This window comes from Myotis myotis, unplaced genomic scaffold (genome assembly GCF_014108235.1).
Source record: "Myotis myotis isolate mMyoMyo1 unplaced genomic scaffold, mMyoMyo1.p scaffold_m19_p_4, whole genome shotgun sequence".
Taxonomy (NCBI): Eukaryota; Metazoa; Chordata; class Mammalia; order Chiroptera; family Vespertilionidae; genus Myotis; species Myotis myotis.
This window is the reverse complement of record NW_023416346.1, coordinates 96,369,733-96,441,821: the sequence shown is the minus strand read 5'-3', so window position 1 is coordinate 96,441,821 and position 72,089 is coordinate 96,369,733. Positions and strand designations below refer to the sequence as shown.

At 41.3% G+C, this 72,089-nt stretch overlaps 2 protein-coding genes across 3 annotated transcripts; one reads left to right on the top strand and one right to left on the bottom strand.

Annotated features, from left to right (window-relative positions):
• Positions 1-5,376: 5,376 nt before the first annotated feature.
• TAF9B (TATA-box binding protein associated factor 9b) lies at positions 5,377-18,372 on the top strand. 2 transcript variants are annotated; one of them, XM_036305299.1, is made up of 7 exons: positions 5,377-5,519; positions 6,126-6,207; positions 6,523-6,659; positions 6,751-6,885; positions 7,922-7,997; positions 15,219-15,329; positions 16,404-18,372. In XM_036305299.1, exons 1-7 carry the CDS (start codon positions 5,469-5,471, stop codon positions 16,565-16,567), a joined length of 756 nt encoding a protein of 251 aa, XP_036161192.1. In that variant the 5' UTR covers positions 5,377-5,468; the 3' UTR covers positions 16,568-18,372. The 2 variants fall into 2 exon arrangements, with proteins under 2 accessions (XP_036161192.1, XP_036161193.1); XM_036305300.1 differs by lacking the exon at positions 15,219-15,329.
• Positions 18,373-27,717: 9,345 nt separating this feature from the next.
• On the bottom strand, positions 27,718-59,878 carry PGK1 (phosphoglycerate kinase 1). The gene is made up of 11 exons (XM_036304943.1): positions 59,719-59,878; positions 44,586-44,636; positions 38,641-38,796; positions 38,384-38,528; positions 36,112-36,215; positions 35,369-35,488; positions 31,232-31,346; positions 30,818-30,997; positions 28,952-29,129; positions 28,578-28,676; positions 27,718-28,202 (listed from the first exon to the last, which is right to left on the bottom strand). Exons 1-11 carry the CDS (start codon positions 59,781-59,783, stop codon positions 28,162-28,164), a joined length of 1,254 nt encoding a protein of 417 aa, XP_036160836.1. The 5' UTR covers positions 59,784-59,878; the 3' UTR covers positions 27,718-28,161.
• Between the last annotated feature and the right edge of the window lie 12,211 nt (positions 59,879-72,089).

The following is a 72,089-nucleotide window of genomic DNA, read 5'->3' as shown; positions in this document are numbered from 1 at the left end:
TCCTGAGGCCTCGTGGCTCCTCTGATCCCAGGGGCCAAGAGGCCTCTCAGCTCCGCTGATCCCGGGGTCCTGAGGCCTCTCGGCTCCACTGATAACTGGGGCCGGGAGGCCTCTTGGCTCTGCTGATCCCAGGGTCCTGAGGCCTCTTGGCTCTGCTGATCCCAGGGTCCTGAGGCCTCTCGGCTCCGCTGATCCCGGGGCCCGGAGGCCTCTCGGCTCCACTGATAACCAGGGCCGGGAGGCCTCTCGGCTCCGCTGATAACTGGGGCCGGGAGGCCTCTTGGCTCTGCTGATCCCGGGGTCCTGAGGCCTCGCGGCTCCGCTGATCCCGGGGTCCTGAGGCCTCGGGGCTCCTCTGATCCCAGGGGCCAGGAGGCCTCTCGGCTCCGCTGATCCTGGGCCAGGAGGCCTGTCTGCTCCACTGTTCCCGGGGCCCTGAGGCCTCTCTGCCCTGCCGCTTCAGGGCTGTTTGGCTTCGCTCAGCTTGGAGCCTGAGTATGCAAATTAACCGCCATCTTTTAGCTTCTATAATTGAAACATTGTATCTTTTGGAGTTGTTGCTTCAGGAGCTCAGAGCCCCCCAGCTGCAGACGGGGAACCTTGGCTTCCTCATGCTGGGGCAAGCAAGCCTCCCTGTTCGCATCAGCTGCCTGGCTTCTGGCCGCCATCTTGGCTGCCAGTTAATTTGCATATCTTGCTGATTAGCCAATGGGAAGGGTAGCGGTCGTATGCCAATTAGCATGTTTCTCTTTTATTAGTGTAGATATGTACAATAGATTATAGATGTTTATCTTATTGTATTTACATTCTACTTTTTAAAAGTCTTACATTTATGTATATTAATGTACCACATGAGCTATAAAATTTAAATATCCAAGAGTTAAAATAAATTGTTATGACACAGAACTGAAATATGAAAAAATATTTTCTTACACATATTATTTAATTAGTACTAAAATTAAATATTAAATATATTAAAATTAAATATAAACTAATTGCCACTGTTAAGTAGTCCTAAATAATAGCATGTATGTAACATAAAACTCAATAAAACATAAAAATAATTTTAAATTAATATCTATTTTTATATTAAAGCAATAACACACCTGTTCACAATTATTTATTATATATTATGGGTCTTTCATCTAGTACAGCTGTATCCTGGGTTACTCTCTAGAGCAGGAGTCCTCAAACTTTTTAAACAGGGGGCCCTCAGACCGTTGGAGGGCCGGACTATAGTTTAAAAAAAAACTATAAACAAATTCTGATGCACACTGCACATATCTTACTTTGAAGTAAAAAAACAAAACGGGAACAAATACAGTATTTGTATTTGCATGTGGCCTGCGGGCCGTAGTTTGAGGACCCCTGCTCTAGAGCAGTGGTTCTCAACCTTGGCTGCACATTAGAATCACCTGGGAATCTTTTTAAAATCCTGATTTCTGGGCCTCATCCTCCAGAAATTCTGTTTCTTTTTACTAATGTTGTGGCCCCTCCCCATAACAAAGAAACAGAATTTCCAGACGATGAGGCCCAGAAATGAGGATTTTAAAAAGATTCCCAGGAGAAACCAAGATGGCAGCATAAGTAAACACCTGAAATTGCTGCCTCCCACAGCCAATTCAAAAATACAACTAAAAGATAAAACAGACATCATCCAGAACCACAGGAGGGCTGGCTGAGTGGAAATTCTACAACTAGAAGGAAAGAGAAAAGCACACTGAGACTCAGAGGAGGTGTGGAAGTAAAGTGCAGAGCTACAGAGGCGCACGTGGAAAGGGCTGGCAACTGAGGATACGGTTGTCTTTTTCAATCAGGAGGGAGGCTCAAGCTCCCAACCACTTTGAACTCCAGTTCTGGGCGAGTCTCTGGGGACCCAGACTCATACAGGGAGAAACTGGACTGTCTGGCATCAGGCAGAACTCTAGGGAGGCTTTCTCTCAGAGGTGCTTGCAGCGAACACTGAGACCCCGGGGCCTCTTAGGTTAAGACTGAGGAGCAGCCATAGCTGCTTGCTCCGCCCTGTTGATCCCCTGAGACCCCGCCCCACCCAAGCTGTGTGCAGAGGCTTTTGCATATGAATGGCTTGGCCCTTTACAATCTGAAAATTACCTAACAAACTGTAGCTGGGTCAGAAAGACCCAGAACTTCCAAAAGAAGGCCCAAGGCCCCACAGCAGCTTGCATTGCTTCACAGCTGGGCCTCATCTGGGCACCTCCAAACCCCAAACAAAGAAGAGGAATCTGCTGATCTCTCCATAGCTCCTGCTGGGTAGCCTCAGGCAGAGGCTAAATTAGCACCTCCTTAGAGACACAAGAGCCAGTGTACCCAGTGGTCAGAGTGGGACCATCCAGATTACAACTCCTCAGATCCATGAGGGACACACTCAGGGGGCAGACTCAGTGAGCACCAAAGCCCCACTGAAGCAAGTCTTGCCCCAGAAGGGTGTCTCCAGCACAGAAGTTCTCCCACTGCAGACACAACTGATTCTCACAGCCAATTGGCCTGGAGGTCAATTCCTCCCAGTGATACCTACAACAATCAAGGCTTAACTACAACAAGACTATAAGACTGTGCACACAGCCCACAAAGGGGTGCACCAAGAGTGTCCACCTCAGGTAATTGGGGAGGCTGAGCCCTATAGGACTGGGCCCTATAGGACACCTAGCACAGAAAGCCACTCTATAAACCCAGGGAAGCATAAAAAACGTGGAGACAAAGAATCAGGTCACAAGTGACAGAAATGGAGGAAAGCAAACTACTGGATATAGAGTTCAAAACCACGGTTATAGGGTTTTTCAAGAATTTTCTAGAAACCGCCGATAAATTTAGTGAGACCCTCGAGGTTATGAAAAAGGACCAACTAGAAATTAAGCATACAGTGACTGAAATAAAGAATATTATACAGAGTTCCAACAGCAGACTAGAGGATCCCAAGAATCAAGTCAAAGATTTGAAATATGAAGAAGCAAAAACACCCTACCGGAAAAACAAAAAGAAAAAATCCAAAAATATGAAGATAATGTAAGGAGCCTCTGGGACAACCTCAAACGTACCAACATCCAAATTATGGGGGTGCCAGAAAAAGAGAGAGAGCAAGATATTGAAAACCTATTTGAAGAAATAATGACAGAAAACTTCCCCTACCTGGTGAAAGAAATAGACTTACAAGTCCAGGAAGTGCAGAGAACCCCAAACAAAAGGAATCCAAAGAGGACCACACCAAGACACATCATCATTAAAATGCCAAGAGCAAAAGACAAAGAGAGAATCTTAAAAGCAGCAAGAGAAAGACAGTCAGTTACCTACAAGGGAGTACCCATACGACTGTCAGCTGATTTCTCAACAGAAACCATGCAGGCCAGAAGGGAGTGGCAAGAAATATTCAAAGTGATGAATACCAAGAACCTACAACCAAGATTACTTTACCCAGCAAAGCTATCATTCAGAATTGAAGGTCAGATAAAGAGCTTCACAGATAAGAAAAAGCTAAAGGAGTTCATCACCACCAAACCAGTATTATATGAAATGCTGAAAGGTATCCTTTAAGAAGAGGAAGAAGAAGAAAAAGGTAAAGATACAAACTATGAACAACAAATACACATCTATCAACAAGTGAATCTAAAAATCAAGTGAATAAATAATCTGATGAACAGAATAAACCGGTGAATATAATAGAATCAGGGGCATAGAAAGGGAGTGGACTGACTATTCTCGGAGGGGAAAGGGGTGTAGGGGTGCGGGAAGAGCCTGGACAAAAATTGTACACCTATGGATGAGGACAGTGGGTGGCGGGGGTAAGGGCAGAGGGTGGGGTGGGAACTGGGTGGAGGGGAGCTATGGGGGGGGAAAGAGGAACAACTGTAATAATCTGAACAATAAAGATTTAATTTAAAAAAAAATAAAAAAGATTCCTAGGTGATTCTAATGTGCAGCCAAGGTTGACAACCCCTGCTCTAGAGGTTGGTCATCCCAATGGTTTAGTACCATTTGGGCGGGAGAACACGATATAAAGATAATATTTGTAATTTATGTAGACAAGAAGCTGGTAAATAATAAGGACGCATATGTAATACCTTAATCAATAAAAAAAAAAAGAAGCTGGCAAACAGTGGTGCCTTTTATGAAAAGAGAAATGAGTGGCTAGAACAAGCCAGAGAGATTTTCTTTTTCTTGTCTTTTAATATGTATTTTTTAAATTGTGTAGCCTGTACATATACTACCTATTCAAAGGGAGAAAAGTATTACTCTTACATAGAGGTTGCCTGCGGTGAGTTGGGAAAGGTTTTAGCAGAGCATAGGTATCGAGGTTCCCACTGGAAACAATGTGCTAAGAATATAAAGTTCTTGGGAAACCTGTGCAAAGTTCAAGATGGATGCCTGGGGATGACCAATTCAGACAAGTCTGATGAAGTAAACTCCTGCTTAAAACTGAAGGGCCCATTAATCCCCAAAAATCAGTATGAATTTTTGTGTGAGGAAAGCCATTGGAGGGTTTTAAGGAAAGGAACAGAATTATTTGATTTATGACTAAGATCCCTCTGTTTGTGTGGAGAATGGGGGGGGGGCACAATTTTGGGGACATATTTCTGTAGTCTTGGTGAGGAGGCTGTTGGCTCAGACTGTTAGCATGGTAAGGCTGGATGGAGACACTGATAGACTTTGCAAGGTCACCTTGAATTTATTAGGTCATCTGGATAGCAGATGGGCTGAGCCCCAAAATGGTGCCAGCCCCAAAAGACGGGGAGTCAGGTTTTTAAAGGACTCTAGGCAGGCTTTTTCTGGCCAGGGAATGCTCTGTGCAGGTCTGGATTCTGGGAAACTCCTGAGGGGAGAGATAATGGTCTTAGCAAGTGGAATGTGGTCTCAGCAAGTGGAATGTCCATTGTGAAGTGGCCTCAAGGTCAGCTCCCAGGGAAGGGGTATTGATTCAATTCTTTGATCAGACCTAACGTGAATGTCACATCAGTCACACGTAATTTTGTAGAAGTATGGCCCGGGTGATATTTGGGATATACTTATGCTAAAAATGTAGTTGTTGATCTGCTATTCAAATTTAACCCGTGTTTTGCTTTTGACCTGACAACTCTACCACAGGGACCAGTGGAGGAAACTGAAGGGGCCAAAGTGGCAGCAGGGGAGGTGTGAGGAGAAGCCCCAGAAAAGACAAGAGCGGCCCTTTGGGTGCACTTCTGCGGAGAACAACACTGGGAAGAGGAGCTTCTCAGCTCTTCCAAGTGTTGGCTGGGGGGGGGGGGGGGGAGAGGGTCCCTCCTCAAGGAAGTTTTGCCCGCACCTTCCGAGCCAATAGGCTCCCCATCCTCCTCCTCGGGGATGGGGAGCTGCTGGGAGGAGGCGGCCTGCAGGGCGTCGCGGTAACCCCGCCTTCCGCACCCACCCGCGGGTGGAGCCTGAGCGAGGAGCTCCCAAGCAGCCTTCTCTCCCCGGATGACGAACGGCGGGAAAACATGGAGTCGGGCAAGATGGCGCCTGGCAAGAACGCTCCGAGAGACGCCTTGGTGAGTGCGAAAGATGAGAGGCGGGGCGCAAAGCTCGGCACAGCCAGGAACCTGGGAGGCAGGCGCAGGCGTAGGCCTGAGAATGGTCTTGCGTGCTGGCTTCAGCCCAACCTGGGCGGCCCGGAAGGAGTGGGATGGGGGTTCTGGCTCCGGAGCGTCCTCCCGCCATCCGGGGGCCCCGCCGGAGCGCGCAGGCCAGCAGCCGGGCTTTGTCTCCGGGACCTCGGTCCTCGCGACCTCTTCGTCTCAGCTGCAAGTGTAATGTGCTCGTACTCTGGCGTCCAGAGTTCTGGAGTTAGCTAGCCTCCCCCATCGCCACATCCGAAAATGACAACCAGCTGTAGCCACCCCTGCCTCCGCTGGGAAAACCAAACCCGGCCTTCTCTCTTTGCACCCCCACTCCCAGCCCAAATGAAAGTTTTCTGCAAAGAGGGTGCTACAGCATTTGGTGTGTTCCTGACACTCACTTGTGAAGAAAAGGAGGAGTACAAGTTTGGAGCCCAGAGAACGGGGACCTTGTATCATAAGTACAGATATTACCTTGGGTCCAGTCTTGATTTCTAATACCTAGATTATGCATCCGGTGTTTCTTATTTGAATCCACAGGTGATGGCACAGATCCTGAAGGATATGGGAATTACGGAGTACGAACCAAGAGTTATAAACCAAATGTTGGAATTTGCTTTCCGTAAGTTAATAAAACACCAAAAATTTGCCTACTTTGTGAATTTGAAAAGATTGTTTTATTGTAAGAACATTTTCAACTAAATTATTAACAGTTAACATCATAGAATTCAGCTTAAAGCAGTAAAGAGAGCTCAAGATAAGGGGAAATGGTATTTATACTGAGATATTTTTAATTGATCATAGACATAGAACAATTAGATATTAAAAACAAAATGCATAAACTAATTCAGAAATCAATGGAATCTTCGATTAAGAAAAGGGGCCATAAATATTAAGCTAGTCTCATGTTTAAGAAAATAATGTTTTGTTCTTAAAGGATATGTAACTACAATTCTGGACGATGCAAAAATTTATTCAAGCCATGCTAAGAAACCTAATGTTGATGCAGATGATGTGAGACTGGCAATCCAGTGTCGTGCTGATCAATCTTTTACCTCTCCTCCCCCAAGAGATGTGAGCAAACGTTTATTTAAAGTTAATTCGACTTACAATTTTTTCGTTGTAGTTATAATAAGGTTTTTTGTTTTTGTTTTTGTTTTTTTAGTTTTTACTGGATATCGCAAGGCAGAAAAATCAAACTCCTTTACCTCTGATTAAGCCATATGCAGGACCCAGACTGCCACCTGACAGATACTGCTTAATATCTCCAAATTATAGGCTGAAGTCCTTAATGAAAAAGGTAAAAACTTGGTCAATTTAGCTTTTTAAAAAGTTGAGATATATTAGGGGAATTTGTAAAAAGCAAGTAGTTAGTACAGTATATTAAAAGCTAAGATAATTTAATTTACTAGGATTGTTTTTTAATTCGCTGCTTTGAAAATACCATGTCTGCAGTTACCTGCTATGTTAAAAAAACAAAATATAACATCTAAGATTTTTAGAGCTAAAAGGAGCTTCAGTGTTCATCTAACCCAACACTCATATTTCACACCAGGAAAGTGATCCTAAACTTACCTATGTAGTTAGTAGCAAAGCTAGGACTAATATTCAGATCTCATAATTCCCAATCTTTCCACTTTACCATAGTTTTTCATTGAAGCCTGATAATAAACCATCAGGAATTGAACTTGCTTTCTGAAATATGACCTAAGGCTCTCCCACCACTGAAAAAGTTATCCTCACATTGGGCTGCTTTTTTTTTTTTTAAATATATTTTATTGACTTTTTTGCAGAGAGGAGGGGAGAGGGATAGAGAGTTAGAAACATCGATGAGAGAGAAACATCCATCAGCTGCCTCTTGCACACCGCCTACTGGGGATGTGCCCGCAACCAAGGTACATGCCCTTGACCGGAATCGAACCTGGGACCCTTGAGTCTGCAGGCCGACGCTCTATCCGCTGAGCCAAACCGGTTAGGGCTGGGCTGCTTTTGATGTCCGAAATTCCACTATACTAGTAAGAGTTTATTTTGGGAGGTTTAGATGTTGACTAGTTAAGATAAGATTAAAAATTATAAGGAAGTTAGCTGTTATCCCCAAATAAGACTCTACCTTAAACCAAATACTATATAATTATATATTTACTTATATACATACTCACATCCATTTATAAAAACCCTAGTTTTAATGTTAAATTTAGAACACTAATAGAACAAAAACAAGACATTCTTGCCATGGATTATCCATTAATAATTCACATCAACAATCCTAATTTCATTCCTGGTAAGTTTAAGTGTCAAATGTGAACAACATTAAAACTAATTTGTTAAACCCTTAGGGACCTAACCAAGGAAGACTACTTCCACGATTAAGTGTTGGTGCTGTTAGTAGCAGACCTACCACTCCTACTATAGGTAAGTGAGAAGGGAAATGCCTTTTCTGGGTGGTAAAGAAGTGCCTCAGCACTTGATTTTGAACTATAATTCAAATCAAAAGGTGAGTCAGAAATTCCCATATGTGTGTTGCCATCATTACATTTACTCATCCTCTAGTAAAGCTATAGACATGTATTTTATGAGATTTCAAAATGAGAAAGCCATAAAGAATGTCTGGTCCCAAATGAGTATAAATGTGGACATTACCCAACCTTGTGGTTAGTATAAACTATAATACCAATAGTTTAAGCTGTGTTCTTTCTGCCTCCTATACAAGTGAAGTTGCCAAATACACTCATGGCAGTAGCCAATTTATTATCAGAAATTTCTGAATAAATTGACAACAGAATGCAGTCAAAAGAAAGTTTTAAAATGTACAAAAAGTTTAAGGATATCAAAGGGAAAAAATTCTGTTTTAATATTAACCACTTCAAAAGTAGCACTGATTGTCCTATACCAGGGGTGGGGAATGTCCAGCCCATGGGCCGTATAAGGCCCAAGATATCATTTGGTATGGCCCTGCCAAGACATTAGGGGTGAGTTAATTAAATGTTTGTCCAAATATAGCAGGCTGATTTGTTTGTTTGTTTGTTTGTTAATCCTTGCCCAAGGATATTTTTTCATTGATTTTTAGAAAGAGTGGAAGGGGACAGAGAGAGGAAAAAACATGGATTTGAGAGACACACATCGACTGGTTGCCTCCTGCAGGATGGTGAGGTATATGCACTTGACCAGAAATTAACCTGGGACCCTTTAGTCCATGGGCTGATGCTCTATCCACTGAGCCAAACCGGTTAGGGCAACAGGCTGATTTTTAAGTTGATAATTTTGTATGGCCCATGAATGACGTTATAAATATCCAAATGTCCCTTGGCAGAATTAAGGTTCCCCACCCCTGTATCCTGACCCCTTCATCAGTGCCTTCATCTATGCCCATCCATCATTCTTTGAGCATTTCTTGCTTTCTGGCAAAAGATGTTCCAAGCTCAGCTTATATTTCTACCCCAGTCCTAGAATCACCTATTTCTCCAAAGAGCGCTGGTTCCTTTTAGTGGAGAATGGTATTTTTTTATTATTAAATTTATTGGGGTGACATTGGTCAACATGAACATATAGGTTTCAGGTGGGGGTTTCAGTGTTACAGGATCTGTATATTGTGCCAAGTGCTCACCACCCAAAGTCAAATCTTCTCTTGTCACCATATATTAGAACCCCCTCCTCCCCCCACCCACTTCCCTCTGGTAACCACCACACTGTTGTGTTCACGAGTTTGTTTTATATCCCACATATGAGTAAAATCATATGGTTCTTAGCTTTTTATGACTGACTTATTTCACTTAGTATAATGTTCTCAAGATGAGAATGATATTTAGGAGTTGCGGTGGGGGGGGTCAGTCAGGGAAAACGGAGACATATGTAAAACTTTAAACAATAAAAAAAGAGAAACCATTATTTGAATCTTTTTTTAAAATATATTTTATTGATTTTTTACAGAGAGGAAGGGAGAGGGATAGAGAGTTAGAAACATCGATGAGAGAGAAACATCGATCAGCTGCCTCCTGCACAAATCCTACTGGGGATGTGCCCACAACCAAGGTACATGCCCTTGACTGGAATCGAACCTGGGACCTTTCAGTCCACAGGCTGACACTCTATTCATTGAGGCAAACCAGTTAGGGCTATTTGCATCTTTTTAATGTCATTGATTAGATAATAAGGAAATCCTATATAATAAAAGGCTAATATGCAAATTGACCAAATGGCAGAACGACCAGTCGCTATCACACACACTGACCACCAGGGGGTAAACGCTCAACGCAGGAGCCGGGTTCACAGCTGGGGAGCACAGTGGCAGTGGCAGGAGCCTTTCCTGCCTCAGCAGTAGCACTAAGGACCCCTTAGTGGACATCCCCCGAGGGATCCTGGACTGTGAGTGGGCATAGGCCGGGCTGAGGGGACCCCTCTCCCCAGTACATGAATGTCATGCATCAGGCCTCTAGTATATAAATAATTGATTTAGATTTCCTGATTTTTTTTGTCCTAAATTCTTGCTGGATTTCTTTCACAAAGTATTTTCAGAAAAAAAAAAATCCCTTCTCTTTGATCAGTATTGTTTTCTAGCTCTTATTGCTTATAACTTGAGTCCTGTAGATGTCATATAACTCTGGTATAAGCATCATTTGATTTTTGAGGTGTGTAGATAATCTCTTCATATTCTTAGGATATGAATTTACATTTCAGCATTTTCAAACCAGCCTAGTATAGCATTACTTGTACACTTCTAACTGCATGTGACCTCTGTGAATAGAAATTTGCATATAAGTTTGTGTAAGGTTTTGGTCATATACTGCTCATCTGTAGATTCATATTAAGTGAATATGCTTTTTTTATATTGATTTCAGAGAGGACGGGAGAGGGAGAGAGAGAGAGAAGCATCAATGATGAGAAAGAATCATCAATCGGCTGCCTGCTGCACATCTCCCACCAGGGATCAAACCTGCAACCTGGGCATGTGCCCTTGACTGGAATCGAACCCAGGACCCTTCAGTCTGCCACTCTATCCACTGAGCCAAATTGGCCAGGGCTACCCCTTTTTTTTCTAAGTCTAAGCTATGGTAATCAGTTACACATGTTTTTCGTAAGTTAACCAATTTGTTATCAGTTGTGATTTTTATTCCTAGTTAGATCACTTCTTGGCCGTTTTGCTACGATCAATACTGTCGTTTTGCCCAGCCAGTGTGGCTCAGAGGTTGAGTGTTGACCCAAGAATCAAGGGGCTGTGGGTTCATGTGGTCAGTGCACATGCCCAGGTTGCAGGCTGGATCCCTAGTAGGGGGCAGGCAGCAGGCAGCTGATTGATGGTTTTCTCTCATCAATGTTTCTATCTCCCCCTCTTCGTTCCTCTCTCTGAAATCACTAAAAAACATATTTTAAAATAAAAGGTGCAAGTTTTTAACTTTAAATTTTTTTCCAATGGGTTTTATAATGCATAAGACCTAAGCAACTACTCTGTTGAATTTTAAAGCCTAAACTCCATACTTACTTAAATGTTAACAATTCCTTACAGTAATGGTCAAGAAAACACCTACCTACTGTGAAATTTCTTGACCAAATAAAACATGACTGCTTCATTAAACGTCATCAAATTCTTTGAACCACTCTTTAATACATAAGAAAACTTGCCTAGGGATGAAGATATAAAGTTCTCACTTCCCGAGTTTGTAAAAGAAAGCAATAGAACCCAGATTTCTGTGTACTTTTAGGCTTTCTTCCATTAAGGCTTTCTTCTATTTTGTTCCTGAAGATGATGACAGTTGTAGGTTTTTTTCAATGATAGTTGTAATTTTTCTTTTTTCTTTTTTAATCTTTATTGTTCAGATTATTACAGATGTTCCTCTTTTTTCCCCCCCCATAGCTGCCCTCCACCCGGTTCCCACCCCACTCCAGGCCTTCCCCCCGCCACTGTCCTCATCCATAGGTGTAAGCTCTTTGTCCAATCTCTTCCCGCACCCCCACAGCCCCTTCACCCTGAGAATTGTCAGTCTGCTTCCTTTCCATGCCCCTGATTCTATTATATTCACCAGTCCATTCTGTTCATCAGGTTTTTTATTCATTTGATTTTTAGGTTCACTTGTTGATAGATATATATTGTCACTTTGTTGTTCATAATTTTTTATATTTACTTTTTTCTTCTTCCTCTTCTTAGAGCATTTCATATAATACTGGTTTGGTGGTGATGAACTCCTTTAGCTTTTTCCTGTCTGTGAAGCTCTTTATCTGACCTTCAATTCTGAATGATAGCTTTGCTGGGTAGAGTAATATTGGTTGTAGGTTCTTGCTATTCATCACTTTAAATATTTCTTGCCACTCCCTTCTGGCCTGCATGGTTTCTGTTGAGAAATCAGCTGACAGTTGTATGGATACTCCCTTGTAGGTAACTAACTGTTTTTCTCTTGCTGCTTTTAAGACTCTTTGTCTTTTGCCCTTGGCATTTTAATTATGATGTGTCTTGGTGTGGTCCTCTTTGGATTCCTCTTGTTTGGGGTTCTCTGTGCTTCCTGAACTTGTAAGTCTATTTCTTTCACCAGGTAGAGGAAGTTTTCTGTCATTATTTCTTCAAATAGGTTTTCAATATCTTGCTCTCTCTCTTCTTCTGGCACCCCCATAATTCAGATGTTGGTACGCTTGAAGTTGTCCCAGAGGCTTCGTACACTATCTTCATATTTTTGGATTCTTTTTGCTTTTCTGGTTGGGTGTTTTTGGCTTCTTCAGATTTTAAATCTTTGACTTGATTCTTGGGATTCTCTAGTCTGCTGTTGGATCTTTGTATATTATTCTTTATTTCAGTCAGTGTATGCTTCATTTCTGATTGGTCCTTTTTCATATCCTTGAGGGTCTCACCAAATTTCTCAGAGGTTTCTAGAAGATTCTTGAGTAACCTTATAACCGTGGTTTTGAACTCTATATCCAGTACTTTGCTTTCATCCATTTCTTTCATTTGTGACTTGTTTCTTTGTCTCTGCATTTTGGCTTCTTCCCTGTTTGTTTCTATGTACTGGGTAGCTGCTAAGTCTCCTTGAGTTGATAGAGTGGCCTTGTGTGGTAGTTGTCCTATAGGGCCCAGTGGCTCAGCCTCCCCAGTTACCTGAGTTGGACACTCTTGGTGCACCCCTTTGTGGGCTGTGTGCACAGTCTTGTTGTAGTTAACCCTTAATTGCTGTTGGTATCACTGGGAGGAATGGACCTCCAGGCCAGTTGGCTGTGATGACCATCTGTGTCTACACTGGAAGATCTGTTGTGCAGGAGACACCCTTATCGGGCAGGACATGCTTCAATGAGGCTTTGGTGCTCACTGAGTTTGCCCCTTGAGTGTGTATCTTATGGATGTGAAGAGTTGTAATCCGGTATGGTCTCACTCTGACCACTGGGTACACTGGCTCTTGGATCTCCAAGGAGGTGCAAGGTCAGTCACTGTCTGGGGCCACCCAGCAGGAACTACAGAGACATCTGCAGATTGCTCCTCTTTGTATGGGGTTTGGAAGTGCCCAGATGAGGCCCAGCTGTGAAGCAAGGCAGGCTACTGCTGCCAGACCTTGGGCCTTCTTTTGGAAGCTCTGGGGCTCTCTGACCCAGCTGTAGTTTGACAGGTTTTAGGTGGAGAAAGGACAGGCCATTCATATGCAAAAGCTTCTGCACACAGCTTGGATGGAGTTGTAAATTGGGTGGTGTGGGGTCTCTGGGAATCACCAGGGTGGAGCAAACAGCAATGGCTGCCAGTCAGCCCTGCACCGGAGAGGTCCCCGGGTCTCTGCATCCCGCACCCCCGTGCAGGAACAATGATCGCTGCAAGCACCTCTGAGAAAAAGCCTCCCTCATGCTCCTGTCCCGATGCCAGACAGTCCCATTTCTCCCCGTATGTGTCTGGGTCCCCCAGAGTCTCACCCAGAACTGGAGTTCAGAGCAAGTGGGAGCTTGTATCTCCCTCCTGATTAAAAGAGCAGCACGTCCAGGTGCCAGCACTTTCTGCGCCTCTGCAACTCTCACCAGTCTCAATGCACTTTCCTCACCTCTCCATGGTTCTGGGTGGTAGTAGTTCTGCCTTTTAGTTGTAATTTTGATGTGGTTGTGAGAGGCAGCAAGTATAGGTGTTTACCTATGCTGCCATCTTGGTTCTCTTGATAGTTGTAGTTTTTCAAATAACTATCCCTGGGCAGGTTGGTTCTAGGAGAAAGGGGTATATGGAAAACCTTACATCCCCAAGTTACCTGAGTTGGACACTCTTGGTGCACCCCTTTGTGGGCTGTGTGCACAGTCTTGTTGTAGTTAACCCTTAATTGCTGTTGGTATCACTGGGAGGAATGGACCTCCAGGCCAATTGGAGGAAAAACTAGGGAGGAAAAATTGGAGGCCAAGGAAAAACTAGGAACATACATGTTTCCAAAAATGCATTTTTTTTTAGAGAGCTGTGACATCAGTTTACACACTGAGTCTTTGAGTCTTGGGAAATTCATCCATTAAGCAAATATATGTTGAGTGCCTATTAGGAGCAAGGCACAAAAGCCACGTGCTCACAAGGATGAAAAAGGTTAGCAGAGGCTTGTAATTGAGGGAACAACATAAGACACTAATAATAAGGCTCCTTTAACATATTAAGGGAATTTCAGAGGCAGGCAATGACTTCTGAATAAAAAAATTTACAAAATGGGGTGGTATTTGAATTTTACCTTGGATTAAAGGGTTGAATTAAAATGAGGGGTGTTGAACATGGTTATATCCAAGATCTCTTTCTACTTAAAAAAAATCTGAATATAAAAAAGAAATATTTTTTTTGCCAACCTGAGGACCCCAAAGGGTATATTTGATAGGCTTTTTAAAATATATATATATTTTATTGATTTTTTTACACAGAGGAAGGGAGAGGGATAGAGAGTTAGAAACATCAATGAGAGAGAAACATCTATCAGCTGCTTCCTGCACACCCCCTATTGGGGATATGCCCACAACCAAGGTACATGCCCTTGATCGGAATCGAACCTGGGACCCTTCAGTCTGCAGGCCGACACTCTATCCACTGAGCCAAACCGGTTAGGGCTGATAGGCTTTTTGTTAGATGTGTGTGATTTAATTTCATGGGCATAATAGACATCTTCTAGTTCTCAGCAAGTGACAAAAATTAAAAGTGCCATGTAGGATAATTAATAGAAAACGTGGGTCATTATTCGGCTAGCTTTTTTAAACACTCAATTTTATGACTTCCTGTCACTAAAATTCCATGCCAGTCGCTGTTTGAAGAGCTTTATGTGGTTTATTTTGTTTTAATTCTCACAGAATCCTATTAAATAGGTACTGTTGTCCCCATTTGATAGATGAGAAAAGAGAGGTACAAAAGGATTAAATAACTTGCCCAAGCATACTCAGCTAGTAGGTGATAAAAACCTGGATTCAAACACAAGCAGGTAGGCTCCAGAACCTACATTTTTTACCACTGCACTATCCTGAAGTTTTAGCATCTACTAGTAAACAAACTATTGAGCTTGTAAACACTTTTGAAGTTACTTCACTCTTATTCCTAATGATTTTTTTCTCACCTTTTATTACTTCCCTATATGCTTTGAAGGTAGTTTCTGGTAAGGTAAAGAGGGCAGAATATGAACCTTTATAAGTCATCTAACTAACATAGTCTGTTAATTACAACTACAGCAACCCCACAAACAGTGTCTGTTACAAATAAAGTTGCACCTCCAGTATCAGTGACAAGCCAAAGGTTTACGGTGCAGATTCCACCTTCTCAGTCCACACCTGTCAAACCAGGTAACATCATGGGTGGGGAAAGGGGGTGGTGGTGTAAGTGGTTCTTTTAAAATATTTTTTTCTGAATTTTAAAATTTCTGAATAATTTGTGACTATAGAACAGTTTGTGTTCCTATAGCAAGAGTTAAATTGTTTAAATAACATAAGAAGGTGGCAGTAATGCTGCAAATCTTCAGAGGGGGTCTATGAGCCCACTAAAATTACAATATATGAAATTTTAAGTATATATAACATTTTGGGGTTAGGGAGAGTATACACTGTGACCATCAGATTCTCAAAAAACAATGTGAAGTAAAATAAGTTAGGGCCCATAAATCTAAGGCAGCTTCAGGAGAAAGCACTTGGGGTTCAAGCTCAAGAAAATTATACAACTGAATGTACATCAAAAGAAAAGTGTACCTTTACTCACTTCATGGAAGGAGACATATAAAATTGGAATAATATAAGTAGAATTCTGTTACAGTATAGTTTGTTAATGCACATGTTTAGATTCACATCTTAATCACACACAATAAACTATGTATATAAAATATTAGCCTATGAGGGAAGCAAGATTCTTACGTTGAACATATAGAGTGTGTAGTATGATGAATCCAGTGCACTGCTTCCCATGACTAAGTACTAGGTAAAGTTTTAGGTAGTTAAAAGTTCAAAATAAAACTAACATCAAACCTTTAACCTTATATTAGATACTAATTTAAGTATTTAAAATTTAATTCAGCCTTGCCGGTATGGCTCAGTGGTTGAGCATCGCACATGCCCAGGTTGTGGGCTCGATCCCCAGCAGGGGGCATGCAGAAGGCAGCCAATCAATGATTCTCATCATTAATGTTTCTCTCTCTCTCCCTTCCTCTCTGAAATCAATAAAAATATATTTAAAATAAATAAAATTTAATTCAACTTTTAATGCAGCATAATTATAATTATAATTACCTGAGTTTCTTCTATGATGTAGTTGCACTTAATGCTATGGAAATTATTAGAATTACACCCAACTCTGTTGAACACTTTTTACCATTTGTTTCTGATCCTGGGTAATTCATAGTTTGGGGATGTTTTCTCCTCTGTTTACAGTTCCTACAACAACTGCAGTTCAGAATGTTCTGATTAATCCTTCAATGATTGGACCAAAAAATATTCTTATTACCGCCAACATGGTTTCATCACAGAACACGGCCAATGAATCAAACCCATTGAAGAGAAAACATGAAGATGATGATGACAGTGATACTCTGTAAGGAAATAATCTAGATGCATTTCAGATGCATAGTTGGTTTTGAGCCCAATATACTGAATTAGAACATTCTAGATCTTCTCAAGTTTTATCTTGGAAAACAAAGACAGCTGCAGTATTTTTCATATTTGTGTAAACTGTTAGATTTAAGTAAGGCTGCCAATGTTTTTTCATTAGGCTTCAAGTAGAAAAAGTTAAGCAATTATTTAATAGTTTCATTAATGTTGAGTCCTACAATTCTGTTTTTGGAAGCAGTTTTCTGCCGTCTATCACTGACAATAGCACTTAAGTTTCAGTTTCTGCGGCCTGATCAGTGAACTAATCTTTACAGCATAATTTCTAATCTACATTCAAGTACTACTTTCTTTTGTAAGTTAAAATAGTCACTTTTATTGTCACCAACTTTTATGAAGAATTCTCTGAACTTAGTAAATACTTTGGAGAGGATGTATTTAAGATTCTAAATCCAGTTTTGAATGTATTTGTTTCTTGGTTTTCCTTAACCTCCTACCTCCTCAACCCCGTTTCTAGATCCCATTTGTTTTCTGCACCATCATCTCCCCATAGACTTAAGTTTTTCCCTATTGCTCTTAAATTTAAAAGCCCAAAACTGGAATTTTAAAAATATCATTCCTAATAATACACCATAGTATCATTTTCATATATTTAAAACCTATTTTATATGCCTGCTGTTCTACAGTTCACTTTAACCTGGATGTTTCCACTTGCTTTTTCTCTCTATACCAGAGCAATTTGTTATCCCTTGCATTTTATGCCCATTGAGCTTTACTCTCTTTTTGATAGGTAGTTTACATTCAGTTTCAGTCTTATATTCCAAGTTGATAACTCCACCATATTTCACATTTCTAAATTTAACATAGATGATGCTATAGCTTAAAATCTGCGTTGATAAGTATATTTACACTGGACCTAGGCAAAACCACTGAAGAGCAAGTATTTTACCACATGCATACATGCTTTGATCACTACTGCTTGAACCTTCCTCCTATTGGTACAATTCAGATCATTTTTCTAGTTTGTTGCTGAGGATGTCACACTTAGGATGGGATCACACCTGAAAGTTTTCTAATGGTTTTCCTTCCTGTAGAAGGCCAATAACAAATTAGTGTGATGTGAACTGCACTTAGATACACTCTGCTTAGATTTTCCCAGTAATGTTACTAAACACCTTTCCCTTTTTATACACATCTAAATACCTTATTGGGTAAGATTGCTAAGTTTTCAAAAGTATAAACAGGTTTGTACAGTTTCTGCTTAAGTAAGTTTGACATATTCAACATATGATTACTTTTACAGAATTTCCTGTAATGAATTTTCATATTTGAGGATTTTCAAAATTTAAAACACAAAGTTTTATCTTAGGATGCCCCTTGATAAAGAATTACTCCAGTAACAGGAAAGAAATGTCTTATTTTAAGTGTTTTTGGATGTTAGGAAAAGGTGGTATCAAACTTATAAAAACAGATCTGATGAACATCATAGGAGAGAAATGTTCATTATATATAGCATAGGAAATCATTACTTGAATGTTCTCAGGGAGGCAGCATGTCAAAAGGCCTAAGTTGTAGTCCTGGCTCCATCCTTTACCAACTGTGTGACCTTACTTTACCTTTGAGCCATGTTCTCTTCACTAGTAACAAGAAAATAACACTGACCCTGCCTACCTCACAGGGATGTTGTGAGGGTTAATTGATACATGTGAAAGTTCTTTCAAAATTTTAAAATGTTATATAATGAATTGTTAATGTATTTGTTCCAAGATTATTAATAAAAAAATTGTATCATTTATCTTTCTTGTTTGACTTAAGAACATCATCCTGTACACCAAAAGATTGCAGGTTTTGGTTCCAGGTCAGGGCACATACCCCGATTGCAGGTTCTATCCCTGGTTGGAGCAAGTCAGGGGACAACCAGTTGATGTTTCTCTCTCACATCAACGTTTCTCTTTCTCTCTAAAATCGATAAATGCATATCCTTGGGTGAGGATTTTTTAAAAAAGATTCAAGGAAGATGAACAAGGCCCAGTAATTCTGAGGCTCAAAAAGCAATCAAGATTTAATGGATGAGTTAATTCTAAATCAGGGAACTGTTTGCTTTTATTTAGAATCAGCATATGACTCTAGTGAAGCAAAATAAAAATGATAGAGGTTTAAATCTGTTAAAAAACATTACATGCTCTGTCTTTGGTGGGAATTCATACATGTAATTGAATGTTCATTCACTTACTAGGTCAGCCAGTAGGTGGATTGCTCTTTGAGGTGACGACCACTTACTTTATCTTGCAGATCATCCTTCCCTAACTACCTCCACCAAATCTAGCTTCAAGAATGACTTAAGGCAGCTCTTGTCCTCCAGCTTCTAGGTGGATTTTTTAAGAGGTACTGATGGTAATTGGGGTGAGGACATTGATGTCCCAAGTTCGTTCTTTCACAAATAGGAAACAAGTGTCTTATCAGAGTATGAATATTGGAATACAGCCAGCATGTGGGAGAATGGAAGATAAAATGCACACTGTGGTCTAAGAAGTCCAGAGTGCAGGGAAGTTAGTACTCAAAAGGTAAGGAAGATAACACTAATCAGAAGAGCAAGTACAAAGTCATGTGTATAATATGCCACCATATATATTTTAATAGATTTATATGTATATGCACACATAGATATGCTTTCTATATGCATTAAATAGCTCCACATTGAAGGAAACCAGTCTTAGAGTGGTTATTTCTAAGGAGGGAAACTGGCAGCTAGGGAACTTGGGTAGAAAGGAGTCTAATTCTGTACCTCTTTTTGATTTTTCTTATTATGTCCTATAGGGAAGGTATGGTCATAAAAAAGGAAAAGAAGGGGAGCAGAAAACACTGAGCCAAAGGGATTGAATTAGTTTTTGACGTGAAGAGTATAATCTCATCTGTATAGAGGCGTGCATATATTGTCTAGGCTTTGAAAGTGAATATGCTACACTTGAGCCTAAACACTTGCCATGTTTTATCAGTAATACCTAATTCTATATTAAATCAGGAAGCACATCCTTGCACTATTCTAGTTTATATGCTCATAAATTGTCCTCAAAGAGTTGTAAACTCCTTCAGGACAAATGTTATCTTACATTCCCTCCATTATGTCCTAAGCATAAAGCAGGTACTCAAATATTTTTTTTTATTTTTTTATTTTTTTTTAAATTTATTGCTTAAAGTATTACAAAGGGTATTACATATGTGTCCATTTTATCCCCCCGCCCTAGACAGTCCCCTAGCCTCCCCTATCCCCCAATGTCTTATGTCCACTGGTTATGCTTATATGCATGCATACAAGTCCTTTAGTTGATCTCTTACCCCCCTACCTCCTGCCCCGCAACCCTCCCCGGCCTTCCTGCTGCAGTTTGACAATCTGTTTGAGGCAGCTCTGCCTCTGTATCTATTATTGTTCAAAAATTTATAATGGTCTCTATTATCCATGAATGAGTGAGATCATGTGGTATTTTTCCTTCATTGACTGGCTTATTTCACTTAGCATAATGCTCTCCAGTTCCATCCATGACGTTGCAAATGGTAAGAGTTCCTTCCTTTTTAGAGCAGCATAGTATTCCATCGTGTAGATGTACCAGTTTTCTAATCCATTCATCTACTGATGGGCACTTAGGCTGTTTCCAGATCTTAGCTATGGAGGTACTCAAATATTTGCATTTCCTCGTTCACTCTGGGTTAATGACCCAAATAAATAGGGGAAAATCCTGGAAGCAGAGTTTATTAGAAAGTACTTAAAAGGTATAGTCAGATTGATGGATGGATAAATTGGCAGTTATAGAGTCTAAGTGCTAGGTTTATGGGTTTTTACAATTTTTTTTCAATTCCTATGTACATTTGAAATAATAAAATATTAGGGGAAAAGCAATCAGAGTTGTGGGGGGCGGGGCGCAGAGTCATCAGTATGCTAAAATTCTGGCCCAGCTGTGACACTAATTTGCTGGATCTATGGGTAGCATGTCTGGGTCTCATCTTAAAGATTAGGCTAGAATTTCTGCTTTGTAAACCAAGGTACAGCATACCATTAGAGTTATGCAGAAACATGGTGCATTTTAAAATTAATTACAACTATAGGGACAATATTAATTAAAATACAAATGTATTTTTAAGAAAAAAATTGAGCCATAAAATTTTTATTTTGTTTAAAAAAATATCACCAAAATTTTCTTTTGCTGTTTTCTCCAAAAGTTAAAGAAAAAAGTGCTAGTCTAGGAGCATTATTTCAGAGAGGCACAATAAGAAGCACCAGCCATTAAACAAATCTGGACCTGACTACCTGCTGTTATTTACTAGCTCTGTGATCCTGTCCAAGAGGTCAAGTATTTCTCTCTCCATAAAGGTGAAATAGATATTTAGTATGCAAAATGCCCAGCAGAGAAATTCTGGTTAAACATGGACTTTTGAAATTTCATGTTTACCTCTGCTCACTCCAGAAACCCCATTAAAATGACAGGAAAGGAAAAGGAAGGTAAAATTACTTAAACAATAATCAGAATGTCACTAGAATCGCCTCTTGATCTTTTGGCTAAGATCAAGTGCAGAATGATTTTCAGCAATGACAATGAAACAAAGTCTTCAAATCTGAGAAACTGATATATAAGCTGAAATTCTATAGTCAAACAGGCAAGTTTGAATAAAGATTTTCTGATACATAATGTCTTCAAAATGTTGCCTCCCAGGCACTCTTTCTCAGGAAGCTAGTTGGAGTCTCGTGTTTCATAAGAAGAGTAAACCAAGAAAGAGGGGAGAAAGGGAATACAGGAAAGGGGAGATCCAACGCAGGTGAAAAGAATCCCCAAGAGCGTTACCGAAAGGGCAGCCAGGACAAACTGGAATGGGAGCACAGAGAACTCCTCCAACAAGGCCATCTCTAATAAGGTGTTATGTTATGGTTTGTTTCAGGGGAACATTTAATTTAAAAAAGTAAATAGAAAATACATGAAAACTTAAGCAACTGGATCTAGGTTGCTTTTTTAAATATGTAAACAAATCTTAAGACTTAGTTGATTTTTGTTACAATAAAAAACATAAGACTTTGTTCAATAAACACAAATACATAAAAGGTGAGATCAAAAGATATGAGAATGACAATATGGCATATCAAAACTTCTGAGATTGCCCTAACCGGTTTGGCTCAGTGGACAGAGCATCGGCCTGCAGACTAAAGGGCCCCAGGTTTGATTCTGGTCAAGGGCATGTACCTTGGTTGCAGTCAGATCCACAGTAGGGGGTGTGAAGGAGGCAGCTGATCGATGTTTCTCTCTCATCGATGTTTCTAACTCTCTATCCCTCTCCCTTCCTCTCTGTAAAAAAAATCAATAAAATATATTTAAAAAATCCTGAGATGCAGCGAAAGCAATAATAAAGAGGAAAGTTTATATCTTTACAGGACTATCTAAAGAAACAAGAGAAACTGCAAGTAAACAACCTAGCATTACATCTTAAAGAACTACAAAAAGAAGAATACAAGCAATCCAAAGTCAGCAAAAGAAAGGAAATAATAAAAATTAGAGAAGAATTGAATGAAATAGAGAACAAAAAGACTATACAAAAAATTAATACAACAAAGAGCTGGTTCTTTGAAAAGATTAATAAAATTAGGGGGAGAGATCAACCAAAGGACTTGTATGTATGCATATAAGCCTAACCAATGAACACAGACAACAGGGGGGTGAGGGCATGAGTGGGGGGTGTGGGGGGGGGGGCAATAGGGGGATAAGGACACATATGTAATACCTTAATCAATAAATTAAAAAAATTAAATTGACAAAATCCTGCCTACACTAAGGATAAAAGAAACATGACTCAAATAAACAAAATCAGAAATGAAAGAAGTGACCACAGACATCACAGATATACAAAGGATCATACTAGAATACTATGAAAGACTATAGGCCACCAAATTCAATAACCTAGAACAGTGGTCGGCAAACTCATTAGTCAACAGAGCCAAATATCAACAGTACAACGATTGAAATTTCTTTTGAGAGCCAAATTTTTTAAGCTTAAACTATATAGGTAGGTGCATTGTTATTAACTTAATTAGGGTACTCCTAAGCTTCCCTTTGCTAAAAACGTCCTCAATCTGAGGGGTCGACCTCAGCGAACGTACCCCCACTTCTTCTAACGCCACTTCTTCAAAATAGGATCCCCCAGGCTGAAAACTGACTTCTGCACATGGCCACGAAGTTTCAATTGCACTGTACGTGCACGCCCGCACGTGGTATTTTGTGGAAGAGCCACACTCAAGGGGCCAAAGAGCCGCATGTGGTTCGCGAGCCGTGGTTTGCCAACCACTGACCTAGAAGAAATAGGCAAGTTCCTAGAAAAATATAAGCTCCCTAGACTGAATCATAAAGTGAGGAAAATGAAACCACCATCAAAAACCTCCCAAAAATAAAAGTCTAAGACCAGATAGATGGCTTCATGAGTGAATTCTACCAAACATTCAAAGAAGATTTGAAATCTATTCTTCTCAAACTCTTTCCAAGAAGTTAAAGAAGAGTCAATACTTCCTAACACATTTTTTGAGGCCATTATAACTCTGGTACCCAAACCTGGCAATAATATCTCTGATGAATACAGATGCAAAAATCCTAAACAAAATACAAGCAAATCAAATACAATAGTACATTTTAAAAATAATACATCATAATCAAGTGGCTTCATTCCAAGGGCACAAGAATGTTTCAACATACATAAACACCACATTAATACACCACATTAACCAAAGGATAAAAATCATGATCTTAATAGATGCAAAAAAAGCATTTGATAAGATATAACATCCATGTATGATTAAAAATCTCAATAAAATAGGAATAGAAGGAAAGTACCTCAACATAATAAAAGCCATGTATGACAAACCCTCAGCCAATATCATACTCAATGGTGAAAAACTGAAAGGTTTTCCTCTAAAATCAGGAAAAAGAAAAGAATGCCACTCCTACCACTCCTATTCAACATAGTTCTGGAAGTCCTAGCCAGAGCAATCAGGCAAGAGAAAGAAATAAAAGGCACCCAAATTGGGAATGAAGAAGTAAAAAGTGTCACTTTTGCAGATGACATGACTGTGTATATAGAAAACCCTAAAAACAGCAATATTAGAAAAAATAAATACATTAAAGTTACAGATACATAATCAATGTGCAAAAATCCCCTGCTTTCCTATATATTAACAATGAAAATTCAGAAAAAAAAATCGAAAAAATTCCTTCTACAATTGCAACAAAAAGAATAAAATACTTAGGGATAAACTTAACAAAAGTTATGAAGTACCTATATAATGAAAACTACAAAGCATTATTAAAAGAGATTAAAAAACACAACAAAATGGAAAATATCCTGTGTTCATGGACTGAAAAAACCAACATAATTAACATGGCCATAATACTCAAAACAATATGCAAATTTAATGCAATCATCAGATTTGTATTGAAACAAAAAAGATGTCAAACAGCCAAAGCAATCCTGAGAAAAAAGAACGAAGCCAGGGTATCACACTACCTAACTTCAAATTATACTACAGAGCTGAGATTATCAAAATAGCATGGTATTGGCAGTAAAATGGACACACAGACCAATAGAACAGAACTGAGAACCCAGAAATAAAACCACATGTATATGGGCAAATAATTCTTGACAAAGGAGACAAAAGCACACTATGTAGGAAAGAAAGCCTCTTCAATAAATGGTGCTGGGGAAATGGGAAAGCCACATGCAAAAGAAAGAACTAGATTACGGTTTGTCCCCACATATACAACTTAATTCAAAATGGATCAAAGAGACTTCCAATCAAGATGGAGGCATAGGTAAGGATTCCTTCTTTTTTACCACAGCATAGTATTCCATTGTGTAGATGTACCAGTTTTTCAATCCACTCATCTGCTGATGGGCACTTAGGCTGTTTCCAAATCTTAGCTATGGTAAATTGTGCTAAGCGAAATAAGCCAGTCAGAGAAAGATAAATATCACATGATCTCACTTATTTGTGGAATATAATGAACAACAAACTGATGAACAAAAACAGATCCAGAGACAGAGAAGCATCAATCAGACCGTCAAACCTCAGAGGGAAGGTAGGGGAGGGTGGGGGTAAGGGGAAGAGATCAACCAAAGGACTTGTACGCATGCATATAAGCCTAACCAGTGGACACAGACACCAGGGGGGTGAGGGAATGAGTATGTGTGTGTGTGTGTGGGGGGGGGTATTGGGGGGATAAGAACACATATGTAATACCTTAATCAAGAAAGAAAAAAAAATATGAAGGCATAGGGAAATGTGGCACTCGCATCCTCCAACAACCACATCAAATTTACAACTAAACCATAGAACATACATCATTCAGAACTGCCTGAAATCTGGCTGAACAGAAGTCCCAAACCTAGAGAATTAAAGAAGCCACACTGTCCAGCCAGTGTGTTCAGTTGGTTGAGCATCGTCCTGTGCAACAAAGGTCACTGGTTCAATTCCTGGTCAGAGCATACGCCTGGGTTGCACGCTAGATTCCCCAGGTTGGGGACATGCAGGAGGCAGCCAATCGATGATTCTCATCAATGTTTCTACCTCTCCCTCTCCCTTCCCCTCTCTATCTATACCAGTGGCTCTCAACCTTCCTAATGCCGCGACCCTTTAATACAGTTCCTCATGTTGTGGTGACCCCCAACCATAAAATTATTTTCGTTGGTACTTCATAACTGTAATTTTGCTGTTATGAATAGTAATGTAAATATCTGATATGCAGGTTGTATTTTCTTTGTTACAAATTGAACATAATTAAAGCATAGTAATTAATTACAAAAACAATATGTAATTATATGTGTTTTTCGATGGTCTTAGGCAACCCCTGTGAAAGGGTCGTTCGACCCCCAAAGGTTGAGAACTGCTGATCTATACATATAAAAGGCTAAGTGTCCGTCCGTCCAACTGTAGCTATGATGCGCACTGACCACCAGGGGGCAGACACTCAACACAGGAGCTGCTATGACACACACTAGCCATTTACAGAGAAATGGCACCTCGGACCTGCTGCCGACAAATCAACACTCGGCTTCCCTCAAGGGGGACACAGGCCCCGCCACCACCTCGGAGCAACACCCCAACAAATCACAGCCAATGCTACCAAGACCCCACAGCACAAAATGCAGCCCAAAGCCCAGCCCTGGCCTGAAACAGTGGCTGTGGGCACTGGGTAATCACATAGCAACGCCCAGCTTCCTCTCCCTAGTGACTTGGAGTTTCTTCAGCCCAGGAACCTGACTTGCTTTATAGCCAGGTGCAAACATTTTGCAGTTTAACCAAATGTTTGTGAAGCATTTTCCTGTGCCTCATCTCATTTGATCCTCACATTAGTCCTGGAGTAGGTAGATAGGAGACTCGGTAGGATCCTATTTTCTTTTCATTAGCAAGAAGCAAATAGCAATATTAAAATATTTCTTCTAATTAATTTCCTTTCAATGTGCATGAATTCGTACACTGGGACACTAGTAAGATAAATAAAAACTGTTATAAAAAAAGAAGAAGAAGAAGCCACATTAAGACTGGTATGGTAGTTCCTGAAAAAAAATTAAGAGTTACCTCTTCTGGGTATCTACATGCAAATTTTGAAACCATTTATTTGCAAAGATATATGTACCACTATGTTCAGTGCAACCATTATTCCTGGTGGCCAACACATGAAAACAGCCAAAATATCTCAAAAGAGGATTGGATAAAGAAGATGTGGTGCCTATATATAATGGAATACTACTCAGCCTTAAGAAAAGATAAAATAGTGCCATTTGCAACAACATGGATGGACCTTGAGGATATTATGGAAGTGAAATAAGTCAGTCAGAAGAAGCTAAACTAAGAACCATATGATTTTACTCATGTGGGATATAAAACTGAAACTCATAGACACAGACAACATATGGTGGTTACCAGAGGGAAGGGGGTGGTAAAGGATAAAGGGGACCATATATATTGTGACAGAAGATTATTTGATTTTGTTTGGTGGGTATACAATGTAATATACAGATCATGTATTAGAGAAATGTACACTTGAAACCTATATAATCTTATTAGCCAATCTCACCCCAATAAATTTAATAAGAAGAAAAACAGAACTCATGAATAAAGATATTTCCTGTAAAAAAATAATAAAAGTTACATAAGTAAATGTAATCATAGCATGACATAGCTCAGCTGTGAATACTTACAATTATATAATTTAATCTAGAATTATGATAAAACTATATTGGGAGAATGAAGAATAGGAAGTATTGTGGGAGAGTCTATAAGTGAGCTAAATTGTCCCATGTATAAAATTAATAGATACCTTTTTTAAAAAAATTAGAAGTTAACAGAATAAGCATATTACTTAAAATATGGAGGCAAATACCATAAAAAAGCTAAGAGTTGAAAGTGATCACCTCTGGGGAGTGGGAATCACAAGTGGGAGGAATGAAATGAGGCCTATTTTTTTGTTATAAGCCTTGACTTTAAATTACATTCATGTGGCTCTGGTCAGTGTGGCTCAGTTGGTTGAGCATTGTCTTGTGCACCCCAGGGCACATAACCAAGTTACAGGTTCAATCCCTGGTCAGGGTGCATGTGGGTGGCAACCAATAGATCTTTTCACTCTCACACTGATGTTTCTCTTTCTCTCTCTCTCTCTCTCTCTTCTTTTCTCTAAAATCAATAAAAACATATATTCAAAAAAATTAGCCCTAGCCGGTTTGGCTCAGTGGATAGAGCGCCGGCCTGTGGACTGAAGGGTCCCAGGTTTGATTACGGTCAAGGGCACATGCTGGGGTTGTGGGCTCAATTGTGGTGGGGGGCATGCAGGAGGCAGCCAATCAATGCTTCTCTCTTATCACTGATGTTTCTATCTCTCTTCCTTCCTCTCTGAAATAAAAAAAAAATCTATATATTAAAAAAATTACATTCATGTGTAACAGATAAAAATAAAATTTAAAATAAAGTACCACAATGTGTGGCATAAAAGAGTAGACATTTACCTAATCCCACCTCCCCATCACTGATGCCCCATTTCTTCCATCCAGAAATGTAGATTTGATCCTTTGAAAAGTCTGTTCTCACTCTAACTAACAAAATATGACAGGAAAAGAATCCCAGTTTCAATGAATATTTTTTTATTTATTTAACAGATCACCAACTTTGTCTCCCTCCCTCCCTACAACTGGAATTTCATCTGGTTTTCATGCGAGTAGTGAAACAATGACAAAGCTAATCAGAATAAGCTACTCCAAGAAGAGAATTAAGCTAACAGCTAACTTTTTTAACAGACAAAATATAAATATATGCACTGTAGGATGTATAATGGTTTAGTCACTAAGAAATTCAAATGGGATCCTGAAGAATGGAAGCAAGTCCAGGGTGCAGTAAAGATGAGCTGAGATGCTGTGCAACCGTTTATGTGTTCCTGGGCTGCATCTCTTGGCCATTAGCTGAATCTTGACATGGGGGAAGATTTTAGCTAATATCAAGTAGAGATGCGGAAAGCACTAAGTTCACTAAGGGGACGTGCACAGGAACCAAAAGGCAGGAAAAGTATTAAACATTGCTGAGAGCATCCACCCCAGGAAGGACTTTACCTGTTATTGAGAGAGCATACACAAAGAGACAGTATTACGATAGGATTCACTAAGCCAGATCTGTCACTTTCTATCTTCCCAATAATATGTCAGCTCTTCTTTACGATAGATAGCCAGAAGTTGGCTATCTTTTACATTTTGGGTCCCAGGTCTACTAGACCATAACCTCTTTGAGAATAAGTTTTCCTATAGGCCCCTCCCCACCTCAAATAGATGGCAGGAGATTAATTTCAAGCTCCTCCATTTGTACTGCCCAGCTAAAAATGACTGCTAATGACAACACTACCTGCTATCACCACTCCATTCTACCCACCTCTCACTGCATAACCCTCATCCTTCCCTCAAAGAAGCCAAAAAATCAAGGAAGAACCTCACCTTCCAGGAGCTCTAAACTGGCACCACCCCCAGTGCTCACATGGCTGACTTTATCCTCTGTGTTCCATTTGGCACAGCAAGTAGCAGTGTCTCCACCACCTGTTGAATGGAAGCCAAGTAAAAATGGGAAAGGAGGAAAAAAAAAGAATTGGCACCAAAACTTCAGAGTGATGTACTTGCAAGCCCAAACCAGAAACTGATGAAACCCCAACTCCATCTCATTAAGAGCTTCCTCCATAAATTATATAACTGTTTAGCTCTCAAGAATCACTGTGCCAAGAAACCCAGGAAAACTTACCTATTTCCTGTCTACTTTCCTCTGATCAGAATTCTGCCAGCTCACATTGGTAGCAGCTTCATAGATGACCCCTTACCTATGATGGTGATGCAGCCCCTGGATGTGGCTTTCACCACCTCGTCCATGAGGGCTTTGGTCCCTCGGGCAAAAGCTTCCCATTCAAATACGCCCACAGGTCCATTCCACACAATCTGCTTAGCCCTAGCGACAGCCTCAGCATACTTCTTGCTGCTCTCGGGACCACAGTCCAAGCCCTATGGGGTAGAGTTAATAGAGAGGATGAGCTACCAGGAAAATCTACTTAGAGAAACAAATACCACCTTTACCAAGACCAGAACTTAAGGCTGAACATCAGAGTTTCTTCTAGAACCAAGATACTCTTCAGTCTTTTAAAATTATAAACCTGTTCGTGCCCTTTATGGAAGATCAAATCTAAGGGAAAACCTCAAAGGTTATTTGATAAAATAACTTTCTTAGCCATGCTATTATCATTGTGTATTATTGTGAAGAACTAGATTGGTGGTTTTCAATCAGGGTCAGTTCTGCCCCTTCCCAGGGGATGCGTGGCAATATCTGGAGACATTTCTGGTTGTCACAACTGGGGAGTGGGAGGTGCTACTGGCACCTATAGTCAAAGATGCCGTAAACACCCTCTAATGCCACAACAGCCCTCTATAACAAAACAAAAACTACCTGAGATGTCAGTAGTGCCGGGTTGAAAAACACTGAACAAACCAGTGATTCTCAAACTTTGGCACACATAAGAATCACCAGGAGGGCTTGTCTGAGTATAATTGCTGGGCTCTATGTCCCCAGCCCCCGCCCCCCCGCCCACCAGAGTTTCTGATTCAGTAGGTCTGGGGTGGGCCCCAAGAACTAGTTGTTGTTTTTTAACAAATTCCAAAACGATACTAATGGTTCTTGGGACCACACTTTGAGAAACACTGAACTAAATAAAATCTACATGACTAACAAAAGCAAATGACTAAACAAACTAGTATGTCAACATGATACAATTTTATACAGCTATTAAAATTGAGAACACTACAATCAACTAAATTAGTCTTGAGTATACACATACATTTTTCTCTGCTTATAATCAGTATACTTTTACTATCTTTATGTTTTTATAGATGATTTCTTATACCGGTTTCTACATAGCAAAACATACTTCAAAATGGCCCCATCCCTAGCACATTGTTAAATACTTAAGAAATCAATAGATGAAGAAAACAAAAATGGTTTTGTCCCCATATTACTTATGAAGACAACAGCAATCTGATACCATTGCTTTTCACCCATGGATTCTCCTCTAAGGAGGATCTCAATGCAACATTTGGAGCCTTCTCTGACAGAGACCTCCTGTGGAGATTCTTTTAAAATGCTTGTTGATTGGCCCAGCCAGCGTGGCTCAGTGGTTGAACATTGACCTATGAGCTAGGAGGTCACGGTTCAATTCCTGGTCAGGGCACATGCCCAGGTTGCAGGCTCAATCCCCAGTGTGGGGCATGCAGAAGGCAGGCCACTCAATGATTCTCTCTCATCATTGATGTTTCTATCTCTCTCTCCCTCTCCCTTCCTGTCTGAAATCAATAAATATATTTTTTTAAAAATAAAAGATAAATAAAATAAAATGCTTGCCCTAACCGGTTTGGCTCAGTGGATAGAGCGTTGGCCTGCGGACTGAAGGGTCCCAGGTTCGATTCTGGTCAAGGGCATGTACCTTGGCTGTGGGCACATCCCCAGTAGGGGGTGTGCAGGAGGCAGCTGATCAATGTTTCTCTCTCATCGATGTTTCTAACTCTCTATCCCTCTCCCTTCCTCTCTGTAAAAAATAAAATATATATTTAAAAAATAATAATAAAATGCTTGTAGGTTGGTTGAATAAATGATACCAAAATATTTTTGTTCACTCACACTATCAACCACCCAAGTGACTCACCATCCAGCCAACAGGTATGCCAGAAGCCACAGTGGCTTGGCCAGTCTTGGCATTCTCATCAAACTTGTCAGCAGTGACAAAGTCAACCGGCAAGGTAATCTTCACACCATTCTTCTCAGCTTTGGACATCAGGTCTTTGACAATCTTGGCTCCCTCTTCATCAAACAGAGAAGTGCCAATCTAAACAAGGGACCAAAATGATGAAGATCAACCTCTATACTAAGAATGTGATTGCCTCACAAAGTAGACAGGAAGAAGATACAATACAATATAAAAGAACAATTCCAAGACAAAAGAAAAACAACTTGCCAAAATAAATAAAAATGGGAGTTTTTAGGGCTCATGTCAAAAGCTGGTTTTCTTTCTATTTCTCATCAAGAGCTATTTCATATCCACTTGTCATTGGTTTCCTACCTCCATGTTGTTGAGCACCTTAAGGAAGGTAAAAGCCATTCCACCACCAATAATCATCTCATTGACTTTGTCCAGCATATTATTAATCAGTTGGATCTTGTCTGCAACTTTAGCTCTAGAAGGGAAAGCAAAAATCATCACCAAAAGAATAATGGACAAACAAAAGAAGTGATAATACGTAGAGCCTGAGTTTTTATAGCAAGGCAGAGAAACAGAGAAATGTCCCACAAAGTGACAAAAGTATTGGCTAACTTTGCCTATGTTTCTTTAACCCAAAAGGCCAATTCATTTCTAAGAAATCCTTTTACGGTGTGGCTATAGACTAAAAATGGCTAAGAAGACCTACTATCATCTAAAGGAACCATGAGTTCCAAATAAGTCTATTTTGTCTCTTTTCCGCCCCAAAAATCAGAAGGTCAAGATTACTAATTATGCCTGAGCAAGACTGCTAATTGTGGGTTTCCCTAAGCCTACTCAAAACTGTCTTAACCCTAGAGCAAGGATGAGATTATATACTAAACTAATACATACTGAGCAAAAATAGAAAGATATTCACACTCGTAATATCTGTGACTGGGACATTTGCTTTATGGCATTCATTATTCTTTTGGACCACCTGATTCAACATATTTATAGAGTACCTATTATGTGCCAAGCACTATTCTAGGTCTCAAGAAAAATCACTTGACAAAAACAAAGACCCCTACCCCTTTGGTGCTTATATTCTAGTAGAGGGAAATAAGACAATAAATACAGATGTCCTTTCACCTCCCTATGAAAGGAAAAAGCTCTAAAGAAAAACGAGTTCACTTGAAGCACAACCTTTAATGTCCCTCACATAAGTAATAGCTTGCCTTCCGTTCACATTCCTATATATCTAAATCCCACTTAAATGAACAAATCACCTGAGTCTGTTTCCTCTTCATTCAATAAAAAAGATGATGGCTACCCTGTGAGAGGCACTATGCTAGGATTTGTAAAATAGGGTTTCAGAACAATAGTGATGTAGGGAAATGGATGACAAGAGACTGTTTATCTCTCTTCTCGAGATTGGTCATCATGAAGGGTCAGAATGGAGTTAACTGTTAATGCAGAAAGGGGGAGAGAGGGGGGGAGAGAGAGAGAGAGAGAGAGAGAGAGAGAGAGAGAGAGAGAAGGAGGGAAGAAGGGAGGTGGGGAGAAAATAAAAGTAAAGAGACTCAAACTCTTCTAAAGAATGTGGGATATAACTCAAATTCCCTACTTCAATAAATCAATGGAATGAAAAATACTAAAGAAGAGGGAACTGCCCTAGACGGTTTGGCTCAGTGGATAGAGCCAAAGGACTGAAGGGTCCTGGTTTTGAGTCCAGTCAAGGGCACATGCCTGAGTTGCGGGCTCAATCCCCAGTAGGGGGCTTGCAGGAGGCAGCCAATCAATGATTCTCCCTCATCATTGACGTTTCTCTCTCTCCCTCTCCCTTCCTCTCTCATACTCAATAAAAGTATATTTTTTTTAAAAAAAGAAGAAAACAGGATTATCACAGAATAAAAGATAACTAACAACCAAATATAATACATGGACTTCATTTGGATCCTTATTCAAACAAACTGTAAAAAGACATTTCTGAGATGATAGATAACTTCTAAATACAGATGAGGTACTATAGATGAAACTTAAATTTTGTTAGGTAGTTATTTAAAAGAAGTATCCTTATCAGTTATGAGATGCATGCAGAAGTATTATAAGTGAAATTATATGATATCTAAGGCTTACTTTATTTTTTTATCCTCACCCAAGGATATGTTTATTGATTTGAGAGAGAGAGAAAGGAAAAGAGAGAGAGAGAGAAATAATGTGAGAGAAGCATTGATTGGTTGCCTCCCACATGCACCCTGACCGGAAATCAAACCCACAACCTAGGTTTGTGCCCCGACCCGGAATTGAACCCACAACTTTTTGGTGTGCTGAGTGATGAGCCGCCCGGCCAGGGCTAAGGCTTGCTTTAAAATACTCTTGATTAATAAAAGTATTAGACAGTAGATGAAACAAGGTTGGCAAAAATGTCAAAAATTTTTGAAGCAGGGTGACAGGCACCTGGGAGTTTATTATACTATTCTCTCAACGTCTGTGCCTGTTTGAGTGCTTCCACAATAATGTCTTTTAATAAAAATGTAAAAATTTTCTCAAAATCATTTATGGTCTAAGGAGACTACACTGCAAGAAAGGTAGCAAAAAAAAACAAACAAAAACAACCTCCATATCAGCCTCCCCAAAACAACTATTTCAAGCTGAGTTTAAAACCTAATCATAACCACAAGGTGGCACTCACTCCCAAAATCCATGTCTACAAAAGGTTGGAAAACAAAATCAGACAGCTCAAATCCTAATCTCCCGGGAAGCAACAATCAGTCTGAACTTTATAAGGTCACAAGACATAACCCGTATCCACATGAATAATTTTTAGGACCCTGAAACTGGGCTCACAAAAGAAAGAGCAATTATGCTATGTGAAATTGACACTCAACTCCAGAGTCAGCTTTCATAGGGAAATGCTGAGTGTGTTCATTCCCATGAGGACTAAAGCCCTGCTCATAGAAGGGCCAGAGGCTTCCAGTCATAATCAGGCTGGTACCTAGTTAGCCATGCCAAGTGATAGATAGTAAGCTATCTTTTCTAAGCAGTACCAGGTCCCTGTCCCTACTCTATCGCCTAAAATTTACTCAGCTAGCCTCTTGACCCACAATTCTGAAATTTCTATTTTTAACTAAGCTATCACAATATAATTATTCACATGGTATCTTTACCCATAGGAGAAAATACAAAATGGTATGTGATCTGGAGAAATGAGTTCTAAATGATATATAAAATACAAATGAGAAGATTCTCCTAGTTATTCCTTGCCAGATTATATGGATATGAAAGGCTTAAATGCATCAAAAATTAAAATTGTTAGATGAGCACATGTGGTGGACCTTTCCAATTCTTTCCTCCAGAACCATTTTTTAAAATATATTTTATTGATTTTTTACAGACAGAAAGGGAGAGGAATAGAGAGTTAGAAACATCCATGAGAGAGAAACATCGATCAGCTGCCTCCTGCACACCCCTCCTGGGGATGTGCCCGCAACCAAGGTACATGCCCTTGACCAGAATCGAACCTGGGACCTTTCAGTCCACAGGCCGACGCTCTATCCACTGAGCCAAACCGGTCAGGGCCATAACCATTTTTTATTCCTTCTCAGCCCTATTCTCTGTCCCAAGAGGCTGACCTGCATGGTCTTCCTCAAAGGACTCCCTTGCTCTCTGGCTTCTAGTTGGGTTGCAGCCAACTGAGGGTGAGAGGAGTACATCAGTAGGAGGTTGAAGGGACATCAGAATATTATTTCCCTTGCTCCCTCCCTGACAGATATCTATCCCTATGTCCCCTGTCCTATCAAAGAGCCCTCTAAATACAACTACCCTCTCTGGATTTTGGTAACCATTCCCTCTTTGTCCCTTTAGGCCTAGGGATGGTAATAGCTATTGCTAGGCCCAGATTACTGTACTATCCCCTTTAAGTTTCTCTGAAAGCTACCCATACTTTTGTAGATATGGGTAGTCGGACATCCCTCTCACATCCCAGGACTGCAGGGGTGGGTAGTTCGAGACGACCGGGCCGACAGGGGAGGGCAGTTGGGGGCGACTGGGCCGGCAGGGGAGGGCAGTTGGGGGTGACCAGGCCTGCAGGGGAGGGAAGTTGGGGGCAACTGGGCCTGTAGGGGAGGGCAGTTGGGGGCAACTGGGCCTACAGGGGAGGGCAGTTAGGGGCAATCGGGCTGGCAGGGGAGAGCAGTGAGGCATTGATCAGGCTGGCAGGGGAGTGGTTAGGGGGTGATCAGGCTGGCAGGCAGAAGTGGTTAGGGGCAATCCGGCAGGCAGGCAGGCAAGCGGTTGGGAGCCAGCGGTCCTGGGATGTGAGAGGGATGTCCGACTGCCGGTTTGTGGGATCAGGCCTAAACCGGCAGTTGGATATCCCCCAAGGGGTCCCAGATTGGAGAGCGTACAGGCTGAGCTGAAAGACAATAAACACCCTATTCTGACAATAAACACCCAAGTTATGGCCTCCTACCAGGCAAACACACTACTGAAAGCATAATCTTGAAGAGTTCTTCATACCCGCCCAGGATGGCCAGGAAGGGTCGCTCTGGGCTTTCCAACGCCTTGGCAAAGTAGTTCAGCTCCTTCTTCATCAAAAAACCTCCAGCTTTCTGTGGCAGATTGACTCCCACCATAGAGCTAGAAAAGACAAGAGACATTCAAATTGTAGTCGGTCCCTCCCAATTCTCCCAATTCCAGAGGCCATCTCCTTATCACTGAAATACTTTGAAGATTTCAGGAGACCATGATTTTCATCCCTAAACTGCAACAAAAACACTTAGGAATAAATTTTTTACTAATAGTGCAGTGTCAAAGGGCAAATGAAAAGCAATTACCTTAAGCAGAATTTAATATACCCAATTATTAGTAGTCTTCAGGCCAAGGGTTTAATTCCAATAAATAATCAGCCAGTTGACGACAAGAGAAGATTCCTAAATTTTCTTCCTACTGACAGCATAAGATTCTGATCCCACAATGTTCACAGAGGGTGAACTTTACATGAAATATCCACAATGAGAAAGAGCAACTGCTTACAGAAGATCAAAAAAAGCTCCACAATTCTCAACTTTTACTTTTATTTCCTCTTTGGATCAGAGGCACTCAACAAGAGCCACAATCTAAGTGGTAGCTACAATTAGAGATAGAAGCCAACAGAATCACAGTATAATACAGATGTCTCTAAAAGCAACCCAGAGATTGGGCTGCTTGAGTAAACAGAATAATACTGTTCCCAGTTCAACATCAAATAAGACTCGTACTACCTGTGGGCTCGGTGAGCAGTGCCAAAAGCATCATTGACATAGACATCCCCTAGCTTGGAAAGTGAAGCTCGGAAAGCTTCTACTTTAGCTGGCTCCGCTTTAACCTGCAGAGGAAAAAAAAAGGAAAACCCAACAACAGTAAATGTTGATGGCTGCAAAGGCAACTATAAAAGCATTTCCTACAAAGAGTCTTCTTGAACATTCTCTAAAGACCCTTGAGTTGGTGAGACATCAATATTTACGATTAGCAACAGGGTCTGCTCTTTCTTGCAAATATTCCAGGTCTTTTGGTCAACTTTACGTGTTTTTGCTCTCCTTTGCCTTCCCTCAAATTGCAAACCTAAGATTCCTGACCCATGGCTTAACTGCTTAATCACAAAGGCTAATAACCACATCTCATTTTTCACTGGCCTCTCCCCTACTTCTAGGACAAGATTCTGACTATTCTTCTATCTCCTTGACTCATTTCCTCATTTTTAACATATTCTCCTTATAAAAGAGAGGAAAAAGCCTTTCTGCAAAGGGAGAGGTCCTCACACATATTCCTCATGAAAGCAACAATGGCAGGCTGGGAATGGCAGGCTGGGACAGAGCAGGCAGACAGAAACATGACAAGAGAAAAGGACCTCAGAAACACTTTATGCTGACCAAAAGGAGGTATTTTATATGGCCTTTCCTGAAGTTAGGCATTTGAGAAAATAAGAAATATACTTCTACAAAAAAGAAGAGAGGAACAAAAAGTATAAGTAAAATATAGAGCTCTGAAATATCAGCTCACTATCCAGGGATACCACCCCCCAAAGGGGATGGAAAGCAGAATGGCAGGATGAACAAAAAGTCTTTAGGAGGAGACTAAGCGAAGATGCACAGGAAGCCAGATGAAGGGAGAGATGGCACAGTACAAAGCAGATGTTCATTTTAGTCACTGCCCACTCCCATCTTCCTACATATCAAGATGAATGCAGCTGCCACATGAGCATTCTTCTAATGACCCAAAGAATACAGGTTGCCCTGACCGGTTTGGCTCAGTGGATAGAGCATCGGCCTGCAGACTGAAAGGTCCTGGGTTCGATTCCGGCTAAGGGCATGTACCTTGGTTGCGGGCACATCCCCAGTAGGAGGTGTGCAGGAGGCAGCTGATCGATGTTTCTCTCTCATCAATGTTTCTAACTCTCTATCCCTCTCCCATCCTCTCTGTGAAAAATCAATAAAATATATTTTAAAAAAAAAGAATACAGGTACACTAATGCTAAAACTAAAGACTAAAAAGCCCCATAATCTCTCTAAAATTGAATATCATCAGCTACTGGTGACTGGAAGATGATTTATATAGTAATGAAAACAATGCCTCGATGGCAGGAGACCTGAGTTCTAAGCCCAGTTCTGACACGAATTCACAGTGTAACTTTTGGCAAGTTGCTCTCTATCCCTGAAATCTTCCCATATTAAAAAGGCATAATAACCCTTCTATCAAGAATTATTTGAGGCAAAATGGCAAATTGAAAGCTCTTCATGAAAAAGTGCTTTAGAAATTAACAATAATAATCAGAACCCACTTCTCATTTTTCTTCTGCCAATAACTAGAAGGAAGAGAATGCCCCTGAAAGACCAATGCAGAGACACTGGATAAAGGAAACATTTTATGGCCTCACTTTGTTTTTTACCCATTTTAAAGTCATGACTGGCTCCTGAAATTTCAAACATTGAAAGCTATTGGACACTAAATGTAAAGTCAACTAAAGAAAAAAGTCATTGACTAGAGTAGTTAGTTCCTCACTTCCTTTTTTTTTGTTGTTCCTCACTTCCTTAATAAAAGGTTTTGCCTCAATTTCCCAGTTGCCTCCTGCCCTGTCTAAGTCCTAGAGTCTGTGCAGCTCGAGTTTCTGTCTAAAAGGGCACCAAATTTTAGGTCAGCATTTTACTTCTACTAGCAAGATCATGCCAAAGGCACGATAAGGCAATACTACCAAGGCCTGTGGTGCTAAGAAAAGAAACTGCTTGGAAGAAGGCACTCAAGTGACCTTACGAAATGTCAGGCCCTAGCTGGTTTGGCTCAGTGGATAGAGCATTGGCCCGTGGACTGAAGGGTCCCAGGTTCAATTCCAGTCAAGGGCACAAGCCTGGGTTAGGGGCTCGCTCCCCAGTAGGGGGCGTGCAGGAAGCAGCCGATCAATGATTCTCTCTCATCATTAATGTTTCAATCTCTCCCTCTCCCTTCCTCTCTAAAATAAATAAAAATATACAAATAAATTTTAAAAATCACAGGTCCTACCTTGTTCCCAGAAGCATCTTTTCCCTTCCCTTCTTCTTCCACATGAAAGCGAAGGTTCTCCAACAGGATGACAGACCCAGCAGCTGGGGCAGCACAAGCTTTCTCCACTTCGGGGCCCACACAATCCTTCAAGAACAAAACATCCCTGGGGAGAGCATGAAATGGAGAGACTTAAGCAGTCTGAAAGCTAAGAACCAGTAACAATATGCTTGACATCTCCTGTCACAACATTCACCAGAGCCAGAACTGGCACTTACTTGCCCAGCAGAGATTTGAGTTCTACAGCAACTGGCTCCAAAGAGTACTTGTCAGGCATGGGGACACCATCGGGCCGACCCAGGTGGCTCATAAGAACAACTGACTTGGCTCCATTGTCCAAGCAGAATTTTATACTTGGGATGGCAGCCTTGATTCTGCAACCAGAAAGACAGCAGGTAGAACAAGGTTACACTTAGAAATTAGTGGGAAAATATGTCCTTCATGGCCTCATAAAACATAAAGCCCTTTTTCTTTTCCAAATTCCTTCGAATGTACTTCCAACAATTCACTGATGGTCCTCAGATACATGTTCAAGGGAAGAAGTTAATTACAAAGTTAATTACACCCCCCACCTAGGATTATACATTCTCATCATTGTTTGCCCCTTATGCAGAAAGCAGAACTCAGCTAGCAAGCCTGAAGCTGCTATCTTTGAAAAACCTGCTTGCAAGGTTGATCCCTGGTTGATGTCCAGAACTTGGCTTTCAAAGTGGTCCCTCAGTCCTTTAACAGACAAAAGGCATTCACCATTCCTACACTGTCTACAAAAAACAAGGCCATTTATGCTGGGTACCTGCTTCCCTCCAGGAAGTCTAGAATTTCGATAGTTGCTAGGTAGAGGGTACCTATGTTACCAGCTCCCAATAAAAATCTTGAGGGCCAAGTCTCTAACAGGCTTTTCTGGGCATAATCATTGCACACAATTTACTGCATTTTTCACTACTGGAGAAAGGAACACACTCGGTATGTCCCCTCATGGGAGGGAGAGAGCATCAGAAACCCATTCATGGATTTCTCCAGACTCTCCCTGTCTTTTCCCAGTGCTGACCCTTCCATGCATCCTTTCAATGTAATGAACTTTACTAGTGAGACTGTGTTTTATGAGTCCTAGCAAATCACAAATGTGCATGGTCTTAGGGACACCAAAACACAGCTTTTATATAACTGGAAGAAATCTTGAAACCATTAAAGAAAATTTGGGAAGAACTGTAGTAACATTTTTGCACCCATTACAGATCCTAAGACACTTTTCTATTTAAGAAAAAATATATGCATTATACAGAATGTGATTTGTATACTATACTACATTTGAGTTTAACCAAAAAATTATTAAACTTGAAACATTTCAAATTTTTGTTACAAACCTGATACTAGCTTTTCATTTTTGCCAGTCATTAAAAAAATTAAAATTTATAATTAAGAAAATGATTCATTTATTCAATAAATACTTATTGAATACTTCTTTTAAGCCAGGTACTGTTACACATTCTGACAATACAACAGTAAATAAAACAGTCTCTGCTCTCATGGAAGTGAAATTCTAATCATGAGAGAGGTAATCCTATCTAATAAAAGAGAAACATGGTAATTGGCGTACGACCGCTACCCTTCCCATTGGCTAATCAGCGAGATATGCAAATTAACTGCCAGCCAAGATGGTGGCCGGCAGTCAGGCAGCTTGAAACTAACATGAGGCTTGCTTGCTTCAGTGACGGAGGAATCCAACGTTCCCCGCCTGCCGCTGCAGGACTTTGAGCTACAACTCTAAGGAACTATGTAACAAATATAGAAGCTAAACAAAACCCCAGAAACCTGCTTTAGTCTGCTGGGCTTCAGCCAGCAGGATCGCAACATTGTAAGCAAAGGCCAGAAACCTACTTTCAGCAGCGGAGGCCTAAGGGCTGGAGCCAAGCTCCAAAGCTAAAGCTGGCCCATAATAAAAAAAAGAAAAAGAAAAAAAGGAGCGGTTGGGAGCTTCAGTCACCCCCAGCCTGAAAACAGCCCTCAGCCCCTAAGCCAGACTGGCCAGGCACCCCAGTGGGGACCCCCACCCTGAAGGGTGTGTGACCAGCTGCAAACAGCCATCAGCCCCTCACCCAGGCTGGCCAGGCACCCCAGTGGGGACCCCCACCCTGATCCAGGACACCCTTCAGGGCAAACCAGCTGGCACCCACCCGTGCACCAGGCCTCTACCCTATATAGTAAAAGGGTAATATGCCTCCCAGCACCGGGATCAGCGGAGCCGAGAGGCCTCCCGGCACCGGGATCAGCGTGACAGGGGGCAGGGCCCAAACCCCCTGATCGCCCTGCGGCTCTGTGTGTGACAGGGGGCGGGGCCACAACCCCCTGATCAGCCCTGCTCTGTGCCTGATAGGGGGGAGCTCCCCAACCCCCTGATGGCCCTGCGGCTCTGTGTGTGACAGGGTGCAGTGGCCCAACCCCCCCCCCCCCACGGGCCCTGCTCTGTGTGTGACGGGGTAGAGCCATAACCTCCCCATCGGCCCTGCCCTTAGTGTGAGAGTGGCAGCGCCCCAACCCCCTGATCAGCCCTGCTCTGTGGGTGATAGAGGGCGGCGCCCCAACCCCCTGATGGGCCCTACTCTGTGCATGACAGGGTACAGAGCCCCAACCCCCCTGATGGACCCTGCTCTGTGAGTGACAGGGGGCAGTGCCCCAACCCCCTGATTGGCCCTGCTCTGTGCGTGACAGGGGGTGGCGCTGCAACCTCCCCATCGACCCTGCCTTGAGTGTGACAGGGGATGGTGCCCCAACCCCCCAATCGGCCCTACCCTGAGCGTGACTGAGGGTGGCATCACAACCTCCCGATCGCCCTGCTCTGTGCATGACAGGGGGCGGCGCCCCAACTCCCCAATCGGCCCTGCTCTGAGCCCGACCAGGGGCTGCACCTAGGGATTGGGCCTGCCCTCTGCCACCCGGGAGCAGGCCTAAGCCAGCAGGTCGTTATCTCCTGAGGGGTCCCAGACTGCGAGAGGGCACAGGCCGGGCTGAGGGCCCCCCCTCCCCCCCCCGAGTGCACAAATTTTTGTGCACCGGGCCTCTAGTCTATATAATAAAAGCCTAAGTGACCATTACGACGGAACAACCAGTCACTATGATGCGCACTGACCATCAGGGGGTAGATGCTCAATGCAGGATCTGCTCCCTGGTGGTCAGTGCACACTCCCACAGGGGGAGCGCTGCTCAGCCAGAAGCTGGGCTCATAGCTGGTGAGCGCAGAGGCGATGGCGGGAGCCTCTCCCACCTCCGCAGCAGCGCTAAGGAGCAGCAAGCAGGTGGGTGGTAAGGAGCGAGGTGTCTCAGACTATGAGAGGGATGTCCGCCTGCTGGCTTAGGTCCATTCTCCCCAGGCAGCAGGCCTAAGCTGGCAGGCGGACATCCCCCTAGGGGTCCCAGAGAAGGCACAGGCTGGGCTGAGGTGGACCCCCCCACAAGTGAACAAATTTCATGCACCGGGCCTCTAGCAAAACAATTAACAAAATATATCTATCTCAGATGGTGATAAGAACTATGGAGAAAATAAAGCAAGGTAAGGGGACAAGTTTGAATGGGGAACAGTGGGAGGGGATTTTAGAAAGGTGGCCAGGGACAGTCTCTGATAAGGTGACATTTCAGCAGAGTATGGAATAACAAAAACCGAGTTATGTTTCTAAAATAACCTATGCTATTTGGCATATATAAAAAATCATTTATACCAAATAAAGAGTAAACCTTTATCAGGTATAAAGTTTGCCCAATGGAAACAAATTAACTTTCAGGGCTATCCTTTGTCAGCAAGTTCTATTATTTCTAAACCCCATGGATTTCCAAACATGAAAAGATCTACTCTGACGTGTTTTTCTACTTTTTATTCATAAAATACCTTCATAGGCAGGCATGTTTCCAATCTTTTCTGTGTGCTGCAGAAAATAATGTGACTCAAGAAGGGTCAGAGCTGCCTTGTACAAGACCTTCCACTATGGTACAGCAGAAATGTCTTGATAGACAGCCAGGTTCTATTCTGGGGCCAATATCTGAGATAATTCTGGGTCTAGACCTGAACTGTCTAATATGATAGCCATTGGACACATGTGCCTCTTAGATGCTAGAAATGTGACTAGCCCAGATTGAGATGTGCTATAGTGTAAAATACATGCCAAATCTCAAAGACTTAATACCAAAAAAGTTAAATGTGCCTTTGATTATTTTACAGGTTATATATTGCAATGATTATTTTAGACTTACTGGATTAAATAAAATATATTATTAAAACCAAGCTCACCCATTTCTTTTTACTTTTTTAATGTGACAACTAGAAAATTTTCAATTACATGTGGCTCATATTATATTTACATTAGACAACACTGGTCTAATAATTGAAAAGCACCTTTCAAGCTCAAAACTTTCATTTAAAATTTAAAATATTTGGGGAGGGGACTGAGAGGTGGAAGAGAAATTGAAAAAAAAAGAGAAAGAATTCATGGATATGGACCACAGTGTGGTAATTGCCAGGGTAGGAGGTGGGAGGAGGTAGAAGAAGGTAAAGGAGAGATAAATGGTGATAGAAAAATATTTGACTTGGGATGATGAACATACAATACAATGTACAGATATGTTGTAGAATTGTGACCCTGAAAACTACATAATTTTGTTAACCAGTGTAACCGCAATAAATTCAATAATAAGTAAGTAAATAAATAAAACTTAAAAACCTTGACCCTCACTGGTTTGGCTCAGTAGACAGAAGGACCCTGCAGACAGAAGGGTCCTGGGTTTGATTCCGGTCAAGGGAACAGGCCAGGGTTGCAGGCTCAATCCCCAGTAGGGGTGTGCAGGAGGTAGCCAATCAATGATTCTCTCTCATCATTGATGTTTCTAAGTCTCTCTCCCTCTCCTTTCCTCCCTGAAATCAATAAAAATATTTTTTTTAAAAAAAGCCTCGTGTCCTAACCAGTTTGGCTCAGTGGATAGAGCCTCGGCCTGCGGACTCAAGGGTCCTGGGTTCGATCCCGGTCAAGGGCATGTACCTTGGTTGCGGGCACATACTCAGTAGGGAGTGTGCAGGAGGCAGCTGACCGATGTTTTTCTCTCATCAATGTTTCTAACTCTCTATCTCTCTCCCTTCCTCTCTATAAAAAAAATCAAGAAAATATATTTTTTTAAAAACACAAAAAACCTTGTATCACAATCTAGTCAAAAGCAAGAGCAGTACTGTCACTTAAAATTTCTGCTTCTCAATCTACACAGATTGAAAATATTACTTCTAAAGTCTTTTCCCTTTAAGTCAAAATTCTCAAACACTGATTTTATCTGGACCACCTGGAGTAGGAGGTTATAATACTACATATAATCTCAATAATTATTGGTAATTAAAAAATCCTTCTCTTGCATAGTTCATTTTGCAAGGGAAGACAAGAAACCTTAAACTCTGACATTCATTAAAAATGCATAACCTCAAATTCTTCAAATTTTCAAAAATCGAGGGCAGAAAATAAATTACTTTAAGATGATTTTTTTCAATGTCTACATTCTCATTAAGAAAGCTGACCAGGGAGCTCTTGAAATCTTGCTCCCTGGCATATGTCATCAATTTGACACAAAAAGCTCTCATAAAAATTCTCCAGGGCGGGGGGATAAAATGGACACATATGTAATACCCTTTGTAATACTTTAAGCAATAAAAAAAATAAAAATAAAAAAAATAAAAAGTACAGTTTCAACTGAATACATATCGCTTTCCCACCATTGTAAAGTTAAAAAATCCTAAGTCAGCCGAAACCGGTTTGGCTCAGTGGATAGAGCATTGGCCTGTGGACTGAAAGGTTCCAGGTTCGATTCTGGTCAAGGGCATGTACCTGGGTTGCGGGCACATCCCCAGTGGAGGATGTGCAGGAGGCGGCTGATCGATGTTTCTCTCTCATCGATGTTTCTGACTCTCTATCTCTCTCCCTTCCTCTCTGTAAAAAATCAATAAAATATATTAAAAAATAAAAAAAAAATTCTCCAAAAAAAAAAACCAGAGCAGACCAAGGGTAGTTTGGTGAAAATCCTTGCTCAGATCACTTAAATTATCATAGTTGTATGATAAGAAAGGAAAACCATTTCATCCTTCATAGTTACACCAACACACATCATAACCTAGCACAATGCTTAGCAGGAACCTTACCTTTGATTGTTTGTTATCTGGTTGTTCTTCATAGGAACATTGAAGTCCACTCTAAAAAGGAAACAAAGTTTCAGGTTCAGAGTCATGATCAATGCATTATTCCCTCAAAGATTAGAAAAGTACTTTTAGTGAACCAGTTAAATAAATTGGAAGTTCAAAAATCACCTTAAAATTAAAAAGCAGTATAAGGAGTCAAGATAATGGTTAGCCATGCAGAGGAGGATGATGGTAGTGACTGAGATAGGACACCAGAGGGGTCTTCTGGGGTTCTGGTAATGTTCTATTTCTTGACTGGGATGATTGTATAAATATGCTCGTTTTGTGATTCCTCAAGCTTATGATTTGGGTCCTTTACAGTATGTATCTCATACTTTAAAATAGACATCTGTAAAAATAAAACTAACTGAAATAATAGGAACTAGCCCTGAAGACCTGAGTAGCTAAACCTGTTCTATCTAGCAGTCACAAATAGTGGCTGGCATTGTCCTGCACTAGAGATTGGAAGTCGTAGCAAACCTACCTAATAGACACAAACCCAAACAAACAGCGAAAATGGGGATACAAAAAAAAAAAAAAAAGCCAGAAATAAAAGAACAAGTGAATTTTCCAGAAGAGGAGCTAAATGAAAGGGAGAAAATAAATTTATCAGAGAGAGAGTTCAGAATGATGGCAAAGGATGCTCAACAACATGAGAAAAGATATAGTAACTATGAAAAATGATATAATAACACAGTGGAAGGACTACTGAGTAGATTAGGACAAGATAATGATTAGATCAGTGAATTAGAAGACAGGGTAGAAAAATTATTCAATCAGAGAACCCAAAAAGAAAAAAAATTTAAAAACAGGACAACTTAAGGGAAAGGGATACCATGAAACATAACAACATTCATATAATAGGTATACCAGAAGGGGAAGAAAGTGAGCAAGGGTAGAAAGTGTGCTTGAAGAAATAATGGCAGAAAACTTCCCTAACCTGGTGAAGGAAAAAGTCACAAGTTCAGGAGGCACAGAGAATCTCAAGCAAGAAGAACCCAAACAGGCCTATGCCCAGACACATCATAATTAAAATGCCAAAAATTAAAGACAAAGAGAAAATCTGATAGGTAGCAAGAGAAAAGCAATTTGTTACCTACAAAGGAGCTCCAATAAGGCTGACAACTGATTTCTCATCAGAAGCTCCACAGGCCAGAAGGGACTGGCATGAAGTATTCAAAGTAATGAAAAGCAAGAATTGGACACCAAGATTACTATGTCCAGCAAGACTACCATTCAAAATAAATGGTGAAATAAAGAGCTTCCCAGACCAGAAAAAGGTAAAGGAGCTTATCACCACCAAACCAGCACTGCAAGAAATGCTAAAGAGACTGTTGTAATGAGAAGAAATAGACAAAGAGAGAAACAGGCATACAGAATTAAAATAGCAATAAATAAGTAATCATCAATAACCTTAAATGTAAATGGATTAAATGCTCCAAACAAAATACATAGGGAAGCTGAATAGATACAAAAACATGACCCAATTATTTGCTGCTTACAAGAGACCCACCTCAGAACAAGACTCATACAGGATGATTGAAGAAATTGAAAAAAATTATTCCATGTAAATAGAAACAAACAAAAGCCTGCTAGAAGACTTTAAGGAAGAAATCGACAGTAAGACTGTCAGAGTAGGAGACTTTAACACACCACTGACTTCACTGGTTAGATCTTCCAGACAAAAAATTGACAAGGAAACAGAGACTCTAAAAGACACACTGGATCAGATGGATTTAATTGACATTTGTAGAACAATTCACCCCAAACCTGCAGAATATACATTCTCCTCAAGTGCACGAATCATTCTAAAAGATAGAAAACATGTTAGGACATGTTTTCTACAAGTTCAAGAATCTATATATATCAAACCCTAATATGCAAATAGCCTAAATGGCAGAACAACCAAACAAACGAACAACCAGTCGCTATGACATGCACTGACCACCAGGGGACGCGCACAGAACATGGCAGGTGTCAGCAGCAGGCGTCAGAGCATGGAACATGGCGGGCATTGGCCGCAGCCGGATGGTGGAGCAGGTGAGTGGGGGCGCCAGACCAAGGTGGGGCACCAGTCGCTATAATCGGGGCAAGCCTCTGGTGGTTACTGAAAATTCTTTGCTCCCGCATGCTGCAGTCCCACCCAGCACTCGCACCTGCTTCTGGCACCGGCCCCGCTTGCACCCACTGCTGGCGCCCAGTGCCAGTCCCGAATGCTCAGTGCTATCAGCTGGTGCACGTGGCAGCTGCCGACCTCGATCCCCTGAGGGCTTCTCCACCTACCCCTGCTCCTGAGGGGCGATCGGGGCAGCAGCCACCGCGCGCACCTGCTGATGGCACTGGCCCCACTTGCACCCGCTGCTGGCGCCGCGCCAATCACTCCGTACCATTAGTGGGTGCGAGCAGGAACAGTGCCATCAACGCGTGGGAGCAGCAGCGGCAGGAAGGGGGCTGCCAGCAGAGAGGAGACCAGGGGCCACAACGGGAGGGGTTGGGCAGGGGAGCAGATGATGGGCCAAGACCCGCCCATGTGCCCACCGCAGCCTCATGGTCCACAGTCCTTTCAAGGTGCACGAATTTGTACACTGGGCCCCTAGTATTTAACACACTAAGCACCATGTCAGTCACCAGTGACTGACACTATACTTTTCCGTTTGGACCTCATCAGTCTCCAGCCTCCAGCATGTTGGTGAAATCGGATATCGCGGGCTAAACAGAAAGACAGAACAGGCTTGGCGCTTAACCTGTTAAATAATTCCAAGTATCTTCTCAGACCACACTGGAATGAAATAAGAAATCAACCCTCAAAAACATTCAAACACATGGAGGCTAAATATCATGTTATTAAGCAACTAGAGGCCTGGTGCAAGGGTGGAGTCTGGCCGGCTTGCCCCAATTGGAGGCAGGACCAGCTGGTAGGAGGGGCTGCGTGCAGTTGGCTGGCCGGCCCCACCCCCTGGTTGAACTCCCGGTAGAGGGGACAATTTGCATATTAGTCTTTTATTATATAGCCAATGAGATCAAGAAAGAAATAAAAAACTTCCTAGAAACAAATGAAAATGAACGCACAACTAACCAAAATCTGGGACACAGCAAAAGCAATCCCGAGAGGAAAGTTCATAGCACTACAGGCCTACTTCAAAAAACAAGAAACATTAATAGGAAACTATTTAACCCTACAACTTAAAGAATTAGAAAGAGAACAATAAGAAAAACCTAAAGTAGAAGAAAGGAAAAAATAAAGATTTAGAGCAGAAATAAATGACATAGAGGTTAAAAAAATAATACCAAAAAATCAATGAAGCCCTAACCGGTTTGGCTCAGTGGATAGAGCGTCAGCCTGTGGACTAAAGGGTCCCAGGTTCGATTCCGGTTAAGGGCATGTACCTTGGTTGCGGGCACATCCCCAGTTGGGGGTATGCAGGAGGCAGCTGATTGATGTTTCTCTCTCATCGATGTTTCTAATGGTCTATCCCTCTCCCTTTCTCTCTGTGAAAAATCAATAAAATATAAAATAAAAAAAATCAATAAAACCAAGAGCTGGTTCTTTGAAAAGATAAACAAGATTGATGAACCGCTAGCCAGACTCATCCAGAAACAAAGAGAGGACCCAAATAAATAAAATCAGAAATGAAAGTAGCAAAATAACAACTGACACCACAGAAATATAAAGGAGTGTAAGAAAATACTATGAACAACTTTATGCCAACAAGCTGGACAATGTAGGTGAAATGGACTAATTCCTAGAAAAATGCAATCTCCCAAAACTAAATCAGGAAGAACCAGAAAACCTGAATAGGCCACTAACAACTGGTGAAATAGAAGCAGTAATCAAAAAACTCCCAGCAAACAAAAGCCCTGGCCCAGATGGCTTCACAGAGGAGTTTTATCAAACCTTCAAATAATAACTAACACCTATTTCCCCAAACTATTCCAAAAAATCCAAGAGGAAGGAACACTTCCAAGCTCTTTTTATTAGACCAACTAGAGGCCCAATGCATGAAATTCATGCAAGAGTAGGCCTTCGCAGCTCTTGCAGAACTGCCCCCCACCCACTGGTCGTTCTGAAAGGTCATTCTGGAAGGTTGTTCCGCCATCCGGTCTAATTTGCATATTAGTTCTTTATTATATAGAATGTTATCCTAATTCTAAAACCAGATAAAGGCACTACAAAAGAAGAGAACTACAGGCCAATATTCCTGATGAACATAAATGCTAAAATCTTCAACAAAACGTTAGAAAATCAGATCCAGCAATACATTAAAAAAATCATACACCATGACCAACTGGGATTTATTCCAGGGATGCAAGGCTGATACAATATTTGCAAATCAACAAAGTGATACATCACATAAAAAAACTGAAAGACAAAAATCACATGATCATATCAGTAGACGCAGAAAAAGCATTCAACAAAATCCAACACCCATTTTTGATAGAAACTCTCAGCAGCCCTAGCCAGTTTGGCTCAGTGTACAGAGCATTGGCCTGTGGACCAAAGGGTCCCAGGTTCGATTCTGGTCAAGGCACATAAACTGGTTGCAGACTCCTCCCCAGCCCAGGCACTGGTCGAGGCTCACGCAGGAGGCAACCAATCGATGTGTTTCTCTCACATCAATGTTTCTCTCTGTCTTTCCCTCTCCCATTCTCCCTAAAAATCAATGGAAAAATATCCTCAGATGTGGATTAACACACACACACACTATAGACAACACAATTTTCATATTATCCATATATATATATATATATATATATATATATATATCTCATAATGAATTTTCAGAAAGAGAAACTAAACAAACAATACCATTTACCATTGCAACAAAAAAAATTAAGATAATTAGGAATAAACTTAACCAAGGAAGTAAAAGACTTGTACTCAGAAAACTAAAGGACATTGAAAAAGAGAAAGAGAAGATATAAAAAAGTGGAAGAATATACTGTGTTCATGGGTTGGTAGAATCATCATCATTGAAAATGTCTATACTACCCAAAGCAATCTATAGTTTCAATGCAATCCCTATTAAAATATCAACAGCCTATTTCACAAATCTAGAAAAAATACTCCAAAAATTTATATGGAACCAAAAAGACCCTGAATAGCTGCAGCAATCTTGAGAAAGAACAAAGTTAGAGGGATCACAATACCAGATTTCAAGTTATACTACAAAGCCACTGATATCAAAATAGCCTGGTACTGTCATTAAGAACAGGAATATAGATCAATGGAACAGAACAAAGAACCCAGAAATTGAATTAAGCCATTATGCTCAATTAATATTTGACAAAAGAGGCAAGAACATACAGTGGAGTCAAGACAGTCATTTCAATAAGTGGTGCTGGGGAAATTGGACAGACACATGAAAAAAATGAAACTAGATCACCAACTTACAGCATACACAAAAATAAATTCAAAATGGAAAAAAGGCTTACATGTAAGTCGGGAAACCATAAAAATCTTAAAAGAAACCATAGGCAGCAAAATCTCAGACATCTCCCAAGCAAAGGAAACTAAGGAGAAAATAAACAAATGGGACTGCATCAAAATAAAAAGCTTCTGCACAGCAAAAGAAACCATGAACAATATAACAAGAGAGCCCACTGCATGGAAGAACAGATCTGTCAATGATACATCTGATAAAGGGTTAATATCCAAAATATATAAGGAACTCATACTTAACAAAAGGAAGACAAACAATCCAATTAAAAAATGAGCCCAGCCTGCCCTAACTGGTTTGGCTCAATGGATACAGCGTCGGCCTGCGGACTCAAGGGTCCCAGGTTTGATTCCGGTCAAGGGCATGTACCTTGGTTGCAGGCACATACCCAGTAGGGAGGGTGCAGGAGGCAGCTAATCGATGTTTCTCTCTCATAGATGTTTCTAACTCTCTATCCCTCTCCCTTCCTCTCTATAAGAAATCAATAAAATATATATTTTTTTAAAAAATGAGCCCAGCCCTACCTGATTTAAGACTGCAGACTGAAGGGTCCGAGGTTCGAATCCAGTCATGCCCAGGTTGCAGGCTCAATCCCAAGTGGGGGGCGTGCAGGAGGCAGCCAATCAATGATTCTCTCTCATCATTGATGTTTCTGTCTCTCCCTCTTTCTTCCTCTCTCCCTCTGAAATTAATAAAAATATATATAAAAAATACTTTAGCCTTTCTGCCTCCCTTCAGCGCACATCTACCTGGCCGCCCACCCAGAGGAGCCATGGGACTATGTCTAACATGGAGAAACATCTGTTCAACCTGAAGTTCGAGGCCAAAGAACTGAGCAGAAGTACCAAAAAATGCAACAAGGAGGAAAAGGCCAAAAAGGCCAAAATTAAACAGGCCATTCAGAAGGGCAACGTGGAAGTTGCAAAGATACACGCCGAACATGCCATTCACCAGAAGAATCAGGCAGTGAATTTCTTGAGAATGAGTGCGGGTCGATGTGGTGGCTGCCAGAGTCCAGACAGTGGTGACGATGGGCAAGGTGACCAAGTCAATGGCCAGGGTGGTTAACTTGATGGATACAACATTAAAAACCATGAATCTAGAGAAGACCTCTGCCTTGATGGACAAATTCGAGCACCAATTTAAGACGCTGGACCTCCAGACACAGCAAATGGTTTGGCTCAGTGGATAGAGCGTCGACCTGTGGACCAAAGGGTCCCAGGTTCAATTCCGGTAAAGGGCACATGCCTGGGGTTGCGGGCTCAATCCCCAGTGGGGGGAGTGCAGGAGGCAGCCAATCAATGATTCTCTCTCATCATTGATGTTTTTCTCTCTCTCCCTCTCCCTCTCCCTTCCTCTCCAAAATCAAAGCTCTAGTTCCTGTGTATTCAGTTTTCTGCCTGAATTATCAAAATTGAAGTTTTTTTTAAATTTAGTGTAACTGATAATATATAAAATTGACATGTGGTACATAAAAGAGAATAATTACTTTGATTACAGGGTTATCAACACCTCATTCAACTTATTTAAGGGACAATGCCATTTCTGTGTATCCGTTGTTTTTTGTCATTAAAATGAGGCTACCGTTGACTATTAATCTGTTTTCATAACTTACATTAAAATTACCTTAAGACATTCTTGCATAAAAGAAATACTTTACTGCCCTAACTGGTTTGGTTCAGTGGATAGAGCGTCATCCTGCGGACTCAAGGGTCCCAGGTTCGATTCCGGTCAAGGGCATGTACCTTGGTTTTGGGCACATCCCCAGTAGGGAGTGTGCAGGAGGCAGCTGATCGATGTTTCTCTCTCATCTATGTTTCTAGCTTTCTATCCTTCTCCCTTCCTCTCTGTAAAAAATCAATAAAATATATTTTTTTAAAAAGAAATACTTTACTGCTAAAAAGAATACTAAACATCATCTGACCTTCAGCAAGTCATAATCCTTGCCTTGCCTTGATGCCGATAGCTGCCGACTGATCAGAATGTTGGTTGCTGAAGGCTGGATGGTTGTGGCAATTTCTTAAAATAAAGCACAAAGTAAAGCAGCAAGTGCTGGTATAGAAGCTGCAGCAAATTATCCAGAAGATCTAACTAAGATCATTAATTAAGGGGCTACACTAAACAACAGATTTGCAATGTAGATGAAATAACCTTCCTTATATTGAAAGAAGATGCCATCTAGGACTTTCATAGCCAGAGAGGAGAAGTCAATGCCTGGCTTCAAAGCATTAAAGAACAGGTTGACTCTGTTGTTAGGGGCTAATGCAGCTGTGACTTTAAGTTAAAGGCAGTATTCACTTACCACTTATAAAATTCTAGGGCTCTTAAGAATTATGCTACATCTATTTTGCTTGCATTGTCAATGAGCAGTAATATTTTGAAAGAAATCTTTTTTTTTTTTTGAGAAGCAAGCTCTCAACAGTGGGCCCAAAATATTTAGTAAACCATGCTGTAAACAGATGTGCTGTCATCCAGACTTTGTTGTTCCATTTATACAGCACAGGCAAAGTAGATGTAGCATAATTATTAAGAGCCCTAGAATTTTCTAAGTGGTAAGTGAATACTGCCTTCAACTTATACCAGCACTTGCTGCTTTACTTTGTGCTTGTATGTTAGGGATACAGCTGCTTTCCTTAAACCTCATGAACCAACCTCTGCTAGTCTCAAACTTTTCTGCTGCAGCTTCTTCACCTCACTAAGCCTTCAAAAAACTGAGGAGAGTTAGGGCCTTGCTATAGACTAGGCTTTGGCTTAAGTAAATGTTGTGTTGTGACTGATTTAATCTATCCAGAACACTACAACTTTCTCCATATCATTTATGTGTTCACTGGAATGGCAGTTATAATTTTCTTCAAGAACTATTCCTGCCCTAGCTGGTTTGCTCAGTGGATAGAGCATCAGCTTGAAAACTGAAGGGTCCAAGGTTCGATTCAGGTCAAGGGCACATGCCCGGGTTGTGGGCTCGATCCCCACTGGGGTGCGTGCAGGAGGCAGCCAATCAATGATTCTCTCTCATCATTGGTGTTTCTATCTCTCTCTCCCTCTCCCTTCCTCTCTTAAATTGATAAAAATATATTTTAAAAATAAAATAAAAAATAAAAGTGTTTTTTTAAAAAGAACTATTCCTTTGTGCCGTAGCTTGTTTGGCTCAATGGATAGAGCATCAGCCTATGGACTGAAGGGTCCTGGGTTCAATTCCAGTCAAGGGCACATGCCTGGGTTGCGGGCTCAATTCCCAGTAGGGGGGGCGTGCAGGAGGCAGCCAATCAACATTTCTCTCTAAGGACCCCGAAATTCATACACGGGTAGGGTCCCTAGGCCTGGCAGGCGATCAGGGCCAATCGGGGCTTTCCGGCTTTCTGGCTGTTGGTCAGGGCCTCCCTTCCCTGGCTGCTGGCTTCCTTCATTCTGCGCCACCCCCTGGTGGTCAGCACACATTATAGCAAGCGATCAGTCTCCCAGTTGAACACCCATGGGAACAATCTGCATATTAGGCTTTACATATATATATATATATATATATATATATATATATATATATATATGTTAAAGAAATATTCCTTTGCATTTACAACTTGGCTAACTGTTAGCACAAGAAACCTCGCTTTTGGCCTATCTCAGCTTTCAACATGCCTTCCTCACTAAGCTTAATCATTTCTAGCTTTTCATTTAAAGTGCGATGTGCTGCTCTCCCTTTCACTTGAATACTTAGAGGTCACTGTATGGTTATTAACTGGCCTAATTTTAATTTTGTTGTGTCTCAAGGAATAGGGAGGCCCAAGGAGAGGGAGAGAGCAATCAGAACACACACAATACTTAGTAAGTTTGCTGCCTTAATATGGGGAACTCATGGCACCCCAAAACAATTATAGTAGTAACATCAAAGACCATTAATCACAGATCACCATAACAAATATAATAAACATTTTTGCAATATTACAAGAATTACCAAAATGTGACAGAGACACAAAGTGAGCATATATTGTTCGAACACAGCACCTGTAGACTTGCTCAATGCAGAATTGCACAAACCTTCAATTTGTAACAGAAACACAGTATCTGTTCAGTGCAATAAGGCAAAATGCAATATAAAGAGGCATGTCTGTACTCCAATCTACCTCACTGAAGAGCAGCCTTTCCAAAGTTGGGTGAAGATAATAATTCTATTATTCAAACATTTTAATTAAAGAAAGTCCGAAAAAATAAAGTCAGTACATATGCCTTTGAAGAAATAAATGCACTCTCCTTAGTTTCAGGCTACCTGATTCTGATTCAAAAGCATCTTCTTTAAATATGCTGAACAAGGTTATAAAGTACATTCCAAAAAGGATAGAGTATTCCATTACCACGGGTCATTTTCTCCCTCTGCAGCCTCCCAGAAGGTCTGTGGTCAAAAGGGCTAAGGGCAAGAGGCAGAGCACAAGCCACCCCTTACAGTGCTACTCCCTACTCTCAAGCCCTTACAAGGAGGAAATTCTTTGCGCAGAAACACTCAAGAATCTGATCTGTCACATCTATCCAAGCTTACATAGCTTACTGATGAGAATTGGACTTGCACTCTCTTCTCATTACCTGTGGATTACCTCCACTATTATCTCCTCGACTCTCAACAATAGCTCTCCTTTATTTTTCTTTTCTTTTTTTTTCAACTTCTAGCATCATTTATTTTTCCTAGAATTTGGATACAATTAACTGCTGCATTTGTTGAATTCACATCCCAGTAAAACTGGGAAACTAAAATTTGACATACCAACAAATTTACTCAATACTGATGTAACTACAAAATTTTTCCTTTATTTTTCTTTATTGATTTTTAGAGAGAGAGGAAGGGAGAAGGATAGAGAAATAGAAACATCTATGAGAGAGAAAAATTGATCAGCTACCTGCTGCATGCCCCCTACTGGGAATCGAGCCCACAATCTGGGAATGTGCCCCAACTGAGAATCGAACCTGGTGACCTCTTGGTTCCTAGGTCAACACTCAACCTCTAAGCCACACTGGCCGGCCAGGCAACAGCTCTCCTTTTAGCTCCTTCTCTCAGTGGACTCCACCAAAGAAACTGCTCTTGCCTACACATTCCACTTCTTCCATTCCATGTAAAATCTGCACTCCTTTCATGTCCACTTCCCTGAAACACTCAGGCATGAAATCAGATTTCACTACAGAACTATCAGAATGGCTGAAATAAAAAATAATGACAACACCAAATGCTGATCAGGATGCAGAAACTGATCATATACACTGTTGGTGGGAATGTAAAATGGTGTGGTTGCTTTGGAAAACAGTATGGGAATTCCTCAAAGGTTAAGCATATGACCTAGCAATTCCATTACTAGGTGTTTACCCAGAAAGAGCAACATATGTCCATACCAAGACTTGTGTACGAATGAATGTTCAATGTTCACAACAGCTTTATTTGAAATAGCCCAAAACTGGAAATAACCCAGATATCCCTTAATGGGCTAAACAAATGGTAGAACAACCATACCATAGAATACTCTTCAGTAATACAAGAACTGAAGTACTGATACATGCAAGAACTTGGAGAAATCTCGAGGGCATTATGGTAAATAAAAAAAAGCCAGCCCATCAGCAGATGAGTGGATTAAAAACCTGTGGTACATCTACACAATGGAATACTACGCTGCTGTAAAAAGGAAGGACCTCCTACCATTTGCAACAGCATGGATGGACCTAGAGTTCATTATGCTAAGCGAAATAAGTCAGTCAGAGAAATATAAATATCACATGATCTCACTCATTTGTGGAATATAGTGAACAACATAAACTGATGAACAAAACAGATCTAGAGACAGAGAAGCATCGATCAGACCATCAAACTTCAGAGGGAAGGTAGGGGAGCGTGGGGGTAAGGGGGAAAGATCAACCAAAGGACTTGTATGCATGCATATTAAGCATAACCAATGGACACAGACACGGAGGGTGGGGGGGTAAGGGCATGAGCGGGGTGTGGGGGGGAAGGGGGGATAATGACACATATATAATACCTTAATCAATAAAGAAAATTAAAAAAAATGCCAATGCCAGCCCTAGCTGGTTTTGCTCAGTAGATAGAGCATTGGCCTGCAGACTGAAGGGTCCCGTGTTCGATTCCGGTCAAGGGAACATGCCCGGGTTGCGGGCTCAATACCCAGTGGGGGGCATGCAGGAGGCAGCTGATCAATGATTCTCTCATCACTGATGTTATCTTTCTCTCCCTTCCTCTCTGAAATCAATAAAAATATATTTTTTTAAAAGCCAATGCCAAAAGGTAAGATACTATGTGATTCCGCTTATGTAACATTTTTGAACTGACAAAATTTTAGAAAGAGAGGACAGATTAGTAGTTACCAGAGGTTAGAAATGAGGGAGAGGGGCCATGACTCTAAGGGAGTATAGCATGAGGGAGATCTTAGTAGTAAACAAACAAAACTAGCTTTGTATCTTGACTGTGGCAGGAGTTACACAAATCTACACATGTGATAAAATAGCATAGAACTATATATTTTATTCTAAAGTCAACTTTCTACTTTTGATATTGTACTATAATAATGTAAGGGTTATCCAAAAGGGGAAATTGGGTGAACACAGGACTTCTCTACTATCTTTCCAACCTCCTGAGAACCTATAATTATTTCAAAATAAAATGTTAAACATATTGAGTTAATAGAAATATCAAGTCTCTATCAATCGCCTGAAATCTCAGGAGTCCTAAGCCCAGTTCCATTAAAAGCTCTCAAAGGAACCATGTCCACCCTTGATTCACTGCCCCTAACTTAAAAATTAGGATATCATGGCTGTCTTAGAGGTTTTTTTATCTGCTCTGTTTTTCCTCTCCGTTTCTTTTTCCACTACATCAAGACTTGCTCAACAAGGTACAACAGGATAAAGAGAATCAGTGAGGTTTAAGAAAAAGGGGGGGGGGGGCAGGCAAGCAAAAGGGAAGTGTTTCACAGTCAGCAATGGAGTATGACTGGCATCCTATGAGAGGAAGAAAATGACATTGCAAAAATATACAGGAAGCTTATACAAAGGTAAAGTCAATTGGTGTCCTAAAAAACAGGGGGGGAACCTGGTAATTATTCAGGTTTCTGGCTATCTAAAGTTCCCTCGACAAAAAAATTTCCCTTAGTAATCAAAGCAGGGGACAGAAGTCTCAACAAACATCAAAGTTCTCTTTTTTGGGACAAAGAGAGGAGGTTAAGTGAAGCAGCCATTACTCAGGAGGCCCATTTCCAAAACACTGCCAGCAAAGACCACATAAGGACATTGAAACAAAAAGAAATTTGACAAAGCATGGCTGCCTAGGCTCTCCCAAAAAGTAGGGCTACAGTGTGACTCTCTGTTCAAAAGAGATGTATTAATCAGGAAACAAAGTAACTTACTTCCTCTCCTCAGGCCACATAGAATTTATCCAGATTACAGGGGGGAATTATAGATTGCAACTGTCAGCAACAAAAAGTCTTTTTAACCTGTCTTCACTATGCCCCAGTATTCAGAGGATCTGCTCAGTAGCCAAAGAGACCCAATTCTAGTTCTGGCTCTGCCACCAACTTGCTAGTTCAGTGACCTTGGACAGGTCATTTTCCATCAGCTAAACAAGACTAGCCAATCGTTTCAGGACTCCGGGTCAATCTGAATGAAACTTTGAGCCCTTAGGCAGAAAGATATTTCATATTAGATCCAGAGTGAGAAAAGATAAGTACCTTCTCTAGTCCCACTCCTAGCCATCCCAGTTAATTCCTCAAGCCAATTTCCCAGGGGAGAGAGGAGATAAAGCCCAAAATGGAAATTGCAGGAAAAGGACCTATATGATGCCCCATTTCTTGTCTTTCAGCTGGTACGTGCATCTGAAAAAGGTCAGGCTTGAGCATAGAAGAGATCGGAGGAAATAATTAAACCTCAGATCTAGTTGCCAAAATCCACCTGTCCTGTTTTTCAGAGGATCCATCCCCTTTCCTTAACATCATCTAAGGGGTAGAAAGGGCCCTTGTCTAATACCAAGGTGACTGCAAGTAATTCCTACTTTGTCCAGATTGAAATGGCCTAGATTATTTGGGAAAATGTGGATACCAGGTGTTTTTCATGGCCATAAGCTATTAAGTCCTTCTTAATAGCAAGGCACAGAGGCCACTTGCAAACAGTAAGCCATAGTGAAATTAGACGGAAGGGAGAGACTACATGAATTTTGGGGTATCCATAGAGTTCTCTAATTCATAGTACCTTCATATGTTTAAGCTTAGGGTAAAGGAAGAGTCCCCTACTATCCTATGTGTCTGCTAATATCCAGAAGATGCCCTCACTTGAACCAACTCAAATTGGGAAAGGGGCTGAATCACACCATTCACATGCCTGCCCATCAGTCATTTTCCAAAAAGGACAAGCCTGCAAAATGCTATCAAAGCAAGTCCTTATGACCCGCCCCCCCAAAGCACCACCCTTGCATCCTCTCAAGATATGTAACAGTTGCCTGGCGGGTGTGGCTCAGTGGTTGAGCGTTAACCTATGAAACATTAGGTCATGGTTGGATTCCCAGTCAGGGCACATGCCCTTGTTGCAGGCTCCATCCCCAGTAGGGGGCGTGCAGGAGGCAGCTGATCAATGATTCTCAACAATGATGTTTCTATCTCTCTCTCCCTCTCCCATCCTCTCTGAAATCAATAAAAATTATATTTTAAAAAAAGATATGTAACAGTCAAATATATCAGTTATATACCTAACTGTCCTCATGCACTTTGCCTCTGGCACACACAAATGTACCACACCTTACAAAAAGAATGTACAGGCTCCATACACCATTCTAGTAATTGGGCCAAATAAGTGAGAAGCCATATTGGTAAGTGACCAGGGACCCACATGTGCAGAGTCAGAGACCCTCGAGTATATGGGGAGCCCTCCCCATTTCTAATATCCTGCTTCTCTAGCCACCTGTGAGGATGAGGTTGGAGAACAGCAAGAATGAGTAGTCACACCCTGCTCTACCATTACCCAGCATGTGTCACAATTCTGATGCAAACCCCAACGCCCCGGGTCCAAAGACCAGGTTGGGTGGCAGAGGCCTGTTACATAAGCTCTGCAGGACTGCCTTGGTGAGCCCCACCCGACTTCACCCTCTTACCCCCGATGCTTTAGGGGATTTTACTCCTGAACATCTATATCAACACCCTCTGGGAAAGATTTCTTTTTTTTCCGCAAGGACCTTGGAAATGTGGGCCCTTTCTCTTTGCCTGGGATGGCCTAGGGCGGGGAAGGGAAACTAACCAAATGACCTTTCAAGGTCCCTGCCTTGGGGCCTAGAGATTTGCAGGCTACGCCTTAGGTCCCACCTCGCCAACTGGGAACTGGAGGAGATGGAACTGCATGGCAGGAATGGGAAAGAGGGCAAAATGGTTCTCGGCAATCTGAGCTGTTCCTCAGTGGATCTACCCCAAAAGGGCACCTACAGTTCATTTCCTGGGCTGGGAGAAACGAGGTTAGGAACCGTCACACCCGGAAAAGCCTCAGCCACAACGGTCGGCAGCATCGCCTAGTATGGCTAGAGCCCATAGGGCCGAGCCCAGGACTAAAAGCGACTTTGGGCAGGCCGGAAAGCAAGTCGGCACTGGCCAGAGAGGCTGTGGCAGGGCCCCGAGGAAGCGCGGGCAGATGTGCAGAATTACCTCATGACGACCCGCTTGCCCTTCACGTCCAGCTTGTCCAGAGTCAGCTTGTTAGAAAGGGACATCTTGGCAATACAGCAGCTCAGAGAGCCCGCAGACCAGTCAGCGACAGAGACAGCAGCAAATGTCCGACTCAGACCGCGTGCAGATCTCTGAGTTGCGCGCGGGCCCCGCCCCCGCCCCGCCCCGCTCCCAGCCCCGCCCCTGCCCGGCCGCCGCCCGGCCCCGCGTCGCTAACAGCAGCCACTATTGGACGCAGCCAAAGGCACCGGCGCGCTTCAGTTGCTCAGAATCGCTGTCAGTCTGTGAGGGCGCTGATGGGACGTGCGGCTCACACTTGTCACGTACTACACGCAGCGACCGGCTGGGAACTTTCCTATGGGCGGGAGTGGGAGGCGGCGCCCGCCGGTGGAGGAGAAGGAGGCGGGTGGCCTCGCAAAGTCACGTGAACAGAAAGGCCCAAGGTCGCCGCTAGGCTCTCCGCCGCCTCACCCAGAGCAGCTGCAACGCCACCCAAACCTCTGACATTCTGGGGAAAAGCACAGCCCCCAGCCCCCGCCCCTTTGAGTTCCCGGCAGCTCTACTAAGTTCATGCAAATGAAATTCCACATAAGGCTGCTGCTGACTGGTTTTAATAATCCAGACTTCTTAGAAGTCCAGGTCCCTCCTCCTCCCTACCTTTTTTATAGGAAAAAGTGCAGCCCGGCTGGTGTGCCTCAGTGGTTGCCATGATTTGCTTCCCGGTCAGAACACATGCCCGGGTTGCGGGCTCGATCCCAAGTATAGGCGTGCAGGAGGCAGCCGATCAATGATTCTCTCTCATCATTGGTATTTCTCTCTCCCTCTCCCTTCCTCTCTGAAATCAATAAAAATATGTGTGTTTTTTTAAAAGAAAAAGTGCAATGTAATTGTTCTGGTTACAACACAATGCTAATTGCAAACACATAGCATACTACTATTTCGTGTATTGATGCTCACAAAACTCCGAAGTAGGTACTGTTATCCTTATTGTACAAATCAAGTAACTGATGCACAAAGAAGTTTACTGGCTTGCTTAGGGTTTCAGATCTTGTAAGTGGTGGATTCAAACTTAGACAGTCAGCATGTAGAGTCCATACACCTTCCTATACTATAATACAGTCACCATTGCTAGGAACTAGGTAGGTGAGTGTCCAACATGCTTACACAGTTAGCTGGAATGAAGTCAGAAATACAAAAATTTCCCACATATGATGCTCAAAGTCCAGGTAAGGTATAGGCAATATTAATTCATAGTGCATTGGTATTGAGACAAGTGTGTCTGTCTGATAATGAGACACAAGTTTAAAGTTATATGACAAACATTTGTTTCTTTCAATCCTGTCATTGGGAAACCTCCACAGAGTTACTTCCAAATGAGTTTACATTTGAGGTCTCCCCATGATCAGTTCTGCATACATATGGCACTTATTTCATTTCACCTAGGATATTGTAGTAGTGGGAAACAATTCCTTTTGGATAAGATAGACTAGCAACAAAGGCATCAGCAGGGAAAGCAAAACAAGCATACAATCTGACAATCTGAATTTAACAATACTTCCCAATTATTGAATACTTACTGTATGCCAGACTCTGCTAAGGGCTGAATATACATGACTGGTTCCTCACAATGAGAACATTGAAGCCCATAAAAATCCGGAATATTATCCCCTATAGATTTGAAATCACATCACAGATGTAAAGATCCTGATGGATGGGACAGAGTTTGAAACAACACAAAAAGTTCAATGTTGCTGAGAAATAGAGTGGGAGGAAGAAAGGTCTAAAACTATACTGAGAAAGCAACATAAGCAGGGACCAGATCCTTTGAACATAATAAGCATGATGAAGAGGTGATTTTTTATCCTAAGAGCAATGAGATGCCATTTGTTGTAGTCCCTGTTGCCTACCCGACATCCATTCCCCAGTCACCACCTTTCTTGCTAACAGAAACTTGATTTGATTATCGGGCCAGTGACAAATACTCAGAGAAGATAGTATTTCACAGCCACAAGGGAAGAGTCATAATTTACCTAAATTAAGCATAGTTATCTTATTTCTCTTTGTCATGAATTGCTCTGGGAATGGGTATTGACTCATTTTGGCCAATGATATATAAAGAGAAGTCCACTGACCCTTTCTGGGAAGGAATTTACTCTCTCATAAACGATAAAGCAGCTAGAAAACCAAGGTCTTTTTATTTTTTAATTTTTGCCCCTACTCCAGACATTCTTCCCTGGGATACTGTCCTATGAGAACATTATGTTTGCGATTTATGGTGGTTTTAAAGTATGTCCACAAATTGTTTGATACTCGTGCTTTCAAAAGGTGGAGGCTAATTCCCTCCCCTTGAGTGTGGGCTGTACTTACTGACTCACTTTTGATGAATAAAATGTGGTAAAAATAACTATGTATGACTTCCAAAACTAGAACATAAAAGACATTGTGGATTCTTCCTTGCTCTTTCTCCTGGATCATCCACTCTGTGGAAGTCAGCTGCTATGTCATGAGGGACACTCAACCAGCCTAATGCAGAGGCCCAGGTGGTGAAGAACGGAGGCCTTCTGTCAACAGCCAGCAAAGGAAGAATTGAGGCCTCCTGCCAGTAGGCATGTAAATGAGCCATCTTGGAAATGGATCCTCCAGGCCCACTCAAGCCTTCAGATGCTTGCAGCCCTGGTTAACATCTTGATTGCAATCTCATGAGAGAACTTGAACCAGAACTACCCAGCTTTGCTATTCTCAAATTCCTGACCCACAGAAATTGTGAAATAATAAATGTTTGTTGTTTTAAGGGGCTAAACTTTGAGGGTTTTTGTTCTTCAGCAATAGATAACTAATACAGAGTTCCAGCAATTATTTTGCTACCATAAGAGTAAAGGTAAATAATCACCAACATGTTGAGGATGGCAAAGCAGATCTATAGAACAAGCCTACTGAATTAACCAACTATGGCACTACCCTAATACTCAATTTCTTGTCATTAAGATTAACAATCCCTGTAATTTAAACATTGCATTGAGTACAGTAGTGCCCCCTTTTTCACAGGAGATATGTCCCAAGACCCCCAGGAATAGAATATTTGTTATTACCATAGATCTTACAACCTCAGCATACAATCTCTTTTTATCTTATTAAGTCCAGAATTTTTACCTTTGCACTTAAAGGAAGTACTTTACAGCTTCTCTTAGGCTTATGCAAATTGTCAGCATCTCTACTCTTGCACTTTGGGGCCATTATTAAATAAAATAAAGGTTACTTGAACACAAGCACTGTGATACATACTATGACAATCAATCCAATAACTGAGACAGCTAACTCGTCAGTGGGGAGTAACTAATCGGTGGGGAGCAGTGTGTATGTGCTGGGCAAAGGGATGAGTGTCTTCATGTCTTGGGTGGGACGGATGAGGACAGCATGAGATTTCATCATGATACTCAGAATGGTGCACAATTTAAAACTTATGAATTGTTTGTTTCTTTTGAATTTTCCATTTAATATTTTGGGGCCTTGGTTGGCTGTGGGTAACTGAAACTGCAGAAAGTGAAACCACAGGTAAGGAAAGGGGGGGACTGCTGTATACTGTCGCTTGCAGCTGAAAACATCTTCCTACACTATTGAAGGGATTTAAGCAAGAGTAGTATGATCGAGTTTACATTTTTTAAATTATTGGGAGAACCAATGGGGTACTCTTGAACTATGTAATTGAAACTAATCATCCCATTGAGAAATAGTAGAAAAGCTAGACAAAATTTTAAAAACATCTGTTTGAGTTTTTGGAGAACTATCAAAGACTATGAAATATTATGAAGCCAAGATTCAAGAGGAAAAAGAAACTTATATTTGGGACTATCTAACCCCCTCTCCCCCAAGGACAGCTGCCTATTCCAGAAGATGCAGCAGAGAGATTGTGCATAGCTTTGATTAGACTCGTGGAGATAAGAGGGGGAAAATTGGACTTCAGGGCCCATGAGGAAGAAAAGGCTATGCTAAACCCCACAGGCTTTGACTTGCAACCCTTAAGGACAACACCTTAGGAATAGGGGTGAATAGGAAATAGTCCAGCCCTCACAAGAAATGAAACCCAGCTTCTTATCATCTCAACCCGTAATTGACCTGGGATTTCTAATACCTCTAGCCTGATAGTCCACTGGCAAGAAACAAATGTGAAGCCTTTCTGGAGGAAGACAACATTAATAAGAGCCTCAAATTATTTTTCATACACAATGTCTAGTGTTCAATCAAAAATAACAAAGCATATTATCTATTGCTGTTTAGCCCAAAACTCAGAACCTTAAAACAAAACAAATATATACTAGTATGTACAGTATATCAGTTTCTGTGGGTCATGAATTCAAGAACATGAAGCCTGTGTGGTTGTGGCTCAGGGTCACTCAGGACATTGCATTTATCTGAAGGCTTGACTGGGACTGGAGGATCCCCTTTCAAGACGATGCACTCACACAGTTGTTGTCAGGAGGCCTCAATTTCTCACCACCTGAGCCTCTCCATAAGGCTGTTTGAATATCCAGATGACATGGCAGCTAGCTTCCCCCAGAATAAATGATTCAAGAGAGAGGACAAGGAGGAAGCCACAATGCCTTTTATGATCTAGTCTCAGAAGTCACACACCATCATTTTAGCCATATTCTATTTGTTAGAAATAACCACTAATTCTAGTCCACACTTAGGGGAAAGGAAATTGAGTTTCACCTCTTGAAGAGAGAAATATATTAAAACCACCATACACACTTTGCCTGGGTCCTAATTTTTCCGATGCATCAATCTGATAATATCCTGCAACACACATTCCTTGGCCCATGAAGAGATGAACATACCTACTATGAGGAATATTAAAGACAGTATATTTCAGCCATGTGGCCACTGCCTAGATTTCTATGCATGTCTCACTTGTGCTGATATTTTCATGTAATAAACATTTGCAGTTGGTAGCAACTCTGAAGGTCCCACAGGTCCAAAATCCTACCTTCTATACTATAAAAATGCCTTTTAAGGCATCTAGCTTCTATTTTAATATTCAACGATGGATCACTCACTACATTAAAGGACACAGGTACATTATGGGATAGGTATAATTATTATAACATCTTTATATTGAACTACAATCTGGGATACAATCAGCAAAATAATTTGCAAGAAATAAAGAGGGTGCCCAGACAGTGTAGTTCAGTTGGTTGAGCATTGTCCCATGTACCAGGAGTTCAATTCCCTAGTCACAGCATATTCCTAGATTATGAGCTCAATCTCCAGTAGTGGGCATGCAGAAGGCAACATATTGATGTTGTTTCTCTCATCTATGTTTCTATCTCCTTTTCCCTCTTCCTTCCTCTCTAAAAAGTCAATAAAAATATATTTTTAAAAAAGAAAATAAAGAGTGTGGGGAAATCTACAGGTTAAAAGAAACATGAGGCATATAAAACAAGTATAATATGTGGTGCCTGTTAAGATCCTAATTGAAACAATCCAACTGTAAATACACACAAACACACACTTATAGGACAACCTAGAAAATTAGAATGCTGACTGGATATATGATGGTCTTAAGGTATTTGATAAAAAATATTAAGAATGATATCATAGTTATAATTTTTAATTTATTTGTATTTAAGTATAGCTGGTATACAATTTTATATTGGTTACATTAGTTTCAGGTGAACAATATAGTGATTCAACATTTTTATACCTTACACTGTGATCACCCACTAATGCTAGTGATCATCTGTCACCATGTAAACTTATCACAATATTGTTGACTACATCCCCCTTTCCCTAAAGAAAACTTATCACAAATACTGAAATGTTTTCAACAAATTTAAAGAAAAGTTGCAAAAAGAACTCCCATATACCCTTTGTCCAGATTTTGATAAATTAATTTTATGTTCTCATTCTCTCTCTCTTTCTCCCTCTCTCTCTCCACAGACACACACACACACACACACACACAGTATTTTAATACCATACTCCTTTACCCATAAATACTTTAGTGAATATTTCTAAAGAACCAAGATATTCACTTACATAACCACAGTACAATTATGAAAATTAAAAAATTTAAATTCAATAAAATGCTATAGTGTAATATATAAAACTTATTGAAATATTTCACATTTGTCTTAATAATGTCCTTTATAGCAAATATTTTGGTCTCAGATCCAACCTAAGATCATATATTTAGTTGTTTTTTTTAAATCTTCTTTAACCTGAAATGGTTCCTTAGCCTTCTTTGTCTTCCATGTACAGACCATTTATTTGCTGACTTGCCCTCAATTTCAGTTTGTCTGATACCTTCTCATGATTTGATCAACTCAGGAATATGTGTTTTGGGTGGGAATACTATGTAAGTAATATTGTGTCCTCAGTGCAATAATATTAGGAGACACATGATATTGGCTGGTATTATTATTAGTGATGTTTGACAGGCTTCACTACTGTAAGGTTATACTTTTCCTTTAGTGTACTCAATAAGTATTTTATGAGAAGATATGTTGAGTCTATGTATTATACATCTTGTTTCTCACTAGTTTTAGCATCCATGATGATTCTTACCTGAATTTAATGTTGCTATGATAACTGGAAAATGAATTTTGACTCTATCAATCTTTCTACATTTATGAGTTGGCATACTACAGTGAGAAAGAGTTCCTTACTTCCTTTATGTCCTTATTTATTTATTATTATTAGTATATACCTATGAATCTTTATTTTATTCCATTATATACAAACCACTACTATTATTACTTTGATGCTCAAAGTACTCTAAATTTGACCCTCACAGGGCCTTTTGACATGTCTCTATCATTTTTTTTAGTACTTTCTTAAATACTTCTGGCACATCTTGTACTTTATCTTCCCTAGTCCTGAATCACCCATTTTCACCCCCCAAAAATCCTAGTTTCTTTAAGTGTGGAATGGTATTTTAAAATCAAGATATGGAGGAGAAACCAAGATGGCGGCATAGGTAAACACCGGAGTTTGCTGCCTCACACAACCACTTCAAAAGTACAAGTAAAGATGGAACGGACATCATCCAGAACCACAGGAAGGCTGGCTGAGTGGAAATTCTACAACTAGAAGGAAAGAGAAAAGCATACCGAGACTCAGAAGAGGCGCAGTGCGGAAGTAAAATACTAAGGTACAGAGGCGCACGCGGAGCGGGCTGGCGGCTGAGGTCGCGGTTGTCATTTTCAATCGGGAGGAGTCTCAGGCTCTGAGCTCAAGTTCTGGGCAAGTTTCTGGGGACCCAGACTCATATGGGAGAAGCAGGACTGTCTGGCATCAGTCAGAACTCAAGGGCAGTTTTCTCTCCGAGGGGCTTACAGCAATTGCTGGGACACTGAGAAGCGGGGTATCTGAGAGCAGCCATAACTGCTAGTCCCGCCCTGTTGACCCCATGGGACCCGCCCCACCCAAGCCCTGCAGGGAGACTTTTGCTGGATAGCCTCAGGCAGAGGCTAGATTAGCACCTCCCTAGAGATCCAGGAGCCAATGTACCCAGAGGTCAGAGTGGGACCATCCAGTTTGCAGCTCCGTGGAACCATAAAGGATACACTCAGGGGGCAGACTCAGTGAGCACCAAAGCCCCATTGAAGCAAGTCTTGCCCCAGAGGGGTGTCTCCAGCACAGAAGTTCTCCCACTGCAGGCACAGCTGATTCTCACAGCCAATTGGCCTGGAGGTCAATTCCTCCCAGTGATACCTACAACAATCAAGGCTTAACTACAACAAGACTGTGCACACAGCCCACAAGGGGGTGCACCAAGACTTTCCACTTCAGGTAATTGGGGAGGCTGAGCCACTGGGCCCTATAGGACACCTAGCACAGAAAGCCACTCTATCAACACAGGGAAGCATAAAAAATGCAGAGACAAAGAAACAGGTCACAAATGACAGAAATGGAGGAAAGCAAACTACTGGATATAGAGTTCAAAACCACACTTATAAGGTTACTCAAGAATTTTCTAGAAACCACAGATAAATTTAGTGAGACCCTCAAGAAATCTAGTGAGACCCTCGAGGTTATGAAAAAGGACCAACTAGAAATTAAGCATACACTGACTGAAATAAAGAATATTATACAGAGTTCCAACAGCAGACTAGAGGATCACAAGAATCAAGTCAACGATTTGAAATATGAAGAAGCAAAAAACATCCAACCAGAAAAGCAAAAAGAAAAAAGAATCCAAAAACACGAAGATAGTGCAAGGAGCCTCTGGGACAGCTTCAAGCGTACCAACATCAGAATTATGGGGGTGCCAGAAGAAGAGAGAGAGCAAGATATTGAAAACCTATTTGAAGAAATAATGACAGAAAACTTGCCCTACCTGGTGAAAGAAATAGACTTACAAGTCCAGGAAGTCCAGAGAACCCCAACCAAAAGGAATCCAAAGAGGACCATACCAAGACACATCATAATTAAAATGCCAAGGGCAAAAGACAAAGACAGAATCTTAAAAGCAGCAAGAGAAAAACAGTCAGTTACCTACAAGGGAGTACCCATACGACTGTCAGCTGATTTCTCAACAGAAACCATGCAGGCCAGAAGGGAGTGGCAAGAAATATTCAAAGTGATGAATACCAAGAACCTACAACCAAGATTACTTTACCAGCAAAGCTATCATTCAGAATTGAAGGTCAGATAAAGAGCTTCACAGATAAGAAAAAGCTAAAGGAGTTCATCACCACCAAACCAGTATTATATGAAATGCTGAAAGGTATCCTTTAAAAAGAGGAAGAAGAAGAAAAAAGTAAAGATACAAATTATGAACAACAAATACACATCTATCGACAAGTGAATCTAAAAATCAAGTGAATAAATAATCTGATGAACAGAATAAACTGGTGAATATAATAGAATCAGGGGCATAGATAGGGAGTGGACCGACTATTCTTGGGGGGAAAGGGGTGTGGGGGTGTGGGAACAGATTGGACAAAAATCGTACACCTGTGGATGAGGACATTGGGGTGGGGTAAGGGCAGAGGGTGGGGTGGGAACCGGGTGGAGGGGAGCTGAGGGGGGGAAAGAGGAACAACTGTAATAATCTGAACAATAAAGATTTAATTTAAAAAAAAAGATTCCCATCATTGATCTCTCTCTCTCTCTCTCTCTTCCACTCTCTGAAATCAGTATATATTTATATATATATATATATATATATATATATATATATAATTTAGAATTTATATAACATATATAATATATATACTATATATATTATATATATAATTTATATAACATATATTATATATATATTTAATGAAGATATGGGTGCTTAGTGTGCTCATTGCCACTCAACACATCACCACCTCTAGGCCCTTTCAGAAAACAGATACTAAAATATTTAGAGAGATATTATATGATGTCTGGGATTTTTGAATATTGTAATAAGGATAAGAGGGAGTTGGTGGAGGTATACATGGAACAGTATTGGTCATGCATCTATCATTGTTGAAGCATGGTGATAGGTATGTGGGTTTACTCTTCTATTATATCTACTTTTGTATATGAGTGAAAAAGCCTTAAAGCAGCGGTTCTCAACCTGTGGGTCACAACCCTTTTGGCGGTCGAACGACCCTTTCACAGGGGTCGCCTAATGTTGGGGGCCAGATGTAAGCTGGCAAGGTCCTTGCACCTGAAGGGGCTAGCAAGGCTGGGACCCTTACCCACACAATTTTCCCAGACTTGTTTGGATGGCAGTTATCAGTAGAATAAGAGCAACCTTTGTAGAATGAGAACAGCCTTTCATGGCTTACCAAGAAGTCTGTAACTATTTACTGAGATATGCTGTACTGAGAACTTGTCCTTCTGTTCTGTCCCTCCCTTAGAGATTAAGAGGAAGAATACATTCCTCTTGACAGACCTCCTATTCAGTGTGTTGTGTATAAATAGGATTGTGTGGCAAATAAAGTTGCTTCAGTTCCTCAAGAACTGGAGTCCTCCCGATCCCGCTTTCCTGTCTTTCTTTCTTTTCTCATTTCCCACCTCCCTGCCTCAGCCCGGCTCAACCTGTCAGGCTGGCCCTGACAGCCTAAGACCATCCTACATATCAGATACTTACATTACAATTCATTACAGTAGCAACATTACAGTTATGAAGTAGCAACAAAATTAATTTTATGGTTGGGTCAGAACATGAGGAACTGTTTTAAAGGGCCAGAAGGTTGAGAACCACTGCAGTGTATTAAGGTCTATGCCGGGGCTGACCAGCAGCCCCTGAATGACAGATGAACAGATTACTCCAACACAGTTTGACTGTGAGAGGACTAAGGGGCTTGCCCAGCTGAAGAAGCCAGTCCGCCTGGATTGCCTGCCTCATTAGGCCTTTATTGGAACTTTTATCTTTAAATACAATAAGTAGGGTGAGTAATCTTGGGAGGACACCTGTGTTTCCATTGTCCTCTAGACAAGGGCATCCAGGGATTAAGCGTAAGGATTCCAGTAAACATTCGGGGGTCTGCACTTGCACAGACTTGTTTGGAAAGGTCAAGGAATAATTAGGTGCCGGGAGCCGGTCCATCCTTGCTGTTTCAAGGGACCTGGCACATATGGCATACTGTTCTTAATATGTTTGCTCACCTTCTTGGCACTATGTGTTTTAACCAAGGTCACCTCTCTGAGAAATGTTGTTTCCCCAAAACCCCTTAACTAAGTGCCAGGCGGGTGATTAATCACTTTAACTACGAACAATCATGCTTAAGCTACATAATCTTTACTCCCTGGAATGGAGATAAGAAACGCCCTAACCTTTGGAATAGAGATTGATAGGATTGGAATCAACTGGTATAAATACAGATGTAACAAGACAACAGGACACAGAACCTAGACACAGAACCTACACAGAACCTAGACACAGAACCTACACAGAACCTAGAGACAGAAGAACTTTGCTGGAGAGAACATGGCAAAAGATCCTGGACAGAAACTGGCCACAGAACCAAGAGACAGAACCTAGCGAGAGAACATGGCAAAAGATCCTGGACAGAAACTGGCCACAGAACCTAGAGACAGAACCTAGCGAGAGAACCTGACTGAAGAACCTAGAAAGAGAACCTGGCTACAGAACCTGGATAGAACATGGCAAGAGAACCTGACTAGAACCTGGTGACTGAACCTGGCTGGAGAACCTGGACAGAACCTGGCTGGAGAACCTAGGGAGGGAACATGGCTACAGAACCTGGCTGGAGAACCTGGCTGGAGAACCTAGCAAGAGAACATGGACACAGAACCTGGCTGGAGATCCTAACCAGAACTTCACTGGAGATCCTGACCAGAACTTGGCTAGAGATCCTGGCTAGGCTGCTGATCAACTGAACGCTGCCTCCGAGTCTTTCCTTCTTTGCCGACTCCGTCCACACCTTTGAGGACCCCTGGACCTGCTGGGGTTGGACCCCAGCAATTAGTGGTGCCACCTTCGACACTTCCCTAAGTCTCCCCTAAGTCGGAATTCCGATAAACAGGACAGGTAGCCTTCCACACTCTTCCCTTTTCTCAGAATATCCTCCTTACAACTTTCCAGCCAAGTCTCTTGTGCTCCCCAACAGGTCTACTAAGATCTACCTCTTGTAACCCACTACTCCTGCCATTGATTTTATTTTTCATTGAATTTATTGGAGTGACATTGGTTAACAAAATTATACCTGTCATTAATTTTTTTTCATATTTAAAATATTTTTTTTATTGATTTCAGAGAGGAAGGGAGAGGGAGAGGGAGATAGAAACATTAATGACAAGCGAGAATCACTGATTAGCTGCCTTCTGCACACCCCTACTGGGGATCAAGCCCACAACCTGGGCATGTGTCCTTACCGGGAATCGAACCATGATCTCCTAGTTCATAAGTTGACGCTCAACCACTGAGCCACACCGTCCAGGCCTGCCATTGATTTTAGTTCTGCCCTCTTGGGTCACACAGAACACATGCACTCTTTCTGTGTCTCTGGTAGAAACAGAAATGTTCCTCCCAGATCCCCCTTTAAGGAATGACTTGCTACCTAGCTGTGGGGAATGGATTAGCCTCCAGCTGTCAGCTCCTTCAAGATGGACCTCAACTGCAAGGATCTGCCTCACCTGAAGCCACACATTCCCTAGGTCAGCCTGCACATGGTGACTGAACAAGGATGGGATATAAAGGCCTGGCCATTTTGGCATAATGCAGGATACTCAAAGGTAGCACTGGCTCCAGAGTCCTTAGTGAAGCTTTGCTGTACCTGCATAACATTTTGACTTTTTCCTCTAAGTCCTCATTTTTACCTTTCTCCTACAGGCATCAATTTCTGATAAAGAGCTAATGCCGGGAGCCGGTCCATCCTTGCTGTTTCAAGGGACCTGGCATATAT

What these genes read in the sequence shown, in the direction of transcription:
- TAF9B (XM_036305299.1), top strand. Translation starts at nt 5,469, where the DNA reads ATGGAGTCGGGCAAGATGGCGCCTGGCAAGAACGCTCCGAGAGACGCC. An exon ending in ACGCTCCGAGAGACGCCTTG is followed by an intron (nt 5,520 to 6,125) that starts GTGAGTGCGAAA and finishes TTGAATCCACAG; the next exon opens with GTGATGGCACAGATCCTGAA. An exon ending in ACCTACCACTCCTACTATAG is followed by an intron (nt 7,998 to 15,218) that starts GTAAGTGAGAAG and finishes TTACAACTACAG; the next exon opens with CAACCCCACAAACAGTGTCT.
- PGK1 (XM_036304943.1), bottom strand. Translation starts at nt 59,783, where the DNA reads ATGTCCCTTTCTAACAAGCTGACTCTGGACAAGCTGGACGTGAAGGGC. An exon ending in CTCAAATCTCTGCTGGGCAA is followed by an intron (nt 38,529 to 38,640) that starts GTAAGTGCCAGT and finishes TGCTCTCCCCAG; the next exon opens with GGATGTTTTGTTCTTGAAGG. An exon ending in TTCCTGGCCATCCTGGGCGG is followed by an intron (nt 31,347 to 35,368) that starts GTATGAAGAACT and finishes TTTCCCTTCTAG; the next exon opens with AGCTAAAGTTGCAGACAAGA.